Below are 60,948 nucleotides of genomic sequence, written 5' to 3'. Positions count from 1 at the left end.
CATTGCACATTTATATGGAGATGTAATGTAAAGAGTTTTACTCCTCATGTATATGAAGGATGTAAGTAATGAAGTCAATTCAAAATTCAATTCAGGTCACGTGGCATCTACAGAGGTAAACAATTCTGTGTCTCTCCGCAGATGCTGAATGACCTACTGAGTATTACCAGCATTTTCTGTTTTTAATCTCAGAAATATGTTGTGAAAAGTAATAATCCGGCTGAAAGTTGAACAAAATCAGATTTGGCACCATGGGGACAAAAACAGTATTAGGGCCTAGCAGTAGGCGGAGTGTAACTGCGGCCAGTTGCCATGGTGACGCGCTGTACAGTAGTTTGAGGCGCAGGCGCTCTGTGGACCGGACGTCACTGTGGGCCGTGGCGTCGGTAGGTTTGAGGCCGAGCTGGGAAATGTTGCTGGAAAACTTGTGTTCGTCTCGTCGGAAGAGTTAAGAATCCGCGTCCTTTTTTTTACCCAGACCTCTCATTCCAGGACATCTACTCTCAGGGCTGCTATGGCTGTGAGGAGGCAGCAGGAGCAGCTGGGCGACAACCGCACCGAGCCGCCCAGCTTGGTGCGTATGGTGAAGTCGCTCATACCTGTGCTGCCTTGTTCTACCTTTTCCACCGCCCTGTTCGGTTGGATTCTGTTCTATCTTACCTGCAGGTACAAGTTACTAGGCGAGCAGACCTTTACTCTGGGCAACTTCCAGAGCCGCTTACAAGGTAAGTGTGGCACCGGCACCTGAGTGATGTGATGACCAAGGCAATAACGGTGATGCTGGGCAGCTGGATGGTCTTATTACCTGGGCAGTGGGCCTGGGTCACTGTGTAGTGTGATGATAGAACACTGGTATTACTATATTTCTTTCAGGCATATTATTCAATGGGTAGATACATTTGCCTGATAATGGGTCTGTACTATTTACTGAAGAGAGTTTCCAGCTACCATTCTTTTTGTGTGGAAATGCTTCTTAACTACACTCCTTCCAGCAAGACTCTTTCTCTTCCCCCCCCCCACCCACCTTTTTATTCAGGCATCTTCCCCCTTCTCAGTCGTGAAGAAAGGTCTCTGCCTGAAACGTCGATTGTTTGCTCTTTTCTATGGATGCTGCTTGACCTGAGTTCCTCCTGCATTTTGCATGTGTTGCTATGGATTTCCAACCAAACATCAGCAGACTTTCTTGTGTTTGTGGCTCACTACACTCCTGTTTAAAAGGCCCGGCTCCAATATTTGGACACATTTCCAATCCAGTTTTCAGCTAAAAGAAAGGGTTTCCCTCAATACTATCAGCTCTCACTTTTTACAGAAGAAACTATCAGTGGGCCACTTGGCCCTTAAGCTAGCTCCAGCATTCAATATTATCATGGCTGATCAGCTGCAGGTTTTATTGTCTCTCTACGTTCGTTCTCTGTAGCCTTCAGCTCCCTGATCTTTCAAAATTTATCCACTTCCTCTTTAAATATCCACTTGGATCTAATCCTCTGTGGTAGCGAATTCCAGACATTCACCATCCTCTGCAAGAAGATAAATCAATAAGATCAAGGGAAGTTAATTACAGAACCGATTCATGGTTTTTGTAGTCTCTCATCAAAACTTAAGCCGTGTTATCCTGGTGAATCCTGCCTGCTCTTCAAGACTAAAGTATTCTGAAGTGCGACCAATAGAACTGAAAGCAGTTTGTGCCAGGAATGCACAGCCACAGCATGACCTCTTACATTTGTGTTGTAGGTTTCTAGATTAAAGGGCAACATTTCATGGAAGCTTTGGTTTCTTTCTGTGCGGGTCTGTGAAATTTTTAATTATCAATGTAGTGGGTCCATGAGTCTCTGGAACTTCACTACATATTGCTTTCCATCATTAGGAAAGCAAGATAATCCAGCACAAAAAAAACAAAGTGCTAGAAGAACTCTTGGGGTCAGGCAGCATCTGTGGCAGACTATCAACCTGAAGGTGTTGACCGTTCCTTTCTGGACCTGCTGCTTGACCTGCTGAGTTCCACCAAAAGTTTGTTTTTTGCTTCATTTTCCAGCATCTGCGATATTTTATATCTCCAGTAATCCAGCATTGGGTTGTTATGAAATCCCAATGGAAAGATTCCTTCATGCAGAATATGAACTGGAGGTACAGAGAGCGAATGGGGTGTGTTACCAGAGCTGGGTTTGAGATTTTGAACACCAATGGGCTTCAGGAATGTGATCAGGTTTGCAGCCAAAGCCAGGGACAGGATTTCCAGTGTGTTTCTTACAGGCTTAAAACTTGGCTGGCTCTTTGGAAAATTTATTATAGTGTTATGTAAAGAGTATATTTAAAATAAATATGAAATAAAAGTTGTTACATTCAATAGTCCAGAAAATCCACTAATCTGACACCATCAAAGTCCCAAGGGTCCTGGATTACTTGTGATTACTGTTTTATCTATGTTCAGGAGCCAATTACCTCAAATTTTGTTATATAAAAATCCATTTTCAGTAGGTACCCATTCAATTCATCTATTGTCTCTTTTTTAATTTATGATTTCATTTCTATACTGATGCTTATATTTGGCACAAATTTGCATAAGTGATTGTCAATGGGATAATTGGTTAGTTCACTGGCCCCACCCCTTGTTAATTAATATACATTTTCATTCCCACTTGCATTGTCCTGCCACTCAGCTTGTTTTTGTACCAAGCTGATAATTTATAAAAGCATTTATTGTCCATCACTTGCTGTCCTTGAATTTTAAAGGAAGAATTCATACTGGTGGCTCTTCAGTCAAGTAGGACAGACCAAGTGAAAATAGCAGCTTAGGTAAAGGACATTATACTTTATTGTCGCCAAACAATTGGTACTAGAACGTACAATCATCACAGCAATATTTGATTCTGCGCTTCCCACTCCCTGGATTACAAATATTAAATATTAAAAATAGTTTAAATTAGTAAATATTAAAAATTTTAATTATAAATCATAAATAGAAAATAGAAAAGTGGAAAGTAAGGTAGTGCAAAAAAACCGAGGGTCAGGTCTGGATATTTGGAGGGTATGGCCCAGATCCAGGTCAGGCTCCGTTCAGTAGTCTTAACACAGTTGGAAAGAAGCTGTTCCCAAATCTGGCCATATGAGTCTTCAAGCTCCTGAGCCTTCTGCCGGAGGGAAGAAGGACGAAATGTGTGTTGGCTGGGTGGGTTGTGTCCTTGATTATCCTGGCAGCACTGCTCCGACAGCGTGCAGTGTAAAGTGAATCCAAGGATGGAAGATTGGTTTGTGTGATGTGCTGTGCCGTGTTCACGATCTTCTGCAGCTTCTTTCGGTCTTGGACAGGACAGCTTCCATACCAAGTTGTGATGCACCCTAGAAGAATGCTTTCTATGGTGCATCTATAAAAATTAGTGAGGGTTTTAGGGGACAGGCCAAATTTCTTTAGTTTTCTCAGGAAGTAAAGATGCCTTCTTTAAAGGAACTTTAAAGATGCTGGTGGGCCTTCTTGGAACCAGCTTGTGCTTTTATGGTCGTCCAATAGTTTTATTGTTAACGTTATTGCAATTATCTTGTTTAATTTCCTATTTTAATTTTATTTATTACTTGAATTTAAATTCTTCTGACTCAAGCACTGAAATTTGGCTGCAAAATAAGAATTGAAATGCTCTGCTATCTTAACTTTTAGGAATTTGCCTTAAGTTCTGAGAAATCTAATTCAGCCTTCAATTTATCACATGGGCCTTTATCAAAATCCTTTTTGAAGTCTATAAAAATAGTATTTGTGGGTATTCCTCACCTGAATGCCCTAATGTTCATTTCCGAACTGAAGGTTTGTAGGAAGTAATTGCTCTTGTTTGGGAATGTAGAGAAAATGGAAGTATTTATTGCCATCAACTGTTGTGTAAATTATTTTGTGTGCACATGCTAATGATGTGTTTTTTTTAATTATAGTGTACAGAGTGCTCAGTTATGTGTTCATCCACAGAAGTATGAGTGCGCTAGTGTGCAATATTCTCATGCTGTGGCATTTTGGTGGTGCTATGGAGAAGGACATCGGAACTGTAAAATTTGCCTACCTCACACTCCTACTTGCAATTCTTTCTGGAATTAACTATGTTATTATTGGTTCAATATTTTTTGGACTGGAAAATCTAAAAGAAATTCAGGGATTCACAGTAGTCGTGTTTGCCTTTGTGGGGATGTCTGTAGTTCTGTCCCCTATGAGATCTGTTGTGTTCATAACAACAATCAAGGTGATTTATCTCCCATTCGTTTTACTTATCCTTTCGCTTTTTATACCGGAGTCATCGATCTTGGGTAACATTTGTGGAATTGCAGCAGGAGTTGTTTGTATCCTTTATTTTCTCCAAAGCTTTGAAAAGTTGATCTTAAAATTGGTTCTAATGTAGAATTTTGATAAAATTATGTGTTTTTAATGTTTACCTTTAGAGTTGTCATGAAAATCCTAGCTATCTAATGTATAAAGTAAAAGAAATTGCCTGTTTCTGGTTTGATAAACAGTGGAAAGCTGAAATGAAGATGGAGACTTGTAGTGAAATGTTTGAGTTATTTATAACCATGCTGTACTTAGTGTTATCATTGTGGATTGAAACTTTGTCATTATTGCAGCTCAATTTACTGCTCGGAAGCACCTTTCATACCTGATAATTGTTTTGTGGTTGTCCCCCTGACTCTGTAGATAAAAGAAAATTAGTTATCTTTCAGCACCTTCTCACTTCTAGTCCCCCAATGATGTCTAACATTTTTTTCTGGTGTCTTGACACCTTTTTTGAAAGTTTCACATTAATTCATGACACTTAAAATTTCTCTTTGTTTTATTAAACTGCTTCCTAAATCCACATTATGAAATCATGATCAGCTGTGTACATACATCTATTGATGCTTCCGGACACATCTTCAGTGATGTTCCTGGAATCATCAGGTGTTTCGGGTCTTTCAACATCATACAACCTCCTCCAGGTGCCCCAGCCGGGGCTGATCAGACCCCAGCTTGTGTCCAGGTGGCTAGCTACTTATGACTCCATGGCTCCCCTCTTTTGAGCCACAGCCATCTTGAGGCCCTTTCTGCCGCATCGGTGGTACTGCGGATGGCTCTCCTCTTCCTCTCTCCCTCGATGCCCAAAATGCTGAAGGCTCTAACTAAAGAACGGGCTACGAATCCCCTACAACCAACCTCCACTGGGAGACACCTCGCTCTCCATCCAGCCTGCTGACAGTTGCTGACCAGTCCTGCGTACTTGGAAAGCTTCCTTTCAAAGGCCTCTTCCAAGCTATCTTCTCATGGGACTGTCAGCTCCAGCAGCACCACTTGCTTAATAGACTCAGACACTAGGACAATGTCTGGCAATGGAATCTTCATTCATTTGTTATGCGCTCTGTTGTATGAATTAGGCGTTTGTGGGCTTTCCATGGCCATGACTGTTCTTGGCAAATTTTTCTACAGAAGTGGTTTGCCATTGCTTTCTGGGCAGTGTCTTTATAAGACGGGTGAACCCAGCCATTGTCAATACTTTTAAGAGATTTTCTCCAGTTTTTTTTACTCCAGTCCTGATGAAGGGTCTTGGCCCGAAACATAGACTGTACTCTTTTCCATAGATGCTGCCTGGCCTGCTGAGTTTCTCCAGCATTTTGTTTAAGTTCCTTTTAAGAGACGTCTCCCTGGCGTCAGTGGTCACAATACCAGGACTTGTGATATGCACCAGCTGCTCATAGGATCATCCACTGCTTGCTCCTATTGCTTCATGTGACCCTGATCTGGGGGCTAGCGAATGCTATATCTTACCCAAGAGTGAATTGCAGGCTAGCTGAAAGAAGGAACGCCTTACACCTTCTTTGGTAGAGACACATCTCCACCCTACCACCCAAACATAGGTTGGTAGATAGGCTATGGCAAAGTTGATCTGTCTTGTTAACTTTAAGGACCTGTGAAGTGACACTCCAAGATCCTTTGCTCCTTCACACCATTCAATAACCATATATTGCATGTCTCTTCCTTTACCTCATCTTACTTTCTCAGGTTTATTATTTCACTCTTCTCTGGATGAGCTTATATTTGCTTAATTTCAGACCAACAGTTCATGGTATCTAAAGCTCCCATCCTGGCTATCAACCATTGGGCCAACTTTTGTATCATCTGCAAAGTTCTTTATCATGTTCCCTATAGTCGCATCAAAATCAATGTTACGACAAATAAGCAATAAGTTCTAGGCCTGTGGGAACAATCTTTTTAATAATAATCACCTGTAGCCATGACCCTTTGCTTTCTAGAACTCAGACAAGTTTGGATCCATTTTGCCACTCTCTTTTAGATACCTTGGTCTTCTATATTTTTTGACTGTCTTGTCATGTGGGATCTTGTCAGAAACCTTGCTGTAATCATTGTAGGTTTCACAAAATGCATTTCCCTGATCAAAAGTCTTCATCATACTCTCAAAAATGCACTCATTAGTTGTTTGTGGTTATTCCTTAATAAATTCATGCTGTTCCTGATTAATCTTTTCCTTTTTTAAATGAAGCTTTAAATTGTCTCTTAGATTCCAATATTTTAGCCACCACTGAAGTTGAATTAACTGGCCTGAATTATTTAATCCATTGTTCGTTTTTAAACAATAGTATAATATTAACATGCTTCACTTTTCTGGCACCATTCCTGTAGCTGTGGAGGTTTGAAAAGCTAGAGGCCTTTTGCAATTTCTTCCTTCAACAGCTTGGGATATATTTCATTTTGGTTTAACTTTTATCCTTTTTTGAGAATGATAAGCTCTAATGCTTACTCTTACAATGTGTATCCCTGCCTATAGTTCACACTTGAACTTGTTACAATGCCAGCACCATCCTCCTCTTTTGTGAAGGGAGACACGCAAGTATTCCTGAAGACCTGTATGCATATCTTCTTCCATGCCCAGGTCACTTTTAAGGTCCCTCATGTGTCCTATTCCATTTTGCTGATAATGTAATTATAAAACATACCCTTTTATTTTACGCACCACTTCTGTCATGCACTCTCATTTTCTTAATTTTCCTTTATAATTTTAGTTCTCCGCATTCTTTACTCTTCCAGGCTTTCAGCAGTAATGTGTCCTCAGTGATTCATCTAAGCTTCGTTTTGTAACCTTGTCATTCAGGAGACTCCAGTTTCAGCAATCCCACTCCTTACCTCTGTGGGGGCACGTTACTCAAAACCCTTTCAATTTCTTTCTTAAATGCCTCTCATTGTTCTGAGACTGAATTACCTTAAAGTAGCTGGACCACTTTTGCTATCTCTTCTCTGGAAAAATTGGACTAATCCCAATTTGGAACCTATTTTCTTACTTTATCTTCATTCTCTGCCCTAACTTTACTAAATTATTGTCACTATCACAGAGGTGCTCTTCTATTAATACTCCTTTCACCAGCTCAGCTTAATTCCTTAGAAATATTGGCCAAAAAATACTGTTTGTAAAGTCTGTGTCCTCTTTTATCTTTTACACTGACTACAGTATATCTCAGTTTATATGAGAGCATTTTAAGTCCTTTCATGTTAATTACCCGCTGAACTTATGCATGTCATAAATTTGTCTTCAGCTTTGTTTCCGTATCTCCCTCAGAGTTTTTGGAAATACGCAATATGTTTCTAGCTGTGGTGATTGTCACTTGCTCCTTGATTCAGCCCCTAAGGGGAGTAAACTAACCATCATGGAGTCATATATGTGACTGCAGAAATCTGCTTCCTAAAGTTTAGACTTAATCAGTCTTTAGACCTTTCTCCTGTCCACCAGTACAGCTGAGTGTCCAGTGATAGGATGGTTTTGGCAGCAGCTGCATGCCCCCAAGGGCACTCCACCCCTACCCCCCCATCAGAAACAAATACTGATTAGGAAACAAGATATCCTCATGAATTTTTCTCAATTACAGTTTCTGCCACTTTTTAAAAAAAAATCTTTCTGGTAGCTACAGTACTCACTTGTGCTGCAAGCTGTCCATAAAATATTCACCCCTGGATAGACTATATCCTGACTGCATCCATCAGTTTTTGCTCAGTCAGGGCTTGATCTCCTCAGCTTCTTGCAGCAAAGATTGTCCAGGATACTGGGAGACCCAGGAGTTGTCATGTAGCACAGGGTGTTCATTCTGTGGATTTTGGGTGCCCTGCCATGTCCCTATTAAATTAACTCTTAAGTACCCTTTTGATTGTGCACCAAATTACCAAAATCTTGGCTTTCATACTTTAATACTGCCTTCCAAGCCCCTTACCAACTCTTACTCAGATGAGCTTCAACTGGGATTTTAATGTAATTCTTATGTTCTTTTTACAAGTTACAAATACTTAATGTTGAAACTATCAAAATAAATCTTTCATGATAGTCTTTATTTCAGGTCTTTTTGTATAGCTTTGTAGGAATGGTTAACTGTGTTATATGATAAAGGGAATTAATTTAAACATTGTGTGTAATCAGAACAATCATATTTGACCTTAATGAAGCTGACTTTGCTAGATGCTTACGGCCGAAAGTATTTTCCATATCTGGACATGCATGAGTTGACTGCTGCTTCTTTGGAGAGGTACTTTCCTTTCAACAATCTGAAGAATTTACCAGGGATCACATTTTATTCTGCCTTATGGGAGGTGAGACATGTCGAGACAACAAACAGGTAAATGTCCCTTTGGCTGAAGTTACTTTAGGAAAATTCGAAGTGCTGCTTTTTTCATTTTCATTGCTCCCTCCATGGATATCTTTCCACATACTCCAGTAGGTCTTCCTGTAGTCATGAGCAGTCAATGTTGATGTTTTGATTACTGGGCAAGTGTAGGCAGAGTTAATACTGATATTGCCTGATACATTGTGCCTGCACATGATCAAATGTAGTGTAATGCCCTTCCCCAAGCATTCTGTTCCTGAGCATAAGCTGTACTTGGTAAATAGGCAGTACAGGTAGGTATCTTTCTGCTCTAAGCTGATGTATTGACATGAGCATCAGACGACTATCATAAATGCTAAGCTTTAAGGGGGAGTTAATTGCTTTTGTATTCAAGTTGGAATGTTCACTTAATGTCAAATGTTGTATGGAAAACCATTGGAACAAAGTGCTCTACCCCTCCCCTTTTGGAACATCGCTCCCCATGGCTCCCACTTGAGCTGCTCAGTGATGTGGAAAAAGAAATGTTACATTCAAGGAAACCATTCCCCCCTCCCCAATCTTTTGAGATAGATTTGCAGAGGGGACATGTTTATGAAGTTTTAGATGTTATCAAATGAAGTAAACACCTTTATCTTAATACATTTCCACAGTAGTGTTGATCCTCCGCAGGGTCTTGTTAATATCATTATTTTACTCAAAATATTTTGAAGGTTTGAGTTAATTCATTTTTACTTCTAAATTCCCATTAATTTTTTTTGCAGAAGCCAACTTAATACCAGGTAGTATTTATCAAAATTTCTCTGCATGTGGTCTGTTCAATTTGTGATCTGCTTTTTAGCCATATATTTTCATTATAGCTTTACAGTTTGCATTTTTCTTTGCAAAGTATTCTTATTTTCTGGGGTAAGGTCACAATGATGGAGGTGCTGTTGGACAGAATTTATATTAGATTATTTAATTCCTCATCATGATCCATCAATTAATGCTTAACAGGAGTTATTTTTGAAAGCGTACTGAGGTGCAGGCCGGACTGGTAACTATAATGGTAACTCCCTACTGTTCACCTCTGTGAATAGATTTCAAATCCAAAATTCAATATATGATAAACTTTGATATATACAGTAATTCTTTTTTACATTCTGTCTACAATGTCAATTTTTTTGATGAAATTTTAAAAACAGATGACATTAACTTTTACACGAAATACTGTGCAAACATAGAAAATGCTGGAAATATGCAGCATGTTAAAAGCATCTGTGGTTGAGAAAAATAATTTCTTAATGACAATTCATCTGAACTAGGATTTTCAGTTAAATTTCACATTTCCAATACCTCCATGTATTTTCTGTTTTTTTTTGGTTTTATGTGAGACCAGTTTTTGTTAAATAACTGTTAGCATTTAGAAGGACTTTGACATGAAATGTCAACTGTGCCATTTCCCTCCATATATGCTGCCTGACCTGCCAAGTTCTTCCAGCTCCTTGTGTGTTGTGATCTCTGAATTTAGACTAAATTCTGTTTTTTATCCATGCTATTTGGAATTATAGAACTAGCTTTATGCCTTAGATCTTAAGGTTCTGTCACAGACTGTATAATGGAGACATTGTAAGTTGAGGGTGGTTGTTCCTAGATAACAAGTTTGCAAAATGCTAACTAAAATGTACCTATGTAAAAGTGACTATCCACACCAATCAATAAAAGGTGCCAGCAGAATGTGTCAATTTTTAGTTTCTGTCTCAACTGCTAATTTGTTGGGTCCTCCTTTGATTGAGCAACAAATGAATGCTTTCGTTCTCAAATGCTAAGTTCTTTCTGAACCTGCCTAATGGAAATATTTTGTTTGCAGGTGGTTTGCCAGGTGGGACTGACTGTTGCATAAGTTCAGGGAGAGGATGTCTCATTAATGAATCTGGGATCATTTTGTCTTGGAATCTGATGCACTTTAGATAGCTGAGAACCATGTGAAGCTTATACAGGCCAGATGCTTTCGGTGATCCTCTGTGATGAGAACCATCTGTACAACATTTTCTCTCAGAAGGAAAATTAAAACTTAAGACAATCACCTTATAGTTTTTGTTATTTTAGGTTCTTTGAAAGGTCTTTTATCTAGTTCTTTAAATTATGTACCTTCCCCATAGTGTTAATTTTTTGGTTAACTTTTACAATATTTGTACATTTTACAGAAAATAATTTGAATCTGGTATGAAACTAGTAAAAACAACTTTGGAAGCCTTTTAAGGGGTGATTTGTTCAGAATATTAAAGAGATCTGTAGAATATTAAAGAGATCTGTTAGTGTCAAGATGGAGAAACTATTTCTATTAGTTTAGGAGTCAAGGAATGATGAGTATTATCACAAACATTAGAACCTGGCCTTTCAGGAGTGAAGTCGGAAATCAAATCTACATGCAGGCAGTGATGGAAGTTGAAATTCTGTTCAGCAAGGAGTAATTGAATGCATGAATGATTAGTTGACTTCAAAAAAATCTAACAAATTCAGGTTTAATCAGTGATACTTGGGCTATGTCAAGTTATGCAACACACAAAATGCTGGAGGAACTCAGCAGGCCAGGCAGCATCTATGGAAAAGAAGTACAGTTTCTATTTCGGGCCACAGCCCTTCAACAGGACTGGAGAAAATAAGATGAGTAGATTTAAAAGGTGGTGGTAGAGAAGAGAGAAACACAAGGTAATGGGTGAAACTAGGAGGAGGCAGGATGCTGAGAAATTGGTGAAAGAGATACAGGGCTAGAGAAGGGGGAATCTCATAGGAGAGGACAGAAGGCCATGGAAGAAAGAAAAGGCGGGGGGAGCGCCAGAGGGAGGAGATGGGCAGCCAAGGAGATAAGGTGAGGGGAAAAGGGGATGGGCAATGGTGGGGGTGGGGCATTACTGGAAGTTTGAGAAATCAATGTTCATGCCATCAGATTGGAGGCTACACAGACGGAATATAAAGTGTTCCTCCAACCTGAGTGTGGCCTCATAGTGATGGTAGAGGAGGCCATGGATTGACATATCATAATGGGAAGGGGAAGTGGAATTAAAATGTGTGGCCAGTGGGAGATCCCACTTCTGGCGGACAGAGCATAGATGCTTGGCGAAATGGCCTTCCAATCTATGTCGGATCTCACCGATATATGAGAGGCCACACTGGGAGCACTGGATACAGTATATGACCCCCAACAGACTCACAGGTGAAGTGCCGCCTCACCTGGAGAGGCTGGGGCTCTAAGTAGTAGAGAGAAAGGAGGTGTAGGGGTAGGTGTAGCACTTTTTCTGTTTGCAAGGGTAAGTGCCAGGTGGGAGATCAGTGGGGTGGGATGAATGGACTAGGGAGCGGTCGCTGTGAAAAGCAGAAAGTGGCTGGTAAGTGAGGACAAAAAGAACCATATCCATGGTAGGGTGGCAGAAGGATGGGGTAAGAGCAGATGCGTGTGAAATGCAAGAAATGTGGTTGAGGGCAGCATTGATGGTGGAGGAGGGGAGGCCCCTTTTAAATAAAGGAGGACATTTCCTTCATTCTGGAATGAAAAGCCTCAGCCTGATAGTGGATGCGGTGGTGATGGAGGAATTGAGAGAAGGGAATGGTGTATCCTGGTGGGAAGAGGCATTTCTGATTCTAACCTCACTGAATGTGAAAAATACACCTCTTAAAATATACCTTCTAAATCTCTTGTCCTTTACATAAATGTGTCCTCATGTTTTAGATACCTCTTGAAACGAGGAAATGTTTCCAACTATCTGCTCTATCTATGCCCATCTAATTTTGTATACCTCTATCACATCAACCTCCTCCACCTGTAGGGAAAATACCTAGCCAATTCACTCTTAACTAGCCCTATAATCAGGACATGGTCTGGTGAATCATCTTTGAACCATCTGCAGTGCAGTTATGTCCTACCTTTATTGAAGTGATCAGAGCAGTACCCAGTACTCTCATTATTGTCTTTATAACCAATGTTAAATAAAATTATACTATAGCTTCCTGTTCTTGTATTCCTTGCTGTGATTAATGTAGACAAATAACTCTCATGCCTTCATCTGTGAACTTGCAGCAGATGGTGGTGGTGTAGTTGAACAGGTTCAGAGGGTCTGAATGACCTTTACCTCGACCGGTCTTCTCCAGTTACTTTAGTGTGCTTTTGGACTGTTTGCATGATTTCTTGATCGCCTCTGAGTTAGTTAATCTTACTCTAAACCATAGTTTCACTGAGTGATTAACTACTTAGGCTGGAAGGAAGAGGGGAAAAGGGATCTAGTCACTCTGCCTACCCTTAATTCTTGTTAAAATGACAATTTGGTTGAAGCACTGACTAGTTTGTTTTTGAAGAAGTGCTTCGGTACTTTACAGGCAATAATCACTGAACTTGGTAAAATGAGATATATCTGAATGGCAGCAAAGTTAAATGCTTGAATAAAGTTGGTTAGAGAGGTGAAGGGAAGGTATTAGGCAAGAACCAGCATTCTGTACTGGCTTTCTCCCCTTTAATAGAGAACACACATCATAGTATGATAGTCTCTGTTTTATTATTTCGTACATTATCATTGCACATTGGTAAATTGTGTATATTATTATGAACTTTATTAGTTAATTTATTATTGCTAAGTGCGTTTTTAAATGTTGCTGCTGTAACAAAATAATTCCCACTCAGGATCAATGAAGTAATAATAATTATTGTTAGTAGTCTAAATGAAGCAGGCTCAACCCAAAATTTTGACTACCCATTTCTCTACACAGGTGCTAGCTGACCAGCTGAATTCTTTTAATAGTTTTTTTTTTGCACACTCCAGTTTGTCTGGAATAGGTATGAGGTGCTTTAAATTGTTGTAATCAATCCTGCTGCTAAAGTGGAGCCAGTCGGGATCTTCAGAGTATTAATCTAACACTAGTAGAGGAGTCTTAATATATTTCTGAATCAGAATAGTGTATGACTCACATTCCTTCCACCTCTGTTCCACCAACTTCATTCACCATGCCATTGTTTTTATGTCATCCTGCTCAACAGCTGCTCTGCATTCTCTTTTTATTGCCTCCATCTGTATTAAATTATTTTGTCTTTCTGCTGATAGAGTATGGAATAATGTGACCACCACACATTCCCTTATTTCTTCTCACCTGTTGTCAGATGTGAAGAGCTTTTCTAGCCTCTAATGTGTTTCTCAGCCTCTTATTTTTAACACGGTGCAGAGTTTGCTGACTGTGCACAGTTTCTAACAATGCAACTCCTCTAATCTCAGAATACTTCCTAAATTCTCCCATGTTGCCTCTTTTCTCTTATTTTCAATGAGACTTGGTATCTGTTTTTCTAATTGCTTTGTCAAATCCATGAACTTTACTGCCATTTTTATAGTCTTTTTCTTTCAAAACAGCTTTGTGAAAATTCTTTTTTCAAAATTTCCCACTATCCTTGTTGGCCCGTCCTTTCAGTTTCTCACTATATTAGTTTCAAGGTGCCACCATATCTCCCCATCAATGTAGCATGTTGAGCATCTGCTCATTAATTAAGGCAACTGGGCAACCATCAATGGCCAAGCTGCGCTCATCACTCTTGGCACATTTCTCTGCTTCATTTGTTATTTTGAAAATTGATTTTGTTAAAAATCTGAATGCTGGAAATAGTCAACAGGTTTTGCTGCGTCCATTAAGAAAATATATTTGTTTTCTCTTAACAGATAATGCATGACCTGCTAATTCATTGATATTTTAATTCTTATTATTTAAAATCTACTTTTTTGACTGTTTATTGATTCCTCCCCTAATCTTGGTTGTGGCTCAGTGACTAATCTTAATTTTGCTTTTATTGAATGTATGGAACACTTTGCCACACAGTATGAGAGTTTGGGAAGTCAGTTGCAGCACAATAGGTGGCAATTAAATCTGTTGACAGCATAAGAATCATCATGCTAAGATGTTCCCAGTGCCTGAAATCAATTAAACCATACTGACTCATTAAGGGCAGATCACTCAGAAAATTAGTTTTGGAAAGCTGGATTTTACTTACACTCATTGAGTTTATTTTCTTCTTCAGAGTAGTTGCTCCATTACTGTGTTGCTTATGAGGTGCTTCAGAATGTGATGAGGCTGTGGAGTACACTCCATAATTGCAATTTCTGATAAAGCTGTTTTTTTTGTAGAAGTGTAGACAACAACAGAAGACTAACGATTAATCCTCTAACAATATAATTCTATGCAGAATTTTACATGTCTGCATTGCCACTTCTTTCTGGAGTTCCTATATGCTTAAATAAATGAAAAAAAAGTAAAGTTGATTTCCATAACTAATTTCTGTAAAGTTTTGTTGTGGGATCACTGGTATTTTTAATGGGGGAGTTTTTAACATTGTTGATCAAGCTTTAATGAAATAATCAGAGTGTTAAATTCCCACTGTGTTTCTGAATCCTATTTATACATTGTGGATGCACAGTATGAAGATCCTACCATCCTATATCAGCTTTAACATCAATGGAGAGTCAATCGTTTGTTATTTTTTATGAAACCTACATTGATCCCCCATATGAGAAGCTGGTAGTCTGTAAAATGGGGCCTAATGATTTTCAGTCAGTTCTTTCATAGAAGTGGGAGAATGAATGAATAGTCACCAAGTTGTCAGAAGATAGAACAGTATAGCACGGGACAGGCCATTTAACATGATGTTGTACTGTATTACTTATGACTCCTAAGTAATCCCTCTTCTCCACACATTGACTACCTTTTCTGCATATTAGTGTGCATTGCCATATGATTGCCTCTACCATCAACCCTAACAATGCATCCCTCTGCACTCTGTGCATTAAAAAAAAAACTTCTCACGCATCTCCTTTGTACTTCCTCCTCTCACCTTAAGTACATGCCCTGTAGTACTAAACATTTCAATGTTTGGGGAAAATAATGATACTAATTGTCTACTCTGTTTATGTCTCACATTTTCAAAATGAGGCATAGTAGTGTACTGTTTAGTGTAAGATTGGAGTTTAATTCCTGTGCTGTTTGTAAGGAGTTTGAATGTTTTCCCTGTGACTGTGTAGGTTTCCTCCTGGTGCTCCAGTTTCCTCCCGCATTCTAAAAAACCTGTATCAGTTTGGGTTAGTAAGTTAATGTAGCGCATGCTACATTGGTGCTGAGAGCATGGTGACACTTGGAGGCTGTTCCCAGTACAGCCTCAGACTGTGTTGGTCATTGATGCAAACAGTGCATTTTCACTGTATATTTAGATGTGCATGTGACAAATCAAAATTTTCAAACTTCTGTCAAATCGCCACTCAGCCTCTGCAGCTTTAGAGAAAACACCCCTCAGTTTATCCAACCTCACTTCATAACATGCACCTTCCAAATGTAACAGCATCCTGGTAGAACTCCTCTGCATTCCCTTCAAAGCTTTCACAATCTTCCTACAATGAGATGATCAAAAATGAATTCAGTACTCTGGTGCCTAATCGAAGTTTTATAAAGCTGTAACCATAAGACAGAGAAGCAGAATTAGGCCATTCAGCCCATTGAGACTGTCCACTATTCCATATGGCCAATTTATTCCTTTCAACCGCATTCTCTTGCCTTCTCCCAGTAACCTTTGACTCCCTGATTAATCAAGAACCTGTTAACCTCAGCTTTAAATGTACTCAATGACTTGGCCTCCAAGCTACTAGTGGTAATGAATTCCACAAGTTCTCCACCTTCTGGCTAAAAAAAATTCTTCTTCAACTCTATCTTAAAGGGACATCCTTTATTCTGAGGCTGTGCCCTCTGGTCCTAGACTCACCCACCAATGGAAACATCCTCTCCACATCCACTCTATTTGAGCCTTTCACTATTCAATATATTTCAGTGAGATTCCACCCCCCCCCCACCCATTCTTCTAAACTCCAGTGTGTACAGGCCCAGAGCCATCAAATGCTCCCCATGTGTTAATCCTTTTATTCCCAGGATCATTCTCATTTACCTCCTCTGGACCAGCTTCAATGCCAGCATACCTTTTCTGAGATAATGGGCCCAAAGCTGCTCACAGTACTCCAAGTGAGGTCTCACCAGTGCCTTATAAAGCTTCAGCATCACATCTTCACTCTCATATTCTGGTCCTCTTGAAATGAATGTTAACATTGCATTTGTCTTCCCTACCACCAACTCAAGTTTTAAGTTAACCTTTAGGAAATCCTTAGGTCCCTTTGCACCTCTGGTTTTTAAAATTTTCTCACTCTTTAGAATATAGCCTACGCCTTTATTCCTGCTACCAAAGTGCATAATCAAACACTTCCCTGCACTGTACTCCATCTGCCACTTCTTTGCCCATTCTCGTAATCTCTGCAGAGTCCCTCCTCCCTCAACACTATCTGCCCTTCCACTTATCGTTGTAGCCACAAAGCCATCAATTCTGTCATGCAAATCATTGACATGAAAAGAAGTCCCAATATTGACCCCTGCAGAACACTTCTAGTCACTGGTAGCCAACCAGAATAGGCCGCGTTAATTCCTACTCTTTGCGCCCTGCAAGTCAGCCAATCTTCTATCCATGTTAATATTTATACCATAGGCTCTTGTTAACCAGCCTCATGTAGCACCTTGACAAAGACCACCTGAAAATACAAGTAAGCAATTTCCATTGACCCTCCTTTGTTTATCCTGCCTGTTATTTCCTCAAAGAATTCTAACAGAGTTGTCAGGCAAGATTTCCCCTTAAGTAAACCAAGCTGTCTTTGACCTATTTTAACATAAATTTCTGGTTCTTGGGCTCAATGCCTTTAATAAGGAAGTTAGGCATACCATATGGTTTCTTTTCCACCCTATTAACCCTTGCAGCCACTTTTAGAGAGCCATGTACCTGGACCTTAAGATCTCTTTAGAAATATTAAGGATCCTTCCATTAACTGTACTGAACCTTTCCATTCAGTCATATCATTCATGTGAAGTATTTTGTGATTCAGCCGCTGGGAGAAAGTAGGTCTCCTTTAGTGTACATTTTCTCTTCACAACATCACAATGAGGGCGTAATTTCTTTTTGCTTGTAAGAATATATATAGATAAGTGTACAGAATTGGATCAAGTCTGAGAGAGTTCATCAAATCATACAATATGGAAACAGTCCTTTCTGCTCTGCCAAGTCCACATCAACCATTAAACATCCTTTGTTAATCCCATTGTATTCTTCCCATATTTTCCACAAACCCCCCTCCCCTTCTACCCATACCAGGTGCTAACACTCATGCACACAAGGGGCAATTTACTGTGGCCATTCGACTTGTCAACTCACATCTCTGGAATGTGTGATGAAACTCAAGTACCTGAAGGTAGTCACAGGAAAGACATGCAAACTTCATACAAACAACACTGGAGGTCAGAGTTGAACCACAACAGTGGAGTTATGAGGCAGCATCTCTACTAGCTTCACCACTGTACACTTCTGTAAGCTGTCTAGAAGTTGTGTGATACTGCCATTGTAGTGTAGCAGTTAGTGCAGTGCTATTATAGCTCAGGGTGTCAGAGTTCGAAGTTCATTTCCAACACTATCCATAGTAATTTATATCCGTCCTGTGAACAAATGGGTTTCCTCCAGCTTCTCTGCTTTCGTCCCACATTTCAAAGATGTACCAGTTAGTAGGTTAGTTGTTCACTGTAAATTGTCCTGTGGCTAGGGTTAACTAGGTGGGCTACTGAACAATGCGGCTTGTTGGGCTGGGAGGGCCACACTGCACTGAATATCTATGTAAATAAATATATAAGCAAGAGTTATGTACTGTTTTGTTCCCCATTGCTCAGTAATGTATTCTGTCCTTGTCATATAGGGCCTTAATTTCACATTTATGGGTAGAAAATTTGCAACATTTACCTCAGGATAATTGCTACCTTGTCAATAATGGTGAAATTGTTGGACCTCTTTTAGCAGAAGAGAACAAGTCCAGTGTGAGCCTTTACACAGGTAGCTTCTGTTATGAATGGAAGTTCAATGTGTAGAAAGATAGTAGCGCATGCAGATGTAATATTTCTGAGCTGTACATGTACGTGTGCAGATATGAATTCTGAGGTTAGTTCAATCAGACGTGGGTCTGTCATGTAATAATTGGCTACATTTTGTGACATCTGCAAACAATCTGCTTTTGTTTATTAGTATTGCATGTTTTGTGAAAAATACTAGCTGTGTGAGGAAAGAGAAAATCTGCAGATGCTGAAAATCCAAGGAACATACAAAATGTCAGTCCGAAATGTCAACTGTACTCTTTTACGTAGATGCTGTCTGGCCTGCTGAGTTCCTCCAGTATTTTGTATGCATTGTTTGTGTGGGGAGAGAACTGTTTTTAAAAGAATACTTAGTCTTCCAAATGAGTTTGGAAAAACGCTATGGTTTTGGGGAAAGCAACATGACCTGATGGATATGCAAAATAGAGAAGAGTCCAAAAGCTGCCACTTTGTTTCTGACTGGTCCTTGTGTATCTTCTTGAAAACTGTTCATAGTGCTGCAATGTGATGTTCAATTATGTCAAATGAGGCCAATTTTTTTAACCTTCCATTCTCTTCACTGAGATGTGGCTTTATGGAGGTTTGACATTGCTCTATCCAAATTAACATCGTTGATGTAAAAGTATTGGGTCTATTGAATGTCGTTGTGACAGGTATATTGCATAAGAAACTGCTTGATACTCAGTGGCCACGATTTTAACGGGTGAGACCCTTTCCAATATTACACATTGTGATGTATGGTTTTATCTTCCAAATTACTCAGTTTTGTTTGTTTCAAAATAATATGCCAGTTTGAGTGATCTCACTTACACATGGACCTTTTAAATTATTACTGCTATGCTTTCGTTGTTTTGCTTTCAAGAGCCACCTCCCAAGTAGAGAGATTTTCTAGCATCTTCTGAAGACTTCTAAAGACTTGCATATCTGAATCAATCTTGACTTTAAGCTTAATTGCTGGATGAAATTGAAGTTCAAAAATTAATATGAAGTAGAGGCAGACCTTTTACAGGGAAACTGGAGTACTCCAAAACTAAATCAACAAAGTAAATTGTGAAGAGGCAAAAGTACACAAGGAGAATTTTCATGCTATTTGCAAATCTAATTTGTTAATATGTATAATGGTCTAATCCATAGCCTTGCTTAGTTTCAAAAGATGACTGAAGTGAAAACAGAACAAATGCAAAATCAGTGTGGATCTAGTGCATTTTTTTTCTTTTCATGCTTTCCTAAGAAAGTCAGCTTTGAAGAAACTTTTGAAGATCTTTGTCATTTGTTTTTTTGCAAGATTATAAAAATTACAGTTCAGGCTTCATTTGTAGGAGCATTTACAAGACATGTACATGTCAGAAAGATCTGTTATTCTGTTGCTTCCCTTTTAATTGTCAGGAATGTTTGGAGGACAAAATAGGGGAGCTTTTAAACATTTTGTGGTGCAATGATATTGTTCTGAATAAATATATTTTGATTAAAAATATGAAAATAGGTATATATGTGAGCTATACAAGTGGCTGTGGAGGCCAAGTCATTAAGTATATTTAAGCAGAGGTTGGTAGAATCTTGATTAGTCAGGGCATGAAGGGATATGGAGAGAAGGAATAAGATTGAAGGTGAGAGCGAAATAGAATAGCCATGTTGAAATGGCGGAGCAAACTCGATGGGCTAAATAGCCTAATTTTGTCCCTCTATCTTATGGTCTTACGAAACAAAGCAAGACTGAAATTGCAATCGTTTAGCAGTAAGAGAAAATAGTACATAACTGAATGCAAGCTACAAAACAAGCTTGTGGTGATGATCAAAGACATCTTCTGGATATGGTTTAAAGTTCAGATGAAATGAGGAGCTAACAATGGAGTCTATCAAGCGTGCAGGACAGTTAAGCAAGATTTCAGAAGTATGCTACCCATGGTTCCTAATAGCTATACTTGTTCATTAAGTTTTATTTGTTCACTCAAGAACTTTTTAAGCTCCTTTTAAAATTTTACAGCAACCATCAAGCATTGTTTGGCTTCAGAGTAGCTTGACTGTGAGGTGGAATTGAACAAATATTGAGAAGGGAGAAAAGCAGAACTGGGACTAGAAAGTAGAAAATTAGCAAGTTTGAAAGGTAAGGAAAAATAATTAGAAAACATGGAATCCAGCCATACTTAAAGGTATATATCTAAATGCATAGTAATAAGCCATTCCTGTTGGGAACACTGATGGACACATGGAAATATATTTAAGCTAATATTCAAGGGTGGTTTAAAGACAGCCAGGATGAAAGGTTAGTGTTCGTGGTTACAACATTTTGGATAAGATTGAGTTGGGATTAAAAAGTGTACAATCACAACTCTAGGAACTGGTGATAAGTTACAGGATCGTCAAGTGGCATTGTATGGTTTGAACTAAAGGAAAAAGTGGCAGCCACATTGTTCATTGTACACCATAGACATTCAAATAATCAGGCAAATACAAAATTATATTGTGGGCAAATGTGTGGGAAGTCAGAAAGACGAGGGCGTTGACACTGGAAGATTTTATTTGCCCTAATGTTAAAAGGGATACAGTCAGTGTGAAAGGTAAGAAAGGCACAAAGTTCCAAAAACTGAATTCTGGAGATAGCAGGTGTGCGATAGGCTCACCACAAGAGATGGAAGTGGTATTGGAATTAACTTTTGGTATTAAGGTTGGACTAGACACTAAATCATTGTCAGAGCAGTGGATGGCATGGGATGAATTAAATTTGGTAAAAGAGGAAGTACTAAGGGATTACTTGAATGCGGGTAGATCAGGTGAAGTTTATCCTAAGCTATTAAGCCTGGAAGAAAAGTGCTAACTACATTTTTTTGAACCAATTGAGATGGTTATGGGAGTAGTGATAACAGAAGACTGTGAACATCGTGTCATTGACTAAAAAAGGAGGAAGGGGACAAAGGTGACCTTGCAGTAAAGTTAATATAATTTTGGCAATAGAGAATCCACTCTAACAGATGGTTAAAACCTTCATTTGAAAAGGCACAGGGACAGTCAACGTTGTTTGGTTAAGGGGATATTTTGTTTTGAGGAGGTAACTGGGTGGGCGAATGTGGGTAGTGCTTTGGATTTTAACAAGCTTTTTAAAAGGACTCCATGTGGTCAGCTGCCTGCTGCACATTATGCCATTGGCGTTAAGAGCATCAATGAAGGTTCTCCATCCCTGATGGTGTTCAGGGCTTCCTTCATGTCGGTAGCTTGATTTTCCATTACTGTGAGTTGTGCAAGATCCGGGTCAAGGTTCGGATGTAGAAGGATTCTTCATTGCTGTTTTGTTAGTTTTGTTCTGTCAGTCAGCCTTTGTTAATGATGAGCTGAAACCCCGAACCTGGAGGACAGGTGGACTACTCTTACTCTGGTTTCTACCCTTTGACCTATTTGCATGGGTGACCCTACCAGGAGCATAAAGCTCTCACTAGAGCCAACATAGCACTCGGGGTCATTGAAGAATGCGAGCCTGCAACCCCTACAACAAATTTGTAGTCCTCTTGGAGGATGAGGCCAGCTGATGTGGGAGTAAAAGCGTGCAGAGTTGAGGGAGAGTGGTAGATTGGATCCAAATGGGCTTGGTGACAAGAAGCAAAGGGTAATGATTGACAGGTGATTTTGAAGCAGGAACTTACTACCAGTAGAATTTTACAGGGCCCTAGATCCTTTGCAATATGCAGTTGCAAGAAAAAAATTGTGAACCATTTGCAATTAGCTAGTTTTCTGCATTAATTACTCATAAAATGTGGTCTGATCTTCATTTAAGTAACAATAATAGACAAAAAACACAATCTGCCTAAACTAATAATGCACAAACAATTGTACCTTTTATGTCTTTATTCATGTTGCATTGTTTAATCATTCACAGTCCAGGCTGGAAAAAGTATGTGAAACCTTGTATTTAATAATGGGTGGAGCCTCCTTAAGCAGTAATAACTTTCACCAAGCGTTTCAGTTGGGTTAAGGTCTGGACTCTGACTTGGCCTTTCCAAAACACAAATTTTCTTCTTTTTAAACTATTCTATTGTTGATTTACTCTTGTATTTTGGATCATTGTCTTGTTGCATCACCCAACATCTTTTAAGGTTCAGGTGACGGACCGCTACAATGACATTCTGATATAATCTTCTTCAATTCATTGTTCCCTCAATGATTGCAAACTGTCCAGGCTCTGAGGCAGCAAAGCAGCCCCAAACTATGATGCTCCTTCCACCATGCTTCACAGTTAGGATGAGGTGTTGGTGTTCAGTGCCCTATTTCGTCCAAACAGAATGGCTTGCACACCAAAAAGTTCAACTTTTGTCTCATCTGTTCACAGAACATTGTCCCAGCAGAGTTGTCAATCATCTAGGTGGTCTTTTGCAAACTTGAGATGTGCAGCAATATTTTTTATTTGGAGAGCAGTGGTTTCCTTCGGGGTGCCCTTCCATGAATGCTATTTTAGGTCAGTGTTTTTCTTGTAGTGGACACATAAACAGAGACTTTAGAAAGTTCTAGAGATTTCTGCAGGTCTTTTGCTGTTAATCTTGGGCTCTTTTTCACCTCGTTCATCAGCATTGCATGTTGTGCTCTTGGTGTGATCTTTGCCGGACATCCACTCCAAGGGAGAGTAGCAACAGTACTGAATTTCCTCCATTTGTAGACAATTTCTCTTGCTGTGGACCGAAGAACACTCAGATCTTTAGAAATGCTTTTATAGCCTTTTCCAACTTCATGCCTCTCTACAATCCTTCTAAGGTCCTCCGAAAGTTGTTTTTATTGAGGTATGGTGCACATAATCAGATTTTTCTTGAGAAAAGTAGGCTTTGCCAGTAACCTGACTTAGTGTGTCTTTGTTGTTTGGAACATAGGACAAATTTTGTAGAAGGCATTACCCCAGAGGTTCAGAAACTGTTTTGAACCTAGACTGTGATTGTTTAAATGGTATACTCAGTATTGATGAGAAGAAGTACAATTGTTTGTGTTGTTAGTTTAGGCAGATTGTGTTTGTCTATTATTATAACTTAGATGAAGATCAGACCACATTTTATGAGTAATGCAGAAAACCAGTCAATCACAAAGGATTCATAAACTTTTTCTTACAACTCTATATATTAATTATTTAGACTTGAATGTTTGGGTAGTGATTTTAAAAAAACTATTTGCAAATCAGCCAAAAGTTAGTTGTGTGGGTAATAGGGGAGTTTCAGATTGCAGGTAGGTGTAGATGATTGAAGAGAAAAGTGGTAGATGAAAATAATCCGGAGATGTCTGAAGTAATGCATTTGAAGACATTCAATGAGGCAAGAGAGTATTCAGTAAGTGTCAGTTTATAGCATGATATCGATGAAGAAAAATGTTAATAGCGTATGTGCACAGATCTCTAAATTGTCAATAACATGTTTTAAAAGGCATATGGATGCTTATCTTTATTTGTGAAGGCACAAATAAAGGAAGTAGGGGGATATTGTTAGAAGTATGTAGCTCACCCAGTAGCCTATAGCTTGAGATCTGTTTGAAGACATTACAGAAGAAGATGTGTTTGCACTGGAGAGAGTACAGACAGATTTACAGGGGCATAGTTCCAATTTGCAAGAAAAGCAGAGTTTTCTTTGTAAAGTTTTCTTTGCAGTGTGAGAAGTTACGAACATTGTTTAACTAAGCAGGGGTTCCCAACCTGAGGTCCATGGTTAATAGTAGGGGTCCACGGCAGAAAAAAAGGCTGAATACCCCTGAACCAAGATGTTACGAATTATTAAGACTTAGCTCAATCAATAGGAAGGATATTCCTTTCTTCACAGAGAGGCTAAGAATTTAAAGTACAGTTGAACTCCAAAAATCTCAGGACCTTGGTGTAGGACTATCAAATTTTCCAGACTATTTGATATTACTCTTATTGATATTTCAACCCACTGCTGATATACATTAGCATAATATATCTTCCATTGAACCCAGTGGGTTTAAGTGGAGTGTGGAAAACAGGGCCCATTTCATTCAAATGGGAATTTGGTGATTTTAAAAGGAGTGTAGGAAAACACAACATTTGGATTTCAGAACACTTGGCTAGTAGGTTACCAGATATTTATGGTAAATAGAAGTATTAAACATGAATCTTCTAGCCATTAATGTAAGAAATGCAATCATCCGACGAGCTGAAGACGTTAAATGATTTGGTTCTATCATTGGTAAACCAAAAATTGCGGTAATAGGGCGAGGTTGTAAATCAATACTCAGAACAGATGAAATAATATCAAAGATATCTTTCCAGTATTTTTTCAAAAACGGACATGACCAAAACATATGAGTTAAAGAAGCTATCTCAGAGTGACATCTATTACACACAGGATTTATATGGGAATAATAATGAGCTAATTTATCTTTAGACATATGGGCCCTATGTACTACTTTAAACTGTATCAACGCATGTTTAGCATATATAGAGGATGAGTTAACTAATTGAAGAATTTTTTTCCATTTTTCAATGTAAAGTAAGCATAAGCTCCCTTTCCCAATCATTCTTAATTTTATTAGCTACGTCTTGACGTATTTTCATAACTATATTATAAATAGTTGCTATTATACCTTTCTGAAAAGAATTTAAATCTAAAATGTTTTCCAAAATATCCGTTGGATATAGATTCGGGAAGGTAAGAAGAACAGTATTTTAAAAATTTCTAATCTGTAAATATCTAAAGAAATGGGATCTAGGCAAATTATATTAGATAATTGTTCAAAGGACATGAAACAATTATCCAAAAATAGATCACAAAATCATAGTATACCTTTGGTTTTCTAAGCCAAATAGGCTTGATCCATATGATGTAATTTGGATCAATCCTCCCACCACATTTCATTGGTTCTCTCAAACTATGTTGTGTTTAAATTTAGAAAAAATTAGAAGTGTTATTTATGATCCTTCTATTAAATTTGAAAAGACTTGGAGGCCATTTATTCAACACTTCCATATGGTGTAACTTGACCTTTTCCAAACCTATTCTATTTCTTTTAAATATATGCAGAGAGGAGTGGAGTCAATAACGCTAATGGTTCTTTTTGACGTTATACAACAGCCCATGTCTTTTTCTTTTCCTTAGTTGGTTAGCATTGTTAGATTAATTTTTTTGGGGATATTTTTTTTTCCTTTTTCACGCTGTTTCTGTTTTTTTTGTATATTCTTATTTTCTACGATTTTGAGAGGTTTAATACTTGTGTGCCAGCTCAGTTTATATTTATATAAATTAACTATTAACAATGTAATCCCAATAGCTTTATATTAATACTATGTTATGTTTAACATTTTGATATTAATAAAAAGATTGAAAAAGAAGTATTAAACATGAATTGAGAAAATAAAAATTCTTGACATGAAGGGTTGTATGTATCTGGACTTGCTTGTCAGGGGAGTAGAGGCAAACTCCTTCTCTTATTGGAAAACAGTATTTGGGTCTGTACTTGACAAGCTGTGACCTGCAGGACTATTGATCAAGTGCTGGTAGGTGGGATTTGATAGGGCTGTTCTTTTCCAGTAGTATTGACAACGGGTTGTATAGCTTGTTATTGTGTCTCAAATTTTCTAGGAGGCTGATACTCACTGTTTCAAAGGATTTTAATTCTCAGTCAAAACTACTTTTTGGCATGTATTCTAACTTGCCAAAGGATTTTATGTTCATGACTTGTCCTGCTATCCCTGTCCACCTCAAGTGACCTGTCTTGCTAAATGGGATCCAATCCTTTATCATTCTAAATGAGAAAATCTGAAGATGCTGGAAATCCAACTTTTATCATTTTAACCATTTTAATTTCAAATGTTGTAGATCAAATTCCTTAAGAATAACACCTGACCAGAACCATTATAGAGGGCATCATTCTGTTCACGTTATCATAATGTCACAACATCACAGAAGGAAACCAATCAGCCTATCAACCCATTTAGTCCATGCTGGTTCTCTTTACAGTAGTCCAGTCCTCTAATTCCCTTGCTAATTTTTTTCAGAGCCATAAGTTAATTTCTTTCTGATCTCTTATGCAACTTCTTTTAAGCCTTTGTTCATTCCTACTTCTACCATCCTTATAATACCAATTAGCATGAAAATCCAAAAGGATAGTTGGATTGCCATTGGATCAAGGGATAGAAAGCTAAGAGTGGGGCAGGCATGCGATGAACAGAATGAGCCAGATGAATTGGGTAAAGTCATCTGCGAGATCAGTTTGGAATATGTAATCTGAAGGTAATTATATAAGGCTAGGCTATGTATCTTTGAGGTACAGTCGGGAAACGTTTCACACAAAATGAAACAGGAAATCTTTCCCTAATTGACTTTTGAAGCTAGGTGAATTGAAACTATTAAAACTTTAGGGAACCACAACAATTATGTGGAGTCAAGTTGTGAAGGGCCACATTCTAACTGAATGACGGAAGAAGCTCAAGGGTCAGGTTAGTTTATTTCTGTTGCTTTATTTGTAGAAGAAACTTATTCAAAGAACACATGAACTGTGTTGGGAAACAGAGCAAAATACTGGAGATAATGGTAATTAGAAACAAAACCAGAAATTTCTAGCAGCTCTTGGCTTGTCTGGGAGTGAAACATCATTTATGTTTCAGATTGCCCATCCATCATTGTTTTCATTACACACAGCTGCTCTGCTGAGTGTTTCCAGCACTTTCTGTTTTTGTTGTGAGGGTTTTGGGAAGTAGCTCAAGTTATAAAATGTACTTCAGCCATCTTCTGTCATCACAATTGGCCAAACAACCATAGAAATCAGACGCCTTCTACAGCTGCTTTGTTTTACACTTTACTTTAACATTTTTTAGAATGTTATGTCTGGCACAAGTGGATTGTTGTTTGTAAGCATGTAATTAGCTTATCAGACTGATTGGAATAGGACATACTCTGAAATCCCAGCAATTTAACACCAAGTGTTGACATTTGCTCCATCCCTCTGGTAGAAAATTAGTGACTGCCTTACTGTAAATGGAAAATGCCTAAACCTGGTCACTAACCTTTGGTAATTCTTCAGCTAAGCTTTGTCATTGTGTTCTATGGTTCTGAGTGCAGAACATGATTTTATTAATTTTGAAATTCAGCTGTATTGCTGAAAAGTACAAACCAGTTGGTACATCATTGCATTCATTGACATCAAATAATACATTCATTGGGCCATGAAGTCACTACAGATCCTCAGTAGCTACCCAGGGAAATCTGGCCATTGATCGGCACCATCTAGAGCCAGAATAGTGTAGGTGAAGGGAAAAGGGCAATTGTAATACAGATAAGGTATTTTTGAATTAATTGTGTTTAATATTTTAATTTATTGAAATTTGAATAGATTTTAATAAATTTTGACAGAAGATACATCAAGAAACATTGATAGTCCTCGATAGGTTTTGCTACTGGCAAAATCACTGGTGCTTGAGAGATCTAGGTTAATTTCTTAATTCCAAATCAAAGAGTGCTAAGATCAATTGTACTGCTCTGAATAGCAGCCCGCCGGAGATCAGCTGACTTGCCGTGGGGTAGTGATAGTGAATATCCAAATTATCTAATGAGAAGGTCACTCAGTCCCTCTAGTCTGCTCAGTAAGTTAATTAATATTGTGGTCATCTCCCTGTAAAATTAATTCCATATTTCCATCTACCCATGGCTAAATTTCACTTATTATTTCTTAATCTATCTAAATCTACCTTAAAATATTAAAAGACCCTGCTTCCACTTCACATCAGGGAAAGGAGTTCCGAAGATTCTGTAACCTCACAGAAAATAATTCACTTCATCTGTATCCTAAATAATTATCCTTTATTTTTTAGAGGTGACTCACTCCCCCTCTTCTAGATCTCTTGAGGAAAACTGAGTTGAAGCCCAGGTATTCATGTTTCAATCAATCAGATCCCTCATTAAAGTTCTCAATCTTAAAAAGTACCTCAATCTTTTCATTCAGCTACATTGTTGGTAATTGGGCATTCCTGATAAATTCAATATTTAGAGCTCACAACTAATTTTTCTGAAGAAGGTGTGGTCAGGTTGCCTTCTTGAAAAGTTGCAGTCCCTCTGGTGGAGAGACCTTGACAATATTGTGAGCAGGGAATTCCAGGATTTGGACACAGTGATGACAGAGGTCCAGTAATGTTTACAGTCAGATAGTGTGTGAGCTGTGGAGAAGAATGTGCATGTGGTGGTATTTCTATGTATCTGCTGCCGTTCTTTGGCTTCAGAGAGCATGTTTGGTGGGTGTTATTCGATTAGCCTAAGCTAGAAGCTGCATTTCTTTTTGCAGCTACGGTAGAGAGGATGGATGATTAGCTGGTGGATGGTGTACCAGTCAGTCAGGCTCCTTTGTACTAGAGAATGTCAACTTCTCAGAGGTTATTGGAGTTGCACTCATCCAGACAAACTGAGATCATTGTGTCTGCTTTTGAGTTGTTTCCTGTAGACAGTGGAAAAGACTTGGGGTCAGAGGTTAAATCTCTTGCTGTAGGATGCTTAACTTCTGATCTGCTGTGTAGCTGCCATACTGTGGCACCTGGGCCAGCTGAGCTTAGTCAATGGTGACCTCTGGCTTTTGAATGATCATAAACTTGGCAGTGGTAAAGCCATTGAATGTCAAGAGTAGGTGGTTAGACTACCTCCCTTACTATAGCATTGGAGAGAGATAGGAACAGACAAGTTAGGGAAACATTTAATTAGAGTAAGGGGAAATATGAGACTATCAGGAAGGAACTTGGAAGCAGATGTTTTCATAGAAGCGTATGGAAGAAATGTGGCAAATGTTCAGGGGATATTTGCATGGGGTTCTGAGTAGGTACATTCCAATGAGACAGGGAAAGGATGGTAGGGTACAAGATCTGTGGTGTACAAAGGCTGTTGTAAATCTAGTCAAGAAAAGAAGAGCTTATGAGAAGTTCAAAAAACTAGGTAATGATAGGAATCTAGAAGATTATAAGGCTAGCACGAAGGAGCTTAAGAATGAAATTGGGAGAGCCAGAAGGGGCCATGAGAAGGCCTTGGCGGACAGGATTAAGGAAAACCCCAAGGCATTCTACAAGTATGTGAAGAGCAAGAGGATAAGATATGAGAGAATAGGACCAATCAAGTGTGACAGTGGAAAAGTGTGTATGGAACCAGAGGAAATAGCGGAGGTACTTAATGAATACTTTGCTTCAGTATTCACTATGGAAAAGGATCTTGGCGATTGTAGGGATGACTTGGAGTGGACTGAAAAGCTTGAGAATGTAGTTATTAAGGAAGAGGATGTGCTGGAGCTTTTGGAAAGCATCAAGTTGGATAAGTCACTGGGACCAGGCGGGATGTACCCCAGGCTACTGTGGGAAGCGAGGGAGGAGATTGCTGAACCTCTGACAATGATCTTTGTATCATCAATGAAGATGGGAGAGGTTCCGGAGGATTGGAGGGTTGCAGATGTTGTTCCCTTATTCAAGAAAAGGAGTAGGTATAGCCCAGGAAATTATAGGCCAGTGAGTCTTACTTCAGTGGTTGAGAAGTTGATGGAGAAGGCAAGATTTATGAACATTTGGAGAGGCATAATATGATTAGGAATTGTCAGCATGGCTTTGTCAAAGGCAGGTCATGCCTTACGTGCCCGATTGATTTTTTTGAGGATGTGACTAAACACATTGATGAAGGTAGTGCCATAGATGTAGTGTATATGGATTTTAGCAAGGCATTTGATAAGGTACCCCATGCAAGGCTTATTGAGAAAGTAAGGAGGCATGGGATCCAAGGGGATATTGTTTTGTGGATCCAGAACTGGCTTGCCCACAGAAGGCAAAGAGTGTTTGTAGATGGGTCATATTCTGCCTGCAGGCCAGTGACCAGTGATGTGCCTCAGGGATCTGTTCTGGGACCCCTGCTCTTTGTGATTTTTATAAATGACCTGGATGAGGAAGTGGAGGGATGGGTTAATAAATTTGCTGATGACACAAAGGTTGGGAGTGTTGTGGGTAATGTGGAGGGCTATCAGAGGTTACAATGGGACATTGATAGGATGCAAAACTGGGCTGAGAAATGGCATATGGAGTTCAACCCAGGTAAGTGTGAGGTGGTTCATTTTGGTAGGTCAAATGTGATGGCAGAATATAGCATTAATGGTAAGACTCTTGGCAGTGTGGAGGATCAGAGGGATTTTGGGGTCCGAGTCCACAGGACACACAAAGCTGCTACGCAGGTTGACTCTGTGGTTAAAAAGGCATACGGTGCATTGGCCTTCATCAATTGTGGGATTTGATTTTAAGATCCGAGAGGTAATGTTGTAGCTATATAGGACCCTGGTCAGACCCCACTTGGAGTATCATGCTCAATTCTGGTCGCCTCACTATAGGAAGGATGTGGAAACCATAGAAAGGGTGCAGAGGAGATTTACAAGGATGTTGCCTGGATTGGGGAGCATGCCTTATGAGAATAGGTTGAATGAACTCAGCCTTTTCTTGGAGCGACAGAGAATGAGAGGTGACCTGATAGAGGTGTACAAGATAATGAGAGGCATTAATCATGTGGATAGTCAGAAGTTTTTCCCCAGGGCTGAAATGGCTAGCACGAGAGGGCATAGTTTTAATCTGCTTGAAAGTAGGTACAGAGGAGATGTCAGGGGAATTTTTTTTATGCAGAGAGTGGTGAGAGGTGGAATGGGCTGCCGGTGGCGGCGGTGGAGGCGGAAACAATAGGGTCTTTTATGAGACTCCTGGATGGCTACGTGGAGCTTAGAGAAATAGAGGGCTATGGGTAAAGCCTAGGTAGTTCTAAGGTAGGGACATGTTTAGCACAGCTTTGTGGGCCGAAGGGCCTGCATTGTGCTGTATGTTTTGTAAGTTTCTGTGACTCTTGTTGGAAATTCTAATTGCCTGGCACTTTAAAGTCACTTGTCAGCCCCTGGCAGAATGTGGTCTAATCTTGCTCAGTGAAGACGTGGATTGCTTTATTTGCTGAGGAGGTGGGGATAGGATTTTGAGTAATCATCACAAAGATACCCACTGCATATTTTTTTGAAAAAAACAAAGTTCATTGATGAAGTAGCTGAAAATAATTGGAACTAAGGTACTGCTTGGGATATTAGACCTCAGCAACCATAGCCTTCTTTATCCAAGGTATGACTTCAACCAGTGGAGTCCTTGATCTTCCTTCCGAAGATGCTGTTGACTCCATTTAAGGTACTTCGATGCAGGGGTATTTGCTCCCACCTTGCCTTGGAACTCAACTCTTGTAATCCATGTATAGATCAAGGCTGTGAATGGACCTGACAAAATGTAAGCCTCAGGTTATTGATCAGTTAGTTTTGCTTGATAGCGCTATTGATACAATTGTACTCTTTGGAACTGCAGCAACTGCATGCCAAACACATGGAGTCTGTCCTCTCCCGATTTCAGTCCAGTAACTAGTCCTTGAATTGCTTCAAACTCAGTTTCACTCTTCCTTATTAAAGGAGGCAATAAAACATACACAGTGGTGTAGGTGCAGTCCCACCAGTCCTATGTATTTAAAATATTACCTCCTTACTTTTGTATTCAGTTCACTCAGTAATAACATTCTGTGATTGACCCTGGAACATGGCTTAATTTTAAATGCCTTACATAGACTTTCTTTATCAGCTAAGCTTTGCAGTAAATTTCTTGTTTTTGTATGACCAAATTTTTTTTTTATTTTTAATTGATTTCAACATTTACAATCACATGTTAAGAACGTGTGTATTTTGATTGTATATTGCCAGTGATAGGAGTGAGCTTTGGATTTCTTGGCATCTGAATTTGTGAAGGGAGCATGCCAGTGAAATGGCCTATCTTCGTTGTCTAATTAGGGTGTAGCTCGATCCAAAGGAATGCCACTGGCAATCATTTTGATTTGGGTGAGGGGATTAAGACAGGAAAGTAGTGTTTGTTCGCGTAGTTGGATTATTGGTATTTATACATATACACAGTGGATTCTGGTTAATTTAGGCACAGCAGGACCAGTACATTTTGGCCCAATTAAGCCACTGCTCCATTTACAGAATTTCATAGAAATTGCTTAAAAAAAAATTAAAAAAAAACAAACTACCATTTAACTATTGTTTCCTAATGGTTGTCAACGGTGGAATCTATCTGCGGACTTTGCCATGTTCTTTTGATTGACTGTACATGAATAAACTCAGTGTAGGCACCAAGTATAGATAATGCACTGGCTCCATACCATGCTTTTGACGATTGCCTCCAAATCTTCATTTTAATTGTAACATCCAAGATGATTGTTGATACCTTCAAATTTTTTGTAGTCCCTGACTTGTTGATGTAGTGAAATCATTTAATTTTCACCCACGACCATTTCTGGCATCTCCAAGCCTGAATGCTTGAACTGCAGGGAGCAAAACATTTCCGAATTGTCTTACTGCTTTGTTCTCTAGAACTATTAGTGACAAAAATCACTACATTTTCACACAAACATGTGCAACTGAAGCTATTTAGAAATTTTCACTCCAAGCTCAGTGTAATGTCTAACAGCCACACAAGTGCATGTGACTGAGGGTAGTTAGAAACTGTTTGGCAACAGTCTCCTATCCCGATTAAACTGCACAGCATCTCAAATAAATGAAGAGGATTTTGGTTATCTTCTCGATAGCTTTTGTTCTTTAAGACTTGTCCTAACTGAGCGGTTGCAATACACACAATATGCTGGAGGATCTCAGCAAGTCAGACAGAGTCAATGAATGGGAATATACAGTCGATGTCTTGAGCCAAGGGCCAATCAGGACATTGTGTGTGTTGCTCTAGATTTTCAGCATCTGCAGTAACTCTTGTGCCAAATAAGCTGCTGTCCCAGTTGGAACAATTAACCAAAATACACCGTATCCTCTTAAAGTGGGAGACGGGATGGCAGCTTGGAGGTTGGGCCAGGTGCCAAAGGAACTTGTAATTGTAAGACTTCTTAATAAGTTCTAGTCCCAGCTGGGTGCCAAATATCATTCAGACACACTGAAGTAATAGTTTCAGTCAAATGAGGCAACAAAGGGAGCAGACTGATGAAGTATCATGTTGAGCTAATAACAAGTTCTGCTAACCTGCCAGGAAAAGATCTCTTTCCCTTTCACCCCCCTCCCCCCCACCCCCCCACCTTCCCCTCCTGAACTGGCTGAACAATCCCTGGATTAGAAAATCTGCAAATCCTTGAGAAAGTTTTAATACTTTATTTCAAGTTAGTTGCTGTCTAGAAGATTAAAGGAAATGTGCTTGTATTGTTTCTCCTTGATGTAATGTCTGGCTGTTTACTTTGACCCTTACACTGAAATGCATTTAGTTATTCAATACAGTAATTTTGAATGCATTGGCTGTACTACTCTGACTGGAATAGTTTCTGACGAGGGCCCTTGCACATCTAGCTATATATGACACAGTAGAATTGGAATGTGAAGTGTTTCATGAGAAGTCATTTCCTGGAAGTGAGAAATATATTTTGTGACCTCCTTGCACTAACTTTAGATGTTCTCTGTAACTTCACTGTATGAAACATGATGTCACTGACTGGTAAGTAACATTTATTTGATGGGAATGTAAATTGCAACTCAACTTGAGAACTTTGTTTTCTTTTTATTTTAGGTGTAATCCTAAACCAGGGTCCTACCCAACTCAAACTTATTACTATCCTTCATCCACTGACCCAGAGCACTGCTATAATTCAGCAATATTAAAACAGCAGATTAGTTTGTATGGAAATGTGCAGCAACAGCATCATAGTTATAATCTTGAACGTACTCCTGGATTTGGATATGATGTGGTTCATGGATACAGTCATGACATTATGCATCCATCTGGACATGTATTCAACCATAATCTTAGGCAGGCACTTGGACATGGACACAGCCATGATGTTGGACACACACCTGGACGTGGACTTGGCTGTGAATTTGGGCTGGCATCTGGGCACAGTCACTGCCATGACTTTGGGCATGCATCTGGTCATGGACACAGTCATGATGTCTTTATATCTGAACATGGCCATGATCTTGGGCACACGAACAATCCTGAAGATGGGCATACCTGCGACCATAAACCCAGTTATCAATATTCTGGGGACGTACAATATAGTTCTCCGGGGCTCCAAAAGGGTGTTAAAAGTTCTGCTTCCAAACAAGACTCCTTTTCTGTGCTAATGGGCTAAGTTTTGCTCTGGGTTTTTTTTAGCAGGCAGCTGCACACATGAGGCACCAGGCCATCATTATCACAGGGAACATCATTCCATACTAAAGATGTCATTTTAAGTTAAAATTTTGTAGTTCAATCTTCTGAGACAGCACCAAAGTGGATGTTGATACATTGTGAATCCTATCACTAGTATGCAATTGAAGTTATGAAAGATTTTTTAAAAGTCTGCATCTGTTCATTTGCCAAACATTAGAATTAAAAATGTCATGTATTTAGTAATTTTTAATTCCATTTATTTGTTGTGCTACATTTTTAGTTTGAGAAATTTGTTTCTGCTTGCCATTTAAAATGCCCATGCAACTATGATCAGCAGGCTGAATTTTTCATTCATTTGACATGCTTATTTAACATTGCTAATAACCGTTTTGTAAACAACATACTTTGGAAATATCCTGGCCCGAATATCCTGGCTTGAGACCTGAGACAACTGTATGGTGAAACCTGATTTGTACTGTTATGGAATAATAGTCATTTCTGTTAGACCAAGAGATGTATATTAGAGGTGAAGTACTGGAGAAAAGAAAACGTGGCCCTCCATGCATGTTACAGTGTGACAGAGATAATGGGCAAGGAGATTCTAACACAGTCTTTACCTATTTTACTGTCAGTCCAGCTTGATATTTGCCGCCTTTTCTGGTAGGTAGGAGTGATGGCAAGACTTTCTTTCAATAGTGAGGTGGGGAAATGTAAGGATGAGTTTCCATTGTTTTGATATCATTAGGTTAGTAGTGCTGGAGACTGTAAACATGATACTAAGGCTGCTGATGATTTGTATGCTCCATTGCAAAGTCTGTCCACTTTTGACTCCATAGTTGTGTTCATTTCACCCCCTTCCTCAGTTCCTTTGCTGCCAAAACCTTATTCAATATTTCAGAATCAAGTTTAATATCACTGGCATATGTTCTGAAGTTTGTTTTGCAGTAGCAATATATTGCAATACATAATAGTAAAAAATTATGAATTACAGTAAGACATATGTAAAAATTAAGTAGTGCAAATAGTAAAAAAAAAAAGAGGTAGTGTATATGGGTTCATTGTCCATTCAGAAATCTGATGGTGGAGAGGTACAACCTAAAATGTTGAATGAGTGACTTCAGGTTCCTATACCTCTTCCTTAAAGGTAGCAATTAGAAGAGGGCATGCTCTGAGTGATGGGGGTTCTAATGATGGATGCTGCCTTTTCTGAGGCATTGCTTTATGATACCTCTTTGCTGGGGAGACTAGTGCCTTTAATGCAACTTTCTGATCCTGTGCAATGGCTCTTCCATACCAGTCAGTGATGCAGCCAGTTAGAAAGCTTTTCATAGTACATCTGTAGAAATTTCCCAGAGTCTTTATTGACATATCAAGACTCCTCAAACTCCTAATGAAATATAGCCGCTGTCGTGCTGCCTTTGTAATTGCATCAGTATGTTGGGCCAGGGTCCTACCTCATTTTCCCCTTCCTGAAGTCCACATTCAATTCCTTGGTCTTACTGATGTTGACTGCAATGTTGTTGCGACACCACTCAACCAGCCTTCTCTGTGAGCTTCCTTGTCGCCAGCTGAAATTCTGTCAACAATTTTAACAATAGAAATAATTTTGTTACCTGTGAACGTGTCTATTCCAATGGTCTCTTGCCTAGCTTTCTATCTTCTAACATACACTGCCTCATATCCTCGGGAAATGGTAGCTTGGCTGAGTTACGTTCACTTTTCTTTTGAGTAAATACATATAACTGTCCAAATAATATAGTTACTGCAAGACAAATTAGAAGTAACCCAAAGTGTTGGCTTGTGTCCATTGGCCAAAAACTTAAGGAATACACATCTTAGATGTGTTTGTTTACCTCGGAGTTTGACTTGCATTTGAAAGCAACAATCATTACTTAATCTGAATAATGCAAATTAAAATGAATTAGGAAGGAAAAGCTTTGAGCACCATTGTCCTGGAAATATTTAATTCTGAAAGAACAGCTAATTCTCTGTACTTTTCATTCTTGTCCTACTGACAAAAATTGAATTGTGTATTTTTGTCTACAAAACAGTTCTTAAAAAAAAATAGGCAGCAGGGGATGAAGACGAACTGAGGGTGCCCTTCATCTCAGGTTTAAATGCATCTTCAAATCGCTTCCTAATACACTTGTATTACAGAAGCACTTTCACTATGTATTCTGAATATTTGATTACATTAAGAGTGCCTTCTGTTAAATGCAGCTGAAATTTTGAAGCTGATTGGATGTTTATATTTTTTGGTAATAATACAGTAACTTGCTGTCCTTTGGGAAGGTGGCAAAGTGGCTTGGAGAATAAATTAATTCTTGGGATGGTTGAAAAAAAAACTAATTTAAAGTGGTTAGTGATTGCTTCTGCCTGCAATTCGTAACATTGCGAAAAGCTTGAACAGAAATGGGAATGATTTCAGTGGGAAAACTTAAGTGTAAGGCTAAAATAGCACAAAATACTGTGATAAAATTTGGAATGTACATTACCACAGTAGGCCAGCAGTTTGACGTCCTGTTAAAACAAAGGGAATGTCGACTCAGACCTTCAGGCCTGCGTTTGGGCATTTTCATGCCTTACAGGGTGCAGATTGGAAGTCTGTGTGGGGCGTTAAAACACAAGTAGCTAATTACATGCGTTTGTATCTACCTGAGACCAATGAGCACATCCACAGATGGATGCATTCAAAAATAAAGGAGATAGAATAATTTATAGTTTAGCCCATTTTAATCTCAAAAATTGGTAAAGGCACTTTCCATTAAACTGCCTCAATATATAGAGGACCCGACTTGGGACAGTGCAATACTGAACCTCCTGTTAGGAAACAAGAAAGGGCAAGTACCAGAAGTGGTAATCAGGGAGTACTTTTGCATCTAATAAACATAATTCTATTAGTTTTTAGATAGTGATGGAAAAGGCTAAGTCAGGATCACAGATAAGGGTCTTAAAATGAAGCAGGGCTAATTTTGGGGGGAATTAGATAGTATCTAGCAGAGGTTGATTGGGTGAGCTTGTTGAAAGGGGGAAAAATGAAGAGCAAGTGGAAAGCTTTTAAGAGTGTAATATCAATTGTCTAAGAGCAGGATGTTCCTGTTGAGATGAAGGGGAAACCTGGCAAATTTGGAGAACCTTGGCTAATGAGAAATATTGAGGCTCAGGTCAACAAAAAGGAAACATACATTGGGTTTAGGTTGCGCATATCCCTTGATGACTATGGATGGATTAAGAATACTGTTAAGGGGGAAATCAAGAGAGCAACGACAGGGTATGAGATGGATCTGGAAGGTAAGGTTAAGGAAATTCCCAACAAGTTCTATAGCTATATTAGTATGGTGGCTAACGAGAGAGTAGGTCTCTTTAGAGATTGCCAAGGCTGCAAAGGTGGGATTTGTTAACTGAGAAGAAGATCGTAATTACTCAAGAGATAAGGAAAACAAGCAGAGATGTTTTGGAGGACATGTGTATTACCAGGTGTTTGCAGCCTTACAACGTGTTAAGGTGGATAAATTCCCAGGGCCTGACCAAGTGTGTCCTCTTGTGGAAGGCTAGTGATGAAATGGCCGAGGCCCTTGTGGAAATATTTCACTCATCATTAGCCACTGGTGAAGTTCCCTCCTTATGGAAGGCAGCTGATGATGTTCCATTGTTTAAAAAGAGTAAGGAGGACCAGCCATGGAATTAAGCAGTCAGCCTGACATCAGTAGTGGGAAAGTTATGGTGAAAATTCTGAGGGACAGGATTTACCAGCATTTTGATCGACAGAGTGTGATTAGGTGGATTCGTCATAACTTTGTGTGTGGGAAGTTGAGCTTTGTTTTTTAAAGGTAACCAGAAAGGTAAATGAGGGTAAGCCTGTGGATGTTGTCTATTTGCATTTTAGCAAGACCTTCAACAAGGTCCCACATGACAGACTGGTCTAAAGGTTAGGTGCTGGGGAATCCAGGGAGAGCCAGTCAGGAAGATTCAAACTTGGTTCAGAAGTAGGAATAACAGAGTGGTGGTTGAAAGTTATTTCTTGGAATGGAGGCCAGTAACTAGTGATGGCCTACATGGATCAGAGTGGGAATGCACAAGACTTCTGTTCAGCTTTAACATAGAAGTCATCTCCTGAGGCGAACCCTTGCCTGATACAGGATGCCCGCTGCTCTCTTTATTTCCGGTAGGTGCAAATGGATTTTTCTGAAGGGGACCAAATCCCGGCTGGGCAAATTGTACAGTGCAGGGCTGGAGTCTCAGTGTGACCAGCTTTTCTATCTTCACCTCCTTTTTAAAGGAAATGTGCAAAATACTGGAGGAACTCGGCAGGTCATGTAGCATCCATGGAAGGGAATAAACAGTCATTTTTTTAGGCTGAAAACCTTCACCAGGGCCCCTCCATCGATGTTGTCTGACTTGCTGAGTTCCTTCAGCATCTTGCATGTGTTGCTCTGGATTTCCAGCATCTGCTGTATCTCTTCTGTTTAAAATATGACTTTTTTTTCATATACTTCCAAAAATTAAGTGGGATTATAAACAGATATCACCTGGGAGGATAGTAAATATTTAAGGACAGTAAGCCCAGTTTTAATTATTAGTAAATAACTGAGTCCTGATGAAGAGCCTCAACATTGAGGGTGTTTAAGGAGGAGATTGATAGGTATCTAATTAGTCAGGGTATCAAGGGATATGAGGAAAAAGCTGAAGATTGGAACTAGATGGGAGAATAGTTTAGCTCATGGTGGAGTGGTGGAGCAGACTCGATGGGCCGAATGGCCTATTTCTGCTCCTTTGTCTTGTGATACATTTGAGTTCAGAAATTCTGATACCCCTGCTAGTTCTTATTCACCCATCAACCCTGTAGCCTTAGATTGCTATGGCTTTTTTGATCAGGTTTTTTTAAAGATCCTTTAGTATCTCGTCTTTCTCTTTCTGTAACATACAGATCTATAACTTCAGATCTCCGTGAAGCTTGAATTTTGGCTCTGTTTCATGTACAATTTTACCATTGGCTTTAGGTACCTAAGTATTAAACTTCCATCCTCCTTACCTCTCCTACTTTAAGACCATCTGACAACCCACCTCTTCAATCAGACTTCTTGAACAGATTTTGTAATGAGTTACCCCTATTCACATTATATTGTTTAGAGCACGTGTATTGTTTGATGGCATTGCTATCAATGATAGAGATCGCCTCCAGAACTGCAGTGTTTTGCAGCCTTGGAAGGAAGTTGGGAAATCACTTGAAATGATCAGAATTTGTAACACCTGCTGTGTAATACCCTGAAAGCCTTAACTTGATGGCAGTAATTTAAAAGTTAACTGGTTCTGAAACTCATCTTGTCCATTTGTATTGTTTCTTCGGATGACTATTTCAAAATGTAAGGAATTTAAAAATGTTTTTTATAAAATAAAAATCTACTATTTCGTATTGTAATTGTGTAATGGTTTAAAAAAAAATTAAAACTGCATTTTGCTTCCTGAAATATGTTTAATGTGATTGTCTGCCCAGCCAGCTTGATGTTATCAGCTGGTGAACATCAAGGACGACCTTGAATTAAAGTCTGTCATCAACAGGGATCACAGAAGGAGCATTAACAGGATAAAAACTACGAGAACTTTCTTTCAGACTGATGGTGAATTGTCAATCTACCTCTGCCCTCTAATTCTGATGCAGTGTTTCCTGATGTGGTTTCGGAATCTATTTTTGGTTAGTTCTGTTACAATATTAAAAGAGCAGTAAGAACACAGATTGCCATTGTTCTTCAGTTCTTTATTATTACTTTTTTTCTGAAAAGTACAGAAGTTGCCAAGGACAGGTTAAATTTCATCAGTAGTTACCCTCTTTAATTGCATCACTTACTACTTCACATCTATTGTTTCAAAGTATATATTTAAATTGCTTGATATTTATATTATCTGTAACATTTTTAAGAACGTAGAACAGTACAGCATTGAACATGCCCATTGGCCCACAACATTGTGGACCCCTTATAACCATCAATCTAAACCTTCCCACCCATACGGCCCTCTATTTTGTTTTCATCCATGTGTCTTTCTAAGAGTGTCTTTCTAAGAGTCTCTTAAATGTCCTTAATGCATCTGCCTCTGACATCCCCTCCTATACTTTCCTCCCAGCACCTTAATGTTATGCCTCCTTGTATTAGAGTGGGCACGTGGCCAAGTGGTTAAGGCATTGGACTAGCGACCTGAAGGTCGTGAGTTTAAGCCCCAGCCGAGGCAGCATGTGTTGTGTCCTTGAGCAAGGCACTTAATCACACATTGCTCTGCGACGACACTGGTGCCAAGCTGTATGGGTCCTAATGCTCTTCCCTTGGACAACATTGATGTCGTGGAGAGGGGAGACTTGCAGCATGGGTAACTGCTGGTCCTCCATACAACCTTGCCCAGGCCTGCGCCCTGGAGAGTGAAGACTTTCTAGGCGCAGATCCATGGTCTCGCAAGACTTGGATACCTTGTATTAGACACTTCTACCCTGGGGAAAAACTCTGACTGTTCACTTGAATTATGCTCTTTTTATCATCTTTTACACCTTTATCAAGTCACCTCCCATCCTCTCCAAAGAGAAAAGCCCCAGCTTGTTCAACATATCCTCATAAGACACACTTTCTAATCCAGGCATCTTCCTGGTAAATCTCCTCTGCGCGCTCTCTAAACTTCTAAGTGCATCCTCCTTATAATGTGGCGACCAGAACTGAACACAATATTCCAAGTGCGGTCTAATCAGAGTTGCAACATTACTTGCAATACTAGAACTCAATCCCCTGACTAATAAAAGCCAACACACCATACACCTTCTTAACCACTCAATCAACTTGTGCCGCAACTTTGAAGGAGCTGCTGACGTGAACTCCAAAAACCCTTTTCTTTCACGCTGTTTAAAGTTCTGCCATTAACCGTGTATTGTCATCAAGTTTGACCTTCCAAAGTGAAGGTTGAACTTGATACACTTGATAATATTTTGCTGCCTAGTTTCAACCTAGTTCTGGCTCCTATCAATGCCCAGTAGCAAACTTCTACACTATCCACAACACCACCAACCTTTGTGCAGTGGCAATCGTAATAACCCACTCTTCCACTTCCTCATCCCAGTCATTTAAAAAAAAATCACGAAGAGCAGTGATCACAGTGGAACACCACTAGTCTCTGACCATCAGGCTGAATACACTTGATCTACTACCGCTCTTTGCCTTCTGTTGGCAAGCTAATTCTGAATCCACACAGCCAAATTTCTCCGGACCCTGTACCCCTTGACTTTGTTAAATGCCTTACTAAAATCCATATGCACCACATCCACTGCTCCTCCCTCATCAAAATCTTTTGTCAGTTCCTCAAAGAATTCAGTCAGGCTTGAGAGCCATGACCTACTCCTGATAAAGCCATGTTGCCCAACACTAATCAGACTATGCTTCTCTAAATGGTCATAAATAATATCTATGGTTCTTCTCACAATAGTTTGCCCACCACTGACATAATACTAGTTTATAATTTCTGGGGTTATTCCTATTATTTTTCTTAAACAAAGGAAACACATTTGCTCCTCTCCAACCCACAGGCACTACTGTGGCCAGTGAGGACTCTAGGAGAGCCGCTAAAAGTGAATCAATCTCTTCCCTTCCTATAATAACCTGGTTAGTAGGGGGTTATCTGGTCACACGGATGTGATTGAGCCAGAAGGCCCATTATCATGCTAAATTTCCAGATTTAAAAATAAATGCTTCTTACTTGCTAGCCAAATTCAATTCACTTCTTGAAAGCAATTGGGCTTGGGAACTGTACTCAAGACCTTCAAGTCAATATGGTTCAGATTCTCAATGAGAGACTGTAGGGGAGTCTGAAAGCTATTTTATCTGCTGTTGTCTACTGCTTGGAGGCAGTTCCAAAAATCGCCAACTCATCAATCTCTTCCCTTCCTGTTTGGCTGCAGGGACATGCCCATCCTAATGTTTTTCTCTTGATTTTTGAACTGATTCAGAATCAACTCTGGAAACTTGATTGCATAATCTAGGCTGTGTATGCAGTACTCTAGAAGTTTGCACAGTCAGAAGTACTATCTTTGAGATAAGATTAAATTAGTGCACCATCTGCCCCACTCTACTAAATGTAGACACAGAGCTAATGTGTTTTTCCTGGTGTCCTGAGCAATCTTAATGTTTCACCCAATTTTGCTTTAACAATAATAACCTGGTCATAGTCATATTGGTGTTTGGGGAATATTGGTGAGGAAGTAATACAGAACATCTTGAATACATGAAAGATCTTTTTATATGCATAAGTTATTTATTACACGCTGAACAGAATATTTAAAAACAATCAGCGTTTTTACAGAAAAACAGGATCTAGGAAAAATGAAGCTTTCTGAAGGAGCCTTTTTTGAACATGAGTTGGCGATTTTTGGAACTGCCTCCAAGCAGTAGACAACAGCAGATAAAATAGCTTTCAGACTCCCCTACAGTCTCTCATTGAGAATCTGAACCATATTGACTTGAAGGTCTTGAGTACAGTTCCCAAGCCCAATTGCTTTCAAGAAGTGAATTGAATTTGGCTAGCAAGTAAGAAGCATTTATTTTTAAATCTGGAGATTTAGCATGATAATGGGCCTTCTGGCTCAATCACATCCGTGTGACCAGATAACCCCCTACTAACCCATACATCTTTGGAATGTGGGAGGAAACCCACACAGCAATGGGGTGAACATACAAACTTCGTACAGACTATGGCTGAATTGAACCCGGGTCACTGTCACTGTAATTGCATTACAATAAGTGCTGCGCTTGCATAAAGAGTTGAGCCTTGAAACTGCAAACTTCAAAATTTAAGGATTAAATGGAAGGGGTTGGGGTGGGTAGAGAAACTCATATGGCTTCTACTTTAACGTGATATCCAGTGCTCCCTGTTGACAAGTTATGACTGTTAAAGTGGATGAAACAACTGCCTTGTTGATGTTTGCTATCATGACTCAGAGTTAAAGTTAGAGAAACCAGGCACCAATGGAAACTGATTGTCAGTGCTTTCATTACAGAAATGATTAGAAGGGAAGACAGTTGTGGGAAATGTACAGATTACTGATTAAAGCAGCAGTCACAGATTCTCACAGCCACATGTAAGGGCGAGATTATCACGCAAACAAAAGTATTCCATTTTTTATCATTCCTTAATTTTCAGAGGGAGAAGGGAACATACTAAAGTGAGGCCATACAGTCACAGCTCTGAAGGTTGAAAACAGGCAAGGGCCATTCTCAAGCATTAGCATTGTTCATTGCAAAAGTGTAATGTTCAATCCTAGGAATGGATTACACAGCAAACCAGACATAAATAAAAACATAAATAAAGATAATTTCCTTATTGTTTTCAGTGGCTGAGTTGAAAGATTCTGTCATCTTGTCAAATTAATGGGTCCAAGTTTTGTGTCTATCATAGCAAGGGCTTATCTAAACAACCAGGTTTGGAAATTCTATCTCAATTACTTGTGCAGTATTGTTCAATTTTATTGAAGCTATTACGTTAACCTAATCAGCATTTTCACAGATGCTGGAAACCCTTCGATATCCAAGATGCAACACCCAGGGAAATGTGATTACTGCCTCATCTTTGGCTGCACTTCTCAGCTTGCTTTTCACTTTCCTGTAGAAAATAGGCTGTATGAATCCTGCCTTTGATTAATGCAGGATTAATCATGGGGCTTGTTTTCTTACCATCCACTATGTCTAGAGTTTTGAATTAATAATGGAATCTACCAGTCTCTTCCTGGAACATATATTCAACAACCAGGCTTTCATGATGTCCTGAACAGCAGATTCCAGGGGAATACAATCTTCCAACTGAAGTTCCATATCTTGCTTTCATCATCAAGAATGGTTGTAAAAGGCCTTGCTTTGGTCAGGGTCTGAGACCAAGCCCTATTATTCTAGATGCAGCTAAGAAAGACAGTCTTTCCCAGTGTATGCCGTTAAGCCGTCTCATATGTCCACACACTCTTCTTGACTCTAAGGATTACAGGTGCAATCCACAAAGTCTTGCCTCCTAGAAAAAACTTTTCTCATGCCCATTACTGCATCATCTCTGAAAAGCATATATGCTTAGGTGTCCAAGATGATGATAATTTTATCACTCCCTGCACATTTGTAGCAAAACTTCTTTACATACCTACTACTACCCCTTTGCAAAATGGGAAGTCGGTCTCTCTAGTACATAAGGGACTTGATGTGAATCTGGACAAAGCTAGCATTGGGCTCAGTTTTTAGATGTATGAACAGTTTAGAGCAGTGATAAACAGCCACCTCTTAACTCCATAATCTCTATCACCATAGAACTTGTGATTGGAAGTACCCTGTAATTAATTTTGTTGTTCTTCTGCCATCCAGTTAAAATGCAATCTCACTCCATGTATTCCTTTTTTGGTATTGCACTTAATTACTTTGGCTAGCAGAAATCAATGGCAAATTTAAAACGAGCACTTGGCCCACAATTACCATTTATGGAAACACAAGAGATGCTGTAATCTGGAGCAAATCCTGGAGGATTTAAGTGGATCAGGCAGTGTCTATGGAGAAAACTGGACAGTCAATGATTCCGGTCAAGATCCTGCATAGGTCTCAAACCAAAATGCTGCCTGATCTGCTGAGTTTCTCCAGTTTTTGTGTGTTGCTGCCATTTATGAAAGAGTTTTAGATCTCTTCCATCTTCTGTGCTTTTCAATTGGATATTAAAATACCTGCCTCTAATTTTTTAGGCAATATCCCCTCACCTTAGATTTTCCAACCAATAGAAGTATTTCCTCTCTACCTATCTTGAAAACTTAGTCCTCTTAGGCACACGAAGTGGTGCTTGCAAAAAACCCATAGTAATCTCTTGAAATTGCAGGGCATAAAACTAACATGGTCTACGTCAAGGATTTTAGAACATCGCTGCTACCAGCTTTTCCCCATTAGAAAATTCTCTGATGTGCAATCTTAGGACCATGTTGGATAATTTCACTTGGTTAATTTGAAATCCTTTTTCTAATTTTGCCTGTCAGATGCTTCTAACTATGTTGTTTTTGCAGAGTCAACCAATCATGTGTAGCTTTCTACCCATCAATAAAAACAATGATCTTTGTGGAGAACCATTAGTCATGGCTTACTCTCTGTCTTCTGCTGCTAGAACAAAGATAAACAGTGGTATTGTGGAATACTAGACGTTCTCAAGGCATATACTACCTAATGTGGGCACATGTTGCCCTTTCACCATTGGGCTACATCAGATTCCCAGAACAGATGCTCTATTCTGATTCAAGAAAGTATTCAAAGCCTCCTTAAAAGGAATGCAGCAATCTCACAGACAGTCGACAGCCCCCGGCTTATGATTACTCGAAGTGGTGGAGAAGCATTTGGGATAGCATTAATCTCAAGGCTATACATGGAAACACACAGAAACTGGACATAAAGGGTAAGAGTACACTGCCTCTCAAACTACTCAGCCACCTACATCATGGGGCACTTGTCCACCTATGGAAGAGTCTGTGATCCTCAAATAGTCCCCAACAATCACAAGCCTCAAACCAAAGGGAAGAGTATCATTAACAAGAGAAAATCTGCAGATGCTGGAAATCCAAGCAGTGCACACAAAATGCTGGAGGAACTCAGCAAGCTAGGCATCATCTATGGGAAAAAAAGTACAGTGGACTGTACTTTTTTCAGAAGATGATTATTCTTGATCATCAGGGGTCATGTATTATACACCGTGCAGGCAGTCTGCTTTTCATCACTTGTTTCAGTTTCCATTTAAAGTTAATGGGAGTGATGAAAAATTATCAGCCATGCTGCACTATCATACTAAGTCAACTACAAACGTATTACCTTACTGTCAGTGGATGAGTGGAATAACACATTATATTCCGTCTGGGTAGCCTCCAACCTGATGGTATGAACATTGACTTCTCTAACTTCCGCTAATGCCCCACCTCCCCCCGTACCCCATCCATTATTTATTTTTATACACACATTCTTTCTCTCACTCTCCTTTTTCTCCCTCTGACTATACCCCTTGCCCATCCTCTGGGTTCCCTGCCCCCCCCCATCTTTCTCCATGGGCCTCCTGTCCCATGATCCTCTCGTATCCCTTTTGCCTATCACCTGTCCAGCTCTTGGCTCTATCCCTCCCCCTCCTGTCTTCTCCTATCATTTTGGATCTCCTCCCCTCCTCCCACTTTCAAATCTCTTACTAACTCTTCCTTCAGTTAGTCCTGACGAAGGGTCTCAGCCTGAAACGTGGATTGTACCTCTTCCTAGAGATGCTGCCTAGCCTGCTGTGTTCACCAGCAACTTTGATGTGTGTTGCTTATCTACCCAGTGTTAGTTTGGAAGCACCATTGACATTTTGATGGAAGGGATTATAAGTGGCCTTAACAGTCACATCGAAAATTTCAGATCAAATTTTAAAAAGGCTGAATGAGAGTGATGAATAATTACTGCAAAATAAAATATGCAGAACATTGTTGTAACAGATAATCAATGGCTTTCAATCAAATAACCTGAAAGAGTTTTTATAAATTTGGAAGCACTTTGTTGATGTTATTCAGCTATTAATTAAAATAAAATGGAACACTTTTCAAACTGTTATTTCAGTAATTGTTTTATTTTATAAAAACTTGGATTTGTAATAAAAAATCATGCATTTCTTGCTTTTGTCTTGTTTTTGTTATTGTACTATTGGATTTTAATAAATCAGGTTCTCTAATAATGAAATGTGATTGTTAGGAAAATACATTGCAATTGAATTTACAATGTACAGTGCCTAGAAAATAGTGTTCAGTCCCCACAACTGTTTTAACATTTTGTGGTCTCATGTTCTAAATTTAACATATATTGAAGGAGGATTTTTGAGCTAATCGACACAGCATTGTGCATTATGTCAAATCAAAAGTAAAAAATCCAAAACCCCTTAGCAATTTACTAAAAACTAAAAATGAAAATTGAAGCTGAAAAAATATTCATCCGTTTTGTACTGTGCTAATTTTCCCTCCTTACTAACTCACACAATTTGTTGATGTTCAAAATTGGAGAATCACCTGTTCTCAATGAATTTAGAAGAATGAATACCCCTCTATGTGTATGGTAGATATTCAACAGATCAAATCAAAATGAAGACAAAAGAGCATTCAAGGCAAGTCAAGGAAATTACAGTAGAGAAGCACAAATCTGGGGAAGAGTACAAGACCATTTCAAAGGCACTGAACATACCTCGGAGCTCAATGCAGTCCATTGCAAATAAGTGGAAAAACTATGAAATGACAGCCACATTGCCAAGGTCAGGCCACCCCTCTAAACTTAGTCACTTGTGAAGAATAGCACTTGTAAGGCTACTGTGATGCCAACAGTCATTCTGAGTGAGCTGCAGAAGTTACTGGCTGCAGCTGGAGATGAAGTTCATGTCTCCACAATCTCCAAGGTGCTGTATAACAAAGGATATTTATGGAAGAGTGACAAGGAAGAAACCCTGACCTAAAAAAAGCATATTCTTGCCCGTAATGACTGTGCAAAGCATCACTGTAGAAGAAGGTCTTGTGGTCAGATAAGACTCAAGTGGAATTTCTTAGTCTCAACACTAAGTGGTATGTGTGGAGTAAATCTAATATTGTGCATCAGCCAAGTAATACCATTCCTACTGTAAGGTATGGTGCAGGAGCATCATGCTATGGGGATGCTTTTCAGCAGCAGGGAATGGAAATCTAGTCAGGATTGATGGAAAGATGAGTGCTGCTAAATACAAAAAGATACTGGATAAAAACATGCTAGCCTCTGCCAGAAGGCTTAAATGAGGGAATAAGTTCTTCTTTCAATAGGACAATGGCCCAGAGCACACTGGAGTGGTTTTAAATCGAGAAGACTGATGTCATGGAGTGACCCAGTCAGAGTCCTGACCTTAACCTCACCAAACATCCCTGGCAAGACTTCAAGATTGCTGTCCACCATTTCTTCTCAACCAACCTGGCATAACTTCAGCAATTTTACAGGAGGAATGGGAAAATCTTGCTCCATCATGTTGTGCAGAGCTATAGAGACTTATCTAAAAAGATCACTGATGTAATAGATGCAAGAGGTGGTTCAACTAAGTACTGAGCAAAGGGGAATAAATACATTTGAACTGCTGGCATTTCAGTTTTTACATTTTTAATGTTGATGCTTTACAATTTTCCTTGATTTTTTTTGGGCTCTACTGTGATTCACAATTAAAAATTCTGAGTTAAATTGAGCAAAATCCCTGGTTATGTGAGCAAAGAGCTGGGGGCTGAATATTTTTTAAAAATATTGTAATTGGGCAATTAAAATCGCTCAACATTAAAATATCTTAACAAATATAATAACTCAGATTGGTGTAGCACTTTAAAATAGTAAATGTCTCAAAGTGCTTCATAGGAGTGCCATCAAAGAGGGGGAGTGTAAAATTAGAGGACCCAGATTTAAGGTGGGAGGGAAGATATAAAAGTGACCTAAGGGGTAACTTTTCATGTAGAGGGAATTGGAATTGGTTTATTATTGTCACATGCACTGAGGTACAGTGAAAATCTTTCCTTGCATACTGTTCATACAAATTGAATCATGGTGCATTGAGGTAGAACAAGGTATGCAAAATGAAGTGTCACTGCTGTAAAGAAAGTGCAAAATCATAACGAGGCAGATTGTATGATCAAGATTCCATCTTCTCATACTAGGGAAGCAATTAATAGTCTCATAACAGAGGGGTAGAAGCTGTTTTTGAGACTGGTAATACATGCTTTCAGGCTTTAGTATCTTCTGCCCAATGGAAGAGGTGAGAAGAGAGAATGTCAGGGTGGGTGGGGACTTCGATGATGGGTATATGGAATGAACTGCCAGAGGAAGCTGTGGGTCACAATTGCAATGCTTAAAAGACATTTGGACATGAGCATGGATGCAAAATGTTTTGGGGATATGGGCTGAATGACTCCAGCTCAGATGGACATCTTTTGGCATGGAGAAATTGGACTGAAGGGCCTGTTTATTTGCTGTATAACTCTATAACTTTGTCTGGGTTTATACTGGAGGCTACTGGGGGGGCAGGGCAGATCTCAAAGAAGGCTGACTTTGTGAAGCTTTGCCAAAAGAGGAAAACTTAACAGCAGACTCGGGGAACTTAATGCAGCAGAAAGCATGGAAAGTATAAGAAATGAGTAAGTGAAATTAAAAGGGAAATCTGGAAAGCAAACAGGGACATAAAGGAAAATCAAAGTAAATCCAAAGAACCTGTCACACAGGAGGATAACTAAGTGACCAGTTGGGTCTATTTGGGACAAAGGGGTGATCTGTGCAGTCTGTAGATGATTTAATTGTCAAAGATAATGCAGGTGAGTAAATATTATATCATATAAACAGTAAAAGAGGAGGTACTAAGGAGTTTAATATCTTAAGAATGGAATAACCACCAGACCCAAATGAAATCTATCCCAGACAGGTAAAAGAAGAAAGGGAGAAAATTATAGAGATGCTGACTACCATTTTTCAATCCTCTGTAGGAGTGGGGCCAGTAGGCTGGAGAACAGCTATTGCTTAAAAAGGACAGGAATCCATTTTAAGGGGCAGTCTATATATGTTCAGTTAAGATTTGTCAATGACACACACTAAGTGGCCACTTTATTAGGTCCTGTACCTAATAAAGTGGCCACTGATTATATTTCTCTGTGTTCATGATCATCTACTGTTACAGCCCATCCACTCCAAGGTTCAATATGTTGTGCGTTCTGTGATGCTCCTCTGCACACCACTGTTATAACGTGTGATTATTTGAGTTAAGGTCACCTTGAACCAGTCTGGCCATTCCTCTCTGACCCCGCATTAACAAGGCACTTTCCCCCACGGAACTGCCACTCACTGGATTGTTTTTGCTTCTACATTCCCTGTAGCCTCCAGGGACTATTGTGCATGAAAATCCCAGGACATCATCCGTTTCTGAGATACTCAAACCATCCCGTCTGGCACAGCAGTCATTCCATGGTTAAAGTCACTTAGTCATAGTCATACTTTAGTCATACTTTATTGATCCCGGGGAAAATTGGTTTTTGTTACAGTTGCACCATAAATAATAAATAGTGATAGAACCATAAATAGTTAAATAGTAATATGTAAATTATGCCAGTAAATTATGAAATAAGTCCAGGATCAGCCTATCGGCTCAGGGTGTCTGACCCTCCAAGGGAGGAGTTGTAAAGTTTGATGGCCGCAGGCAGGAATGACTTCCTATGACGCTCTGTGCTGCATCTCGGAGGAATGAGTCTCTGGGTGAATGTACTCCTGTGCCCACCCAGTACATTATGTAGTGGATGGGAGACATTGACCAAGATGGCATGCAACTTAGACAGCATCCTCTTTTCAGACACCACCGTGAGAGAGTGCAGTTCCATCCCTACAACATCACTGGCCTTACGAATGCGTTTGTTGATTCTGTTGGTGTCTGCTACCCTCAGCCTGCTGCCCCAGCACACAACAGCAAACATGATCGCACTGGCCACCACAGACTCGTAGAATATCCTCAGCATCGTCCGACAGATGTTAAAGAATCTCAGTCTCCTCAGGAAATAGAGACGGCTCTGACCCTTCTTATAGACAGCCTCAGTGTTCTTAGACCAGTCCAGTTTATTGTCAATTCGTATCCCCAGGTATTTGTAATCCTCCACCATGTCCACACTGACCCCCTGGATGGAAACAGGGGTCACCGGTGCCTTACCTCTCCTCAGATACATTTTTTGCCCATTCTGATGTTTGGATTGAACAACAACTGAACCTCTTGAGCATGTGTTTATGCATTGAGTTGCTGCTACGCGACTGGCTGATTAGATATTTACATTAACAAGCAGGTATATCTAATAAAGTGGTCGCTGAGTGTCTTTAGGCCTAATGTAAGGGGTATTTTAAAGACATTTGCAGAAGATACAGAAATTGGTTGTAGGTTTGACAGTAAGGCAAAAGGTTTTAGACTAGGAAAATATAGATCATTTGATTAGATGGGTAGTATGTTGGCTACTGGAAGTTAATAAGGTGAAGGAAAGAAATGCATTTGAGGAGATGCAGCAAGCTGAGAGAATTTTCAGTAAGTGCGAGGATATTGATTGGTGCAGTGGAATGCGTGACAATGAGTGATTAAAGGTAACAAGACTAGTCAATAAATTGGTTAAAAAGGCATCTGGATGCTTTCTGTTTCTTTTAGCTGAGACGTTGAATGTAAGAGCAGGGAGCTTCTGCTAGACCTATATACAGCACTAATCAGTCCGCAGCTCCAATGCTGTTTAGAGTTCCAGTTACCACATTACAAGGAGGATGCAACTGGACTGGAGCGAGTGCTGGGAAGATTTATGAGGATGTTGCCAGACTTGTAGCAATGGCAAAAATGTTCAGGCTGCGATGCAAAGATAGGAGCCTGACAGAAACAACTATATATAAAATTTTAAAGGCTAGATAAAGTAAATAGGAAGAAACTGTTTGCTCTAGTAGAGGGATCAGAGACCGGGGCAGAGAGTAAAGTAAATAATGGAAGAGTTCAAAGGAAGATGAGACAACAGATCTTTAAATTCTAAGGTCTGAAACTTGCTGCCGGAAAGGGTGCCAGAGGAAGAGCCCATTACAGTGCTTGATGTGCTTGTGCAGAGGTATGACCTACAAGGCCTCAGGCCCTTTCTGGAAGGTGGGTTAGATCGCTACAGGCACGATAAATTGACCCCTTTGCATTGCTTTTTGTGACTCTATGATCTAATTGCATGATTTCAGTAGAAGCATGTTGGTATAAACTGGTTGTTTTGTGAATACACAAAAATTGCTTCAGGCATGTGAGGTCAAGTAACAGCCTGGAGATTATTCTTGCGTGGTACTTTCATTGACATCATTTGAGGGAGTTGTGTATTGAAAAATGTGTTTCTAATATTGACAAAAACCCGTAAGATTATAAGACATTGGAGTGGAATTAGACCATTAGGCCTATCAAGTATGGTCTGTCATCTGATGATGGCTGATTTATTTTCCCTCTCAACCCCATTCCACTGTCTTCTCCCTGTAACTGTTGATGACTTTACTAATCAAGAATTATAAACCTCTGCTTTAAATATACTTAATGACTTGGTCTCCACAACCATCCATGGCCGGGAACTCCACAGATCCACCACTGAAGAAATTCCTCCTCATCTATGTTTGTAAAGAGACGTTCTTCTATTCTGAGGCAGTGCCCTCTGGTCATAGACTCTCCCACTAATAGAAACATTCTCTCCACGTCCACTCTATCTAGACCTTTCAATATTTGATAGCTTTTAATGAGACTCCACCCCCCCACCACCATTTTTTCTAAACTCCAGTAGGTACAAGTCCAGAGCCATTAAATGCTCCTCCAATGTTTACCCTTTCATTTTTGGGATCATTCTTGTAAATCTTCACTGAACCCTCTCTAAAGCCAGCACAACAGTTCTTAGATATGGGCCCCAAAATTGTTCACAATACTGCCAGTGCACAAAAGCTCACAGGCAAGTCAAGGGTGAATGCCTGCTGGGCACCAAGGTTCAGAAATGGGTGCAACATGTTCTCTGGGTTAATCATATTTTCAAATGCATGCCAGTATTTTTTTGTCAATTTGAGAAGGGCAGGGAGGTTGGTAACCAAGGGCACAGTATGTGCAACTGCTCTGAAAGACCACAACACCATAGATATCAGTACGGTCATGTTGGAAATTGTTCTGGATGGAGACACAAGGGACAACAGATGCTGGAATTCAGAGCAAAACCAATCTACTGGAAGAACACAGAAGGTCAGGCAGCACCAGTGGAGGCAAAAGGATGGCAGACATTTTGAGTCAAGAACCTGCATCAGAACTGACCGTGGAGGGAGAAGACGGCCAGTAAAAGGGTTGAAAGAAACTGGTCGGTTAGATGGAAGTAGGTGAGGTGGGGTATGATGGGCAGATGAAGCCAGGTAAGAGAGATGGGTGGTCAGGTGTCAGGTAAAATAGATAAGCAAACATATTGGGGAGGTGGAACCAGGTGGAAGGAGGGGAGGGGAGGGGGAAAGTCTGCAAGATAATAGGTGGAACCAAATGAGGGACAAGAAATTCACATGTACCCCCTCTAACCTAATTTATTGTGTTCAGTACTGTTGATATGCTCTCCTACATTGGTGAGAGAAAGTATAGGATAGGTTGCTATCTTGTAGAGCGCCAGCTCTCTATCTGCAATGGTTGTCTTGATCTTCCATCTGCCTGTCATTTCAAGTCTTCTCCCCATTCCTACACCAACCTAAAGATACAGGAGACTGCAAATGCTGGAGCCTGGAGCAACAAGCAATTGCCCCATCAACATGCCCACTGAGTTTCTTAGCAGATGGTTTGTTCTACACTAACCTGGCTTCCCTCAGCCTTCTCCCCTGCAACAGAGAGAACAAATACAGACTAGAAACACGACACCTCATGCTCCAGCTGGTTCACCCATAACATTGAATTTTCTAGTTTCACCCCCACCAATTCCATTCCCACTTTTACTGGTCCACCCAGTTTCTTTGTCACTTTGTTTACCTTTACCATTCCCCCACCCCCATTCCCTAGATTTGTAACCTCCCCATTTGGCTCCATCTGCCATCAGTCACAAACAGATCCACCTTTCTACTTCCTATCTCCTCCCTCCACCTGGCTCCATCTGCCATCATCCACACACAGATCCACCTTGGCTTCTACTTCCTTTCTATCCCCTACCCCAGCTGGTTCCACCTGCCCACCATCTCCAACCCTCTCACCTCCTTCCGCCCCTCACCTACCAGCTCCAGACTCACCCCTCCCTCTCACTTCTCTCTGCTGGCTATCTTCCTTCTATCCACTCAGACCCGAATCATTAACCACTGCTTTGTTGCTGTCAAAGTTGCTCAACCTGCTGAGTTCCCCCAGCGGCTTGTTTTTGCAAGGTATGAAGTCATGGCCCGCCTCTGTGAGTCAGTTCCCCAGTCACATCAATCACACACCTGCCACAGTGCTGACACAAGACTTCAGCATGACTATGTTATCATGCAAGAGCAAGCGTAGGTAGTGATTTTGTTTTGAAATCTGTTTGTTTTGTGTAATGGGCGCCTTCTAACAGACACCTGAGTCACAAGCTGTTGGGTGGGGACGTTGCTACTAAATGAGAGAAGTAATGTGCTGCATTCAGACAGACGTAGGTGTTTGTCTCCTGCACTGACAGGTTTGTCTCAGTTATTGGGCTTTCAGAACATATGCATTATGTGTAATTGTCTTGTCATCCTCTGCCCTGCCCCATCGAGCTCCTGTGTAAGTAATCATCCATTAGGAAATATCCTTGATGTCTCGGCACACTCGTTACTGATCAGCTGAACTATTAGAACCAGTCTCGTCTCCTGCCTTGCCTTGTCTTCCTGTCAGGGTGTTGCCTCTGAGGCATGTCATCGGGCTCAAAGTGGCATCATTTCTGCTGTCAAGAGTCAGCCGAAAGCAGCAGGGGGATCTGTCAGGGCAGGAATGGGCTTCCTGCATTTGTGTCCACATTCCTTTTTCCTTCAACGAACTTGTCACAAAAATTGTCACTTTGAGAGTGTAAAGAGAGTTCAAAGTGAACCAGTTGCTCACTGTTGAGTTGAGTGGAAGGGGCAGGAGTCACCTTTACATTTTAGTAGGTTTTGTGATGATCCAGAGTAATGCTGGCAAAACCAAATTTCAGTAATGCCAAGCTGAGCTAAAATGAGTTCATTGTGTTTGCAGTTGTATTATCATTTGTGGAGTCTTGTTTTTTGCACTAATGTCTGTTTTTGCACGCTTTCTTCACTATCTCTCTTCACTGTCTTGTATTGTTTATGTATAATTTAGGTTTAATTTATATTCTGTGTGTGGTCTGGATCCATGTGTCTGGGCTGCTGCAAGCAAGTTTTCCTCGCTGTATTTGTGCTTATGACTATAAGCTCAACTTAAACATAGTAGCTGTGGAAGTTAGAGAGGAGCTCACAGATGTAGTCAACTCTGTCCTCCCCTTGGCTGCCTAGAATCACCATCAGTTGGTGTTTTGATCCTGGGATCAAGGCAGAGCCTCATCTTACCCAGTGTCTGCCTATATCAACCGGCAACGAGCAAAATCATAGGAGCACTGGCCAACTTGTTCCTTGCTTCCTGCCACACCCCTCAGATTGTAGGATGCTGATTCCAATTGTATCTTACAGCTGAAGTCAGGTGAACCAAGCTTCGTTTTGATCCACGTAGTTACAACTTCCATGGCAAAGTAACTTCCAAAAATGTGTGCCAATCTTCAAGGTCTATTGAGCACCCAATAGCTGTTGACAGTGAAGAGACAGAAGTTAAAAATTGTGCAGGCCCACACCAATGGACATCCATCTGCGAAGACCCATGGATTAAGACCATAAGACCATAAGACATAGGATTCAGGATTATCCTGAGTCTGGCCCAGGATTTCCCTTTTCGGCCTCCCTCTGTGCTCCTTGTGCCACTCTCTGCTCTGATGCCATTCCGAGTTCCGTTGACTGCTGCTTTACCCTGCTGTCTCATTTCATTTTAAGTTGTTGCATTCTGTTAATGCCACTGTTCAGACCCTGGGAACTTTCATGCATTAACATTGAGCTCTGGAGACCAGTTAAAAGATAGAAGATAGAAAAACACCCAGTAGCTTCTTTGTTAGGTATCTCATGTACCTAATAAAGTGGCTACTAAGTGTAAGTTCATGGTCTTCTGCTGCTGTAGTCCATCCACTTCAAGGTTCGATGTGTTGTGCATTCAGAGATGCTCTTCTGCACTGTTGTAACACATAGTTATTTGAGCTCCTATCACTTTCCTGTCAGTTTGAACCAGTCTGGCCATTCTCCTTTGACCTCTCTCATTAACAAGGCATTTTCACCCATAGAACTGCCACGGACTGGATGTTTTTTTTTGCATCATTCTCTGTAAATTCTAGAGAGTGTTGTGCATGAAAATCCCAGGAGGTCAGCAGCTCCTGAGATACTTAAACCACCCCATCTGGCACCAACTATTATTGCACAGTCAAAGTCAATTAGATCGCATTTCTTCCCCATTGCGATATTTAGTCTGAACAACAATCAAACCCCTTGGCAATATCTGCATGTTTTGGTGCATTGAGTTGCTGCCACATGATTGGCTGATTAGATATTTGCATAAACGAGCAGGTGTACCTAACACAAGAGGGCACTGAGTGGTACTTGGCTGATGTCTTTCACAATCTCTGTGTTCCAAAGTGCTTTAAAACCAATGAAGCACAATTACTATTGAACTGTAAGGTAGATAACAGCAGAATGTGCTCAGCAGTTCCAACAAACAGCAGATAATGTTTTTTTTAAAGTAAGGGATAAATAGTGTTTAGGAAATAAACAGGTTCATTATGATGTAAAAGGAACACATTCGGCCCATCAAGCCCATGCCAGCTCCAAGCAGATCTCTCCCATCAGCCCAATTCCCCCTTATTTCCTGTAGCTCTGCAACTTCTCCCATACAGGCCCATCTATGTCCCTTAGACTTTCTTTGCCATTAGCCTGCAGTAAGGGATAATTCCCACTCCAAGCCTGTCAGTGTGATGTGGGAGGAAACCGGACCAGCCGGAGCAGATCCATGTGTTCACACTGGAAAACATAGCTGGCACTGGAAGTCAGGACTGCACCAGGATTGCTGCAGCTGGGAGGCAGCAGCATAGCCTTCTGTGGCCCCGTGCTGCCTTCAACACAGTTATGTCCACCTGAGACATAAGCCCGGGCCTTCAGTTTAATGCCTCATGTAAATGACTGAACCTCTGACAGTGCAGTTCGCCATGGAGAATCAGTGTAGACCTTTCTGTTCGAGACTCAGAGCACGGCTTGAACCCATGAGCCGATAAACTCAGAGGCACAGTGCTACACCTGACCCACCACTGGCACCTAAGCAGTTTGACTTCGTCCATCAACGGTAAGCACCATAAAGATTGTCGGGCTAACGGAAGTGAGGAGGTACAGCCTCACCTGACCCTGAGGATCTGTTGTGTGCTGAAACATTCCATCCAGTAAGAACGAGAGGAAGATTTCTCCCATTTACCCCATTCTGATCATGGAGATGAAACTTACATCCCCTTTGTTTTGGAGCACTCAAGATGAGCCTCAGCAGACTTGATAGAGTAATCACCCAGAGATGGGCATTATAACTGTCTCAGTCACTATTATTACCACCACAGACTGTACAAACTACCTGGCTGGAGACACAACCTTATTTCAATAAGTAGAATCTGATGGAGGGATTTGGATAGGATCATAAGATATAGGAACAAAATCAGGCCATTCAGTCCATCAAGTCTGCTTTGTCATTCAGTCGAAATTGATTTTTTAATGCTTTTCTCCCTCTTCTTAATTTTAACCTCTGCCTTCAATACAGCCAATGGTTTAGACTCTACAGCTCCCCTGTGGTGGATTCACCACTCTCTGGCTGAAGGAATTCCTGCTCATCTCGGTTTTAAAGGGACACCCCTTTACCCTGAGGCTGTGTTCTCAGATCCTAGACTCTCCTACTAATGGAAACTTGTCTCCACATCCACTTTACCCAGACCTTTCAGTATCCAGTAAGTTTCAATGAGATCCTCCCTCCAACAAATGATTTGTGTCTGGAATAATAGATCACCTGGAATGATTTAGAGTTACCACAGCTGCTGGACGTTCTGCAGGAGGTCCATCACATGACCTCCATCCTTAACTGCTTCATCCTGTCCAACAGCCTTCTTCCCAACTCCAATATTTTTAAAGCCTCAAAAACAGAAGTGTTCAAAGAACAGAAAATTGAAGACATATGGATGAAAATTCATTGTCAGGCATGCGTGAAATTCCAATCTGAAAGCAATGATTGAATCCACTCCCCATCACCTGTCAGGCAATGCATTCCAGATGCTGATTCATTTGGTCTGTTAAAAAATATTTTCTCAGGTTGCATTTAGTTCCTTTGTTAATGACCATTCCTCTACCATGTCCCTTGGTTCTTGGTCTTCTCACACATTTTCCACTGTCTCTAATTTTTTAATGTGTTTACTGCATAACTCACATTTCTCTGCAGTCCAATCTGCCTTGCTTCTTTGGTCTTTCCTGTCTCCAGCATCTGGAACAATTCCAGCAAATCTACTTCTGCATCTTCTTCAAGGCTTCACATCCGTCTGAAATGAGAACAGAATTGGATACAATACTCCCAATTTTTATAAACACTCAATGTCAGCAGGAGCAGTGGAAACTGTATGGGAGGACCAAGAACCAAGGGACACAGTGAGTTATGGTCATTAACAAAGGAACTAAATGCAACTTGAGAAAATACTTATTGACTTCAGGAGAAGGTCTATGAGCCAGTCCTCATCAGAAGATCAGAGGTGAGGAGAGTCAGCGACTTTAAATTCCACAGTGTTATCATTTCAGAGGACATGCCCTGAGCCCAGCACGTAAGTGCAATTATGAAGAAAGCACAGCAGCACCTCAACTTCTTTAGGAGTTTGCGAAGATTTGGCATGACATCTAAAACTTTGATAAAATTCTGTAGGTGTGTAGTGGAGAGTAGACTGACTTGGCTGTGTCACAGCCTGATATAGAAACACCAATGTCCTTGAACAGAAAATCCTACAGAAAGTGGTGGATCCATCACAGGTAAAGTCCTCAACACCACTGAGCACACCTACATGAAACACTGTCACAGGAAAGCAGCATCTGTCATCAGGGACCCCCGCCACCCGGGGCATGCTCTCTTCTTGCTGCTGCCATCAGGAAGAAGCTATAGGAGCCTCAGGACTCACACCACCAGGTTCAGGAGCAGTTATTGCCCCTCAACCATCAGGCTCTTGAACTTCAAGGATTCTTCATCTCATGTTCTCAATATTTAATTGTTTATATATTTATTATTATTATTATTTCTTTCTTTTTGTATTTGCAGCTTGTGTCCTTTGCACTTTGGTCGAACGACCAAGTTGGTGTGGTCTTTCATTGATTCTATCATGATTATTCTATTATGGATTTCTTGAGTATGCCCACAAGAAAATGTATCTAGTGACATACATGTACTGTACTTTGATAATAAATTTAGTTTGAACTTTGACATTATTTCTTTGTTTTATATTCGATGCTCCATTCAAGAAGCTCAAGATTCCATATATTTTGTTTTCAATTCTTTATCAACCTGCCTTGCCACTTGCCAAGAGTTCTGAACCTCTGCAACCAGCTCTCTAAGTTTCTCACCCCACTTTGCAATTGTACCTTTTATATGACATTTGGCTCTCCTTGTTTTCCCTACTAGGTTATTTAATTTACATTTTTCTATGTTAAATTACATTTGCCATCTCTGAAGTCTATCACTATCCTTCTCATGTACACTTCGTTTGAATGTTTGAATTGACTTTATTTCTTACATCCTTCACATACGAGTAAAAATCTTTATGTTACATCTCCATCTAAATGTGCAATATGCAATCATAGTAATTTATAATAATTTATATTAAATAGAACAGTCAATGTAATATAGAGTACACTCAAATCAGCATGAGTTCATCAGTCTGATGGCCTCGTGGAAGAAGCTGTCCTGGAGTCTGTTCATCCTGGCTTTTATGTTACGATACTGTTTCCCGGATGGTAGCAGCTGGAATAGATTGTGGTTGGGGGTGACTCGGGTCCCCAATGATCCTTCGGGCCCTTTTTTCACACCTGCCTCCGTAAATGTCCTGAATCATGGGAAGTTCACAACTACAGATGTGCTGGGCTGTCCGCACCACTCTCTGCAGAGTCCTGTGATTGAGGGAGATACAGTTCCCATACCAGGCAGTGATACAGCCAGTCAGGATGCTCTCAATTGTGCCCCTGTAGAAGGTTCTTAGGATTTGGGGGCCCATACCAAACTTCCTCAACCACCTGAGGTGAAAGAGGTGCTGTTGTGCCTTTGTCACCACACAGTTCGTGTGCACAGACCATGTGAGGTCCTCGGTGATGTGGATGCCGAGGAGCTTAAAGCTGTTTACCTTCTCAACCCCAGATCCATTGATGTCAATAGGGGTTAGCCCGTCTCCATTCCTCCTGTAATCCACAACCAGCTCCTTTGTTTATGCGACATTGAGGGAGAGGTTGTTTTCTTGACACCACTGTGTCAGAGAGATGACTTCTTCCCTGTAGGCCATGTCGTTGTTGTTTGAGATTAAGCCAATCAATGTAGTGTCATTGGCAAATTTAATTAGCAGATTAGAACTGTGGGCGGACACAGCCATGGGTATACAGGAAGTAAAGGAGGAAACTTAG

At 40.0% G+C, this 60,948-nt stretch overlaps 1 protein-coding gene across 2 annotated transcripts; it reads left to right on the top strand.

The window, feature by feature from the left end:
- The first annotated feature begins 370 nt into the window (after positions 1–370).
- rhbdd2 (rhomboid domain containing 2) lies at positions 371–40,097 on the top strand. Of its 2 annotated transcripts, none has more exons than XM_072243107.1 (4): positions 371–725; positions 3,916–4,314; positions 8,460–8,616; positions 34,103–40,097. In XM_072243107.1, the coding sequence occupies exons 1-4, from the start codon at positions 515–517 to the stop codon at positions 34,662–34,664; spliced, it is 1,329 nt and encodes a 442-aa protein (XP_072099208.1). In that variant the 5' UTR covers positions 371–514; the 3' UTR covers positions 34,665–40,097. The 2 variants fall into 2 exon arrangements, with proteins under 2 accessions (XP_072099208.1, XP_072099209.1); XM_072243108.1 differs by lacking the exon at positions 34,103–40,097 and adding an exon at positions 10,451–11,405.
- The last annotated feature ends 20,851 nt before the right edge of the window (positions 40,098–60,948 follow it).

This window comes from Mobula birostris, chromosome 25, assembly GCF_030028105.1.
Source record: "Mobula birostris isolate sMobBir1 chromosome 25, sMobBir1.hap1, whole genome shotgun sequence".
NCBI classification, from domain to species: Eukaryota; Metazoa; Chordata; class Chondrichthyes; order Myliobatiformes; family Myliobatidae; genus Mobula; species Mobula birostris.
Note: the sequence above shows the minus strand (reverse complement) of the source record. Positions and strands in the feature narration are given on the sequence as shown.

Coding starts and splice junctions, on each gene's coding strand:
- rhbdd2 (XM_072243107.1), top strand. CDS start 515: ATGGCTGTGAGGAGGCAGCAGGAGCAGCTGGGCGACAACCGCACCGAG. Junction 726..3,915: donor CTTCCAGAGCCGCTTACAAG/GTAAGTGTGGCA, acceptor TTTTAATTATAG/TGTACAGAGTGCTCAGTTAT. Junction 4,315..8,459: donor AATTGCAGCAGGAGTTGTTT/GTATCCTTTATT, acceptor TGACTTTGCTAG/ATGCTTACGGCCGAAAGTAT.